This window comes from Hemicordylus capensis, chromosome 2 (assembly GCF_027244095.1).
Source record: "Hemicordylus capensis ecotype Gifberg chromosome 2, rHemCap1.1.pri, whole genome shotgun sequence".
In the NCBI taxonomy this organism is placed as follows: Eukaryota; Metazoa; Chordata; class Lepidosauria; order Squamata; family Cordylidae; genus Hemicordylus; species Hemicordylus capensis.
In genome coordinates this window covers 350,226,368-350,278,363 of record NC_069658.1, presented here as the reverse complement: position 1 = coordinate 350,278,363, position 51,996 = coordinate 350,226,368, and the positions used below count along the sequence as shown (strand labels likewise).

The window sequence follows — 51,996 nt, the reverse complement described above, 5'->3', positions numbered from 1 at the left end:
TGTTTCAGTGCACCTGCTTGGATATTCCTTTCTCAAAGAGGGCTCTGTCAAGGTGCAACTCATCATTCCTAGCCAAAATGGGTCTTTGGTTCCCTTAAGATCCATTGAGAGTGTGGCTGCTTTCTCCCATCTCATCTTGTTCACAGTGATGCTGATGTCAGTCCCTCACCTCCTGTCTTGCCCATTTGTGGTGGCACTTTGCCAGTTCTCTTGCAAAGCAAGCAAAGGAGGAAGGAAGTGGTGGTGTACTTTGAGAACTCTTGAATCAGAGAAACATACGGTACTTTTTTTTTACTCCTTGACAACGTTTATTTTTGTTTAAGTCCCAGTTTCTCTCAGTTGTTCTTTCATCTTTAAAATATGGCTCAAACTTAATTTCTCCCTTCAGTCAATACCACTATTCATGGTCTTTTTGACACAAAATATTAATTTGCTTATTTTTATATTTATAATTTCTATCCTGCCTCAAAGCAACTAGCAAAAACCTTTATAAAATCATAATTAAGCATTCAAAAACATTACATACATATTAAAAACCAGGAAAATACAAGACCAAGTATAGAGTGATTGATTGATTCATTCATTCATTCTCAACATCATGAGGGTAATAAACTAGTGGTTCTTATGTCTTTAATAGCAACCTGACACACAGAAACAAAGGAGATGGATTTTTTCCTGGCTCAGAGATGGGAAAATACCTTTACAATCTCTGTGTTGGGCTATTAAAAGCACAGGAGCAGGAGCAGTTAAAAAAAAAGATGCCAGCCATAATAGTAGGTGCCTTCACAAAGGTCTATAGAAAAGACATCAGATCTTCAGTTTTCCAGTCATTTTTTAAAAATGATCTTTGGTTTTTCCTTTCTGCATTGTACAACTTGACTCCTTTACTTCAGTCCTTAGGCACTGTGAGCTATGCAGGCAGTATGGTGTGGTGCACCAGTTACAGTAACTCGCTCACTCTGTAGGTTAACCTGTGGAGTTCTGATGTATAAAGGACTCTGCATTAGGGGTGGGAAAGAGATGTTTTTTTAAACGAACTTGAGGAAGTTTGGTTGGACTTGATCACCACACAGAATTAGGCATGCTTAAACCAACTGTTTTGACTGTACTTAGGTAAAGGTAAAGTGTGCCGTTGAGTTGGTGTCGACTCCTGGCGACCACAGGGCCCTGTGGTTGTCTTTCATAGAATACAGGAGGGGGTTACCATTGCCTCCTCCTGCGCAGTATGAGATGATGCTTTCCCGCATTTTCCTATATCACTGCTGCCCGATATAGGGGTTTCCCATAGTCTGGGGAACATACCAGTGGGCATTCGAACTGGCAACCTCTGGCTTGGTAGTCAAGCCATTTCCCCACTGCGCCATTAGGTGGCTCTGACTGTTCTAATTCTTTGTGGCCATCAGCTTTGTGGCATCTTTCAGTTCTGAGAGTTCTAAGGTCTTAATGAGTCCCCTCTGGTCCTTGATTTTGCTTTCTCTTGGCCATGCTGTGACGTGCTAGCCCTGTATGGCTGTCTGTCTCCGTGGCAAACTTTAATTAATACACAGTCACTCTTTTTGGAATGGTAGCAAACAGAGCAAAGAGTCATGTGGCACCTTGAACGCTAACATATTCTGTGGCATATGCTTTTTGTGTGGGGCTAGAGCCCACTTTATAAGTTGCCTGCTTGTGTTTGTGGGCTTCTACTATCTTTCCACTGACTGCATTGACTTCATCATCTGTTTCTTCTGCTGACTATGCAGAGAAGAAAGGTAAAAGAGGTGGTGGGGCACAAGAGTGGGGGATGACTGTGTTGAGTCACCCTCCTGTTCCTTTGCTCCATGTCCTGTCAGCTGCTACAGCTGCTATTAACCCAGGGACTTTGAGTTCAGCCTAGCAAGGCACAGGGATCTGCCCTTTCTTGCTGGCAGTATTTCACAGCCTGCTGACAGACTGCAGCATGCAAGTTGCGTACTAAGATGCCATCTTCTGGAAGCTGACAGTTGCTAGTGAATTAATAGTGACAGGAGAGGAAAGACTGCAGACTTGGCTAGGCATAAGTAAGACATAACGAATTGTCCCCAGGAGCTGTTGGTGCTCTTTTCCGTTTGTAGCAAAGCTTTGTTTTAGGTTGCTTTAGTTTGCTGCTGCTGCTGCTGATGATGATGATGATGAATCAGCAGGAATATTAAGGGTACATGCCTGTACCAATAATGGCTTGCTGTAATTCAGCTTCTCCCCACATTTTATATAATCTATCTATCATATTTATATACCACCCAAAAATTATGTCTCTGGGCAGTTTACACTAAAAACAATACCAATTAAAACAAAATTAAATCAAAACATGAACAATATTCAATTAATCATCTTTATTACAGTCAAAGACCAGCACATGATAAAGTACAGATACAATATAATAAAACTCATGCTAAATAAAATACCACTCTAGAAGCTAAATATGATTAAAATAGTAAAATATAACTCTAAAAACTGTAAGGTAATTAGTAAAATAAAATACTACTGGCTAAGCCTAAAATTTGTGGGAAGATTAATAGAATAAATGTGCAGAATAAATGTACAACTATCCTTAAAAATAGGGCAACTAAAAATATAAAATGGATAAAATAACATTTACAAGCTACATAAAAGCAATATAAAAGCTATGAAGTAAAAATTATAAAATCAAGCAGGAAAATGCTCAATAGTCATACACCTGTTGCCAGTAGTATTAACCGGTGATCAAGACCCTGCAGATCTTGCACGTTTCCCCACGGAATCTGGCAGCATTGTCCATGAAGGACCGATTGTCATCGGAGAGCAACATCTTGGCGTAGACTTTACCAGAGCAACCAGGGTATTTAAGAAGCAGGGGAGAGCTGAGCCTGTCCCGACTGTCTTTATAGAAGGGACACAGAAGGAGCACATGGTCTATGGTTCCCACCTCCCCAAAGTCACAAGGACATAACACAATCAAAATTTAACACAAAGTTAACACTGTTTAAAACTGTAGACAGGGACGTAACAAGGCTGGAGTGGGCCCAGAGACAAAATTTTAAAATGGGCCCCTTGCTGATACACACACACACACACACTTCACAATATATAGTCATGTGACTTGCCTCGGGGGGGGCCTCGAGGCATGGGGACCCCAGGCAGCCGCCTCCCCTTGCCTAATAGCAGTTACGCCCCTGACTGTAGATCTAATTAAAAGCCAGGGTGAACAAATGTGTCTTGACTGCCTTTTAAAAAGTTGTCAGAGATGAGGAGGCTCTTATGTCAGCATGGAGCGTGTTCCAGAGTCTCAGGGCAGTGACAGAGAAGGCCCGTCCCTGTGTAGCCACCCGATGAGCCAGTGACAACTGCAGACGAACCTCTCCGGATGATCTCAATGGGTGGTGGGGCTCATCGCTAAGAAGATGTTCTCTTAAATAAGCTGTTTATGGCTTTATAGGTTATAACCAGCACAGGGGCATAGCCATCGTTGGGCGACTGGGTACAAAGAACCCGGACCACCGCCCCTCAGGGGCCGTGCCTTGCGGCCCCGACACACATACCCTGCATCTGACGTCAGACACAGGGGGGCTGGTTTAGCTCCCAAACGGGGCTATGTGGCCCCGTTCAGGAGTCAAATGGCCAGACCACACACCCTGTGTCTGATGTCAGAGGCAGGAGGTGGAGTGAGCAGGGCCACCACGGCAGCCGGATATGGGCCACCGCTGGCCTGGCTCCACTACCAAACCAGCACCTTGTATTTTGCTCAGAAACCTACCGGCAGCCAGTGTAGCTCTTTCAACACAGGAGTAATATATATTTATATTGTTAAATTTATATACCGCCTTTCATTAAAACAATCCAAAAGCGGTTTACAGCAAAATTTAAAAACAAGATTTTAAAAATGACACAGTTAAAATATTAAGCTAAAAATATAAGACAAATCTGATTTAAAAAATTTAAAACACAAGTATAAAAACAATACAAAATACAAAGTCCAACGAGCAGCAACGGAGACGATCATATAAAAGCCTGGGTAAAAAGCCAAGATTTAACATGCTTTCTAAAAGCTGTGATGGAGACCAAGGAGCGAAAAACCACCAGGAGAGCATTCCAGAATCTGGGGGCAGCAACAGAGAAGGCCCTGTCCTGCATGCACGACAACCGAGCTTCCTTCATTGTCGGCACCCAGAACAGAGCCCCCTCAGATGACCTTGTCAAGCAGGCAGCAACCCTTGGGAGCAGGTGGTCCCTCAGATATCCAGTGCCCAAACTGTTAAGGGCTTTAAAGGTCAAAACCAGCACTTTGAATTGGACCCAGAAACAAACAGGTAGCTAGTGCAGCTCTTTCAAAATGGGTGTGATGTGCTCCCACCAGGGAGCTCCAGATAAAACCCTAGCAGCTGCATTTTGCACTAGCTGCAGTTTCCGGATTTTCTTCAAGGGCAGGCCCACGTAAAGCGTGTTACAGTAATCCAGCTGTGACATGACTAAGGCATGGGTAACTGTGGCCAGATCTGCCTTCTCAAGAAAGGGACACAGCTGGCGCACTAGCTGAAGCCGTGCAAAGGCACCCCTGGCCACCGCCTCCACCTGAGCTTCCAAAAGCAGAGCCGGGTCTAATAATACCCCCAAGCTGCGTATTCGCTCCTCTCCGAGAGGATCCAGAGACCAACCTGGCTGCCACATTCTGTACCACCTGCAGTTTCTGGACTACATACAAAGGCAGGCTCACATAGAGACCATTGCAGTAGTCAAGTCTGGAGGTTACCAGCATATGTACCACTATTCTGAGCAACAGATGCTGCTGATGTATCAGCCAAAGCTGATAAAAAGCACATCTGGCCACTGCCTCAACCTGGTACACCAGGGAGAGATTTGGATCCAGAAGCACTCCCAGACTGCATAGCTGTTCCTTCTGGGGAAGTGTGGCCCCATCCAGAACCAGCAGATCAAGATCATTTCCCGAGTTCTGACCCCCCACACAATAAGTACCTCCGTATGGATTCAGTCTCAGCTTGTTATCCCTCATCCAGCCCATCACTGTCTCCAGTCAGGCATTTAGGCATTTGCAACCTATTGGACAAACATACTGGCCAACAAATGGAATGCTGATTTCTTGGCCTGTCTTGCTCCCCACCATGCTTCAGACAGTGTTTCCACTTCTTAAAATACTGAAAGTGCACTGTGTACATGATGTATTCAGTTACATGTGCATTTATCCTACTCTCCCCCCCACACACACACTTTAAAGTAGAATCAGTTTTTAAACGGCTTTGGGGAGGAAGGGTGAAGTGAGTGAGTGACTTCACTAGTTCCCAGTAAGTCAGCACTGGGGACAGCCAGCATTTGCAGTGAACAGGAAGAACAACCTTCCCCTGTACTCCTTCTGGGGGGAAAGATTGTACTTCTGTCCAAATGGTGAGGGGCTTCCATACTGGCCTCACTTCTGTAATGATCTGTGTCTGGGCATACCCAAAGAAACAAGTGATAGCAAAACACATATTTAATTCTCAGAAGGAGACATGCTTCACTCGCTTTGGGGGGAAAATGTTCTCATCACTGGTTCTGCTCCTGAACACAGAACCAACAGCAATAAAGCTTGGCCTAATACAATAAGCAAAATACTTAAAACAATAACAATAGGTAATAGATCAGGACTACACAACTTCAGCCTTCCAGGTATTGTTGGACTATAACACCCATCATCCCAAGCCACAATGGCCAGTATTCTGTGATGATGGGAACTGTAGTCCAACAACAGCTAGAGGGTCAAGGTTGCGCAGCCCTGTAATAGATGAAGAATCCAAGTAAAAAAAGTTGTGCCTTCGAGTTGGTGTCGACTCCTGGCAACCACAGAGCCCTGTGGTTGTCTTTGGTAGAACACAGGAGGGGTTTACCATTGCCTCCTCCTGCACAGTGTGAGATGATGCCTTTCAGCATCTTCCTGTATTGCTGCTGCCCGATATAGGTGTTTCCCATAGTCTGGTAAACATACCAGTGGAGATTGGAAACAGCAACCTCTTGCTCCCTAGGCAAGTTACTTCCCCACTGCGCCATTAGGTGGCTGAACAATTCAAGTACTAATCTGAAAATATTATAAAGCAATAACATAGAATATTTCCAAACTTACAAAAAAGCTTGCTTAAAACATATAATGCCCTCTATCCAATATGCAATGTAATCTTGAGATCTGAAGATTATCAAGAAACATAAAGAATACTAAATTCCAGTTGAAATCACACAAGTCCATGTGTGACTTTGATTGGAATCTATTACTCTTCATATTTATTGTCAATCTTCAGGTTTCCTGGGTCCTTTTCCCATGTGAAGGAAAGTGGCCACTCTCTTGTTTTGAGATAGCTGATTGAAATAAAAAGACACCTCCACCTCCACCTGGAGATCTTCTTGAAAGGAAATGCCCCAACCTGCATATTCATGGCTGGGCCTTCACTCTGCACAGCTAGAAAGCTGGCAACCTGGAAGGCTAAATTCAGCTGGAGCAGGAAAAGTTTCTCTTGACTGAGGAGTATTCATGGGTCTAGCTAATAAGAACCTAAGAACAGCCCTGCTAATTAGGCCCAAGACCCATCTAGTCCAGCATCCTGTTTCACACAGTGGCCGCTGAAAGCCTCCAGACAGTTGAGGGCATGCCCTCTCTTCTGCTGTTACTCCTCGGGAACTGGTACTCGGAGGCAACCTGTCTTTGGGGCTGGATGCCTCTGCATCCAGATTTTAATTGCATTCCTCCCCTCCCACATAAGCCCCTGAGAGGGAACTGGGATTTCCTTCTAGGGCATCCTCCTAATAACCTAGCCTTTGACTAGCTCTTTAAGCAGCTCTCCAAAACATCCAGGAAAGTTTGATTAAAATAAGTATAACCTGAGTGGCAGGTCAACATAATTAACTTCCAAAGCAAAACAGACAGAACAGGTTTTGCCCAAGCAACTGCCCACAACTCATTCAAGCCAAAACCAGTTCCCCTATTGTACTATAGAGGATGTCCTAAAGTGGGTGAGCTAAAGCTACTCTGTTCACAGTTAGGAAGCACTTTTGTTTTGGACCATCAAAACTAATCTTGAAGATGTCTATGAATAATCACTTATTCTGGTAGCCCCTTTCAGCCCTTTGTAATTCAGCTGGGTATCAAAGGCTGACTTAGGTATAACTAGAGGACCTCTGGGCAGAGCAGGAAGAGAAGAATTGGGAGGCCCAGTGTTCCACAAGTCACACTGCCTTCTGAGCCAGCAGTCAGCAGACCAAGCAGAGATAACATTTCCCCTTGCCAGCACTCCATCTCTCTCCCTTTCCTTCTTTCCCCTGGTACTATGCCTTTGGCTACACATGCAGCAGCAGCAGCACCACCTCAGTGTGCGTGGTAGTGCTATAATAAGGTTTATTGTTAGTTTATCAGTGTTGGTGGGCTCTGCAGAACCCCTTTTCTCCAGCTGACTCAGTCTGTTTCATGTGATGGAGTAACATTTCACCAGGCATAAGAACATAGGAACAGCCCTGCTGGATCAGGCCCAAGGCCCATCCAGTCCAGCATCCTGTTTCACACAGTGGCCCACCAGATGCCACTGGAAGCCTACAGGCATAAGCTGAGGGCAGGAGCTGAGTCCAAAGAAAGTGACAAATTGATGAATTCATTTCCCTGGATCATGATCAAAAATTAACACTTAGGCCATCAAACAAGAGGAATATTTTGCCTTCCTCTTCCCCAGAGTGCCTTAGCAAAGGCTGCTGATGCAAACTACTTTGAGCGACTCTGCTTTAGTGTGTGTGTGTTGTGATGTGTGTGTGTGTGTGTGGGTCAACTCTGTTTGTGATTTCTTCATGATGTGGACAGCCAGGTAGAGCACTAAAAGGCAAAGTGTGCAGAGACATTTCAACACTACCCACCCTGACTCAGGTCAGATTTTTTATTATTATTATTGTTTACACAGTCAGACAGGTGTTATTGACTGGTTTGTTTTATCCAGACATCGAGTCCTTCCCAAGGACCTGGGATGGGTGAATTTTATTGTCAGTATTGTTGCTGTTATTATTATAGATATCGCCGCAGAATATAGGCTGTTCCCAGTAAAGTTGCTTTCTGTAATTGGCTGATGGTGATTTCTGTGGCCCCTATGGTGTTGAGGTGCTCTTCAAGGTCTTTTGGAATTGTACCTAGGGCGCCAATTACCACTGGGATTATTTTGGTCTTCTTCTGTTCTGCCACAGCCTTTCAATTTCAATTTGTAGATCTTTGTATTTTGTTATTTTTTGTGTGTTTCTTTTTCTTCTATTCTGCTATCACCTGGTATTGTTATGTCGATTATTTTCACTTGTTTTTCTTTCTTCTCGACTACAGTTATATCTGGTGTATTGTGTGGCAGATGTTTGTCTGTTTGTAGTTGGAAGTCCCATAATATTTTTGCATCTTCATTTTCTACAACTTTTTCAATTTTATGGTCCCACCAATTTTTGACTACAGGTAGCTTGTATTTTTTGCAGATATTTCAGTGTATCATTACACTGCAATCCAGTGTACTATTAATTATTATTATTATTATTATTATTATTATTATTATTATTATTTCTTCAATAAAAAGAATGCAACATAAAATGATAATATAATCAAGGATAAAAAGAGGGAGAAAAGAACAAAATGGAAGAAAGAAAAATGCTTGCTTACTAACATAATATACCACGCCGCACAACCCCCAGATTATTTGCCTTACTCCACTGTTAGGTCTTAAGCTGTCTATCAAAACCACTTGTTTCCACTAGATGCTGATGTGATAATCTTGTTCCTGATCCCCCTCACTCTCCCCTTCTTCTCCAAGAACTCTCAGCTACTATGAATACAAATATGATGCAATACACTACATTTGGATGCTACCTAATGGTGCTAGGGATGTGCATGAACCTGTTCAGAGGCCCTTTTACGGGCTTCTGAACAGGGTCGAACACTGGAGGGTTTGAAGTTTGAAGGCAAGGGGGGTTGTCTCACTTTAAGGGTGGGGGAGGGTGCACTTACCCCTCCCTCCACTTTCCCCCTATCGGTGCTTGATATTTTTAATGTCCTACGGGGCAGCAGAGTACTCCCCTGCCACCTCATTTGCTCCTTGACTGGAAGTGGCCAGAAGTAGCTGGCACACGTGTGCCTGCTGGGCGCTCGCACACATCGGGATATAGGAAGATTCTGAAAGGCATCATCTCATACTGCGAGGGAGATGGCAATGGTAAACCCCTCCTGTATTCTACCAAGAAAACCAGATGGCTCTGTGGTCGCCAGGAGTTGACACTGACTCGACAGCACAGCACCACATTTGGAGTACTGCATGCAATTCTGGTCACCATATCTTAAGAAGGACATTGCAGAACAGGAAAAAGGCAGAAGAGGGCAACCAAGATGATCAGGAGCCTAGAGAACCTTCCTTATGAGGCTAGGCTACACCTGGGGCTTTTTAGTTTAGAAAAAAGATGAGTGAGGGAGGAATGATAGAGGTCTATAAAATCATGTATGGTGTGGAGAAAGTTGATAGAGAGAAATTTTTCTCCCTCTCACATAATACTAGAACCAGGGGTCATCCCATGAAACTGAGTGCAAAGAAATGTAGGACTGACAAAAGGAAGTGCTTTTTCACACAACATATTATCAACCTTTGGAATTTGCTGCCACAATATGCAGTGACAGCCAATAGCCTAGATGACTTTAACAGAGGCTTATATAACTTCATGGAGATCAGGTCTATCAATGGCTACGGGTCTGAGGGCTATAGGCCATCTCTAGCCTCAGAGGCAAGATGCCTCTAAATACCAGAATACCAGACAACTGTTTATCAACAGTTCCCAGAGCTGTCTTTATATAAGGGGTGAAGGCTTCACAAACTTTGCCCACCCCCAAGACGATCATGCTGTGCTTGGTGGGATAGTGGAGCGCGCTGTTGATGATACTGCTCTTGGAGTATTGGCAAACTTCCCGTGACTGACTTTTGGGCTTGTGGGGAGAATCGGCAACTCTAGAGTGAGCAGTTCATTACATAATAAATTTGTGCAAAGCTTTGGTCTTGGAAATAACTGACAGAGAGTTGAAGTCAAATGCAATCGGGTTTATTTAGGTTTTTAGGGGTACAGAAAGGAAATCTTGATTAGCAAGCAACATAGTATTAACTAGCAAAACTAACCAGGCTAATAATATCAATAGTACTCAGTTGAAACTCATGAAGAAGCTTTTTGCTTGAGATCTGAATTAAATCCACTCAAGGCTGTCCAGAGAAACAGTCTTAGAGAACAGCTTCAGACTTTAAAGAGAGTAGGAAGAGAGGGGAGCAAGCGATTTCAGAGCAGAAATTAGTATACCTAATTTTGGTGGTATGTTCGAACACTTGTTGCTCGGTCAATACCAAGGGACCTCTCTCTCCGGGAACAAGCAGGGAAGCGGGATGCAGGAGCAGGACCCATGTGCCACTCATGGATCAGAAGCAAGTAGAAGTCCAAGGGAGGTCCAATCTCAGGGGACCAGTTTCTTGATGCAGCCAAGCATGCTGCACAGAGTGGGCCTGGAAGCAGGGCCGGTCTGGAGGCAAAGAAAAGGATGGGCACAAGAGCCAAGGCACAGCAGGATAGTATAGCTGGTGCCCAGATGCGCGCACACACACACACACACACACACACACAGTGGGCAAATCCAGAGAAGAGACACACTGCTTGGTGTTCTTGGGGACAGAAATAGGCAGCATCTTGTCTGGAGGCTGAATGTTGACCACACCTTTCTGCTGAAAAGGGTGACATCTGTGATAGACTAAAGAATACATTTTGTTCTGTTCAAATTTTGGTGGGTGTGCTCTAACTGCACAATGAAGTGAATAGGTTTGAGAAACCTGTGCAGAATGAATGGGCCCCTTAGTGCTTCTCTCTAGTGCTTATCTTATGGCCAGGAAGGACTTTGATGGGTGCTTGGACTGTGTTAACAAGTGCACTTCCCAAGCAGAGGTGCACTAAACCCCAGACCTTGGGGACCCGGTCCAGTCCTCCAAGGTCTGAGGGGGTGGGGCTCCAAATGGCCACGGGCCTTAGGCAGCCATTCCACAGTTGCGATCATTGCAAGCCTGTGACATCACAGGCTTGCAACAATCTCTGAACTGCACAGGCACGCCTTGCAGTTGTTTAAAGATGCGGCCTGAACGGATGGGCCAGTGTCGCTTCTGGTCCCACTCCCTACTGCCACCAGGGGAGGGGGGAGAGAAGGACTCTTCTGCTCCTCCCTCCAACGGCCACCCCTCAGCCATGGTAAAAAAAATTTTTAAAGCAGAGCTTGGGCGGGGCGGGGCGGGCCCCCCAAAGGAGGCTTTGGAAACTCCTACATCCTGATCCAACAAATAAGATCTATATGACTAATTTTTATTTATTTATTTATTCAGTTTTTATACTGCCTTTCACAAGGCATCCCAAGGTGGTTTACAAAACTTAAAATACAATAAAACTCCTTAAAAATCACATTTAAAACCTTAAAATCAGTTAAACAGCAAAAACCATAAGACACACACACCACACAAAAAAGACAAATGGAAGCAGGAGAGCTGAGAGACCTGGCAGCCCCTATGGGGTAAAAGCCTGAAAAATTGAGAAAGTTTAGTTGTTTTTTAAAAGCAGCCACAGATGTCAAAGAGCAGACAGTCACTGGGAGAGCATTCCAGAGCCTGGGGGCAACAACAGAGAAGGCCCCAGTGCAGCTCTTTCAAAATAGCAGTTGATAGCAAAATAGCAATAGAGAGAACTCTGGCAGCTGCATTCTGCACCAACTGAAGTTTCTAAATATTCTTCAAGGGCAGCCCCACGTAACATGCATTGCAGTAATCCAGCCGTGACATGACTAAGGCATGAGTAACCAGATGTGGCCAGATCTGCCACAGGTTTCATATATGCACAGCTGACATGGATGCTCATTCTGTCCTCTTTGTACTAGCTTGGAGCATCTTTCAATGCAAATAGGGTCATAATAGAAATTATCGGAATACTGTGTGTCTGTCTGTCAAAGCTAATAGAAGGCTTTTTGCAGTTCCCAAAGGGATGAAACAGCATCATCCATATACCCTTGCCCACTATTCCTAATGCCATCTTATTCCATGAAGGCTGGCCCTGAATTAACGTAACTTGCAAAGCACTCCTCTCTCTCTGAGATACAGAAAGAGATTATGTATCTGGCTATGCTGATTAGTAGAATCAGCCAAGCAGTTCAAAACTGTGTTGACAAGGGCCTAGAAAACAGACAGGTCTGTTGACAGTCAATGAAACTGAAAAGCCAATGTGCTTTCAAAGTTCCTGTGGCAGGCAGAGGAGGGCAGTAGAAAATGCATACGGATAAGCAGATGAGTCATATATATGTGAATATATTACTTATATATGTGAATACATTACTGAGCCATTAATGAGGAATGTACTGTGAAATGTAATGACCGGGGCTAGTGGATATTGGTATGGCCAATTACAGAGGCACCTGACCCAGGAGGTCGCTTAGTTCACTTAAATGAGAGAGAGGAAGGGAAAGAGACACTTTGAATGTCAGCACCTGTCACTAGGCACAGGTTTCTCATTGCTGTGGTTTGGGTGATGCTGCAGCTCTGAAATGTTTATGAGTTTCAACAGGTTCTGCAAAATTTTCATACTATTATTAGGCAATAGGTAGCAAAAAAGTAGAGTTTTTGCCAAGGACCAGAAGAGAGCTCTCTCCATGGTGCACATCAGCAGCCTCAGGGTGTGTGTTACAAGTCTCCTCCCCCCGCCAGGTTGTTCCCCTCCTGCCACCACTCAGTGCTCCCTCCATACCAGGTTTTAATTTTCAGTTTTTACCACTGCATCGTTTTATTCCCTCAATGCCGATATCTAGTTTCCACCTCTAAACTGCACAGCCTGTCAAATGTCTAACACTGTGCTTAATAAACAAGTTAATTTAATTTATTTAATGTGCATGAAGTGGTGCATTTATCAATCCAAGTATCCTGGGAGTATAGCGTGGAATAGTCGATGAGCAGGGCTTCCTCATTGCTTTCAGAACTCATTGCTTTGCAATGACTATGCCATTCCATCTTTTCTCCACTATGCTTTTCATGGTGTGCTTCTTTCCTTGCGATTTCTTATCCTGAATGATTAACTTCTCAGTAGTTAACTGGACTAGAGAGAGGGTTTACATGAGCCTGGAGTTTGTCTAGATGGCCTGAGGGCATATGATACAGTAACAGCCACCTTGCTGAAGCCAAGCAGGTCTACATCATAAGAACAGCCCTGCTAGATCAGGCCCACGGCTTCTATAGTCCAGCATCCTATTTCCCAGAGTGGCCCACCGCATGCCTCTGTGAAGTCCACAAACAGGGGATGAGGAGTGCTGTCTAGGTTTGATCAGTGCCTGAACGGGTGACTACTTTGGGTGATGCACCCATATCCTCTCGCACAGAGAATACTCCAGGGGTTCAAGGCCTCCTAGTAGTGGCTGATTCGATTGTTAGGGGCATAGAGAGATGGGTTTGTGTCCCACATGTAGACTGCACAGTGACTTGCCTGCCTGGTGTGAAGGTTGCAGATGTCACACAACATCTAGATAGGCTGTTGGGGAGTGCTGGGGAGGAGTCACCTGTCATGGTGCACATCAGCACCAACGATGTTGGGATATGCAGTTGGGAGGTCCTGGAAACCAAATATAGGTTGCTAGGTAGCATAGTGGAGGACTCCCAGGGTAGTGTTCTCTGAAGTGCTACCTGATCCATGCACAGGGTCAGCGAGACAGGCAGAGCCGAGGTGTCTCAATGCGTGGAACTAATCTGCCTGATTTCATTTCACTATCCCTACAGCTATCCCTACAACTGAACTAAATATGGTTCAAATTGAAAATAGTCCACCATTTTGGATCAGGATGGAAGACATGATCACAAACTATGCTATTAAGGTATCCCTGTGTGTCACTCACTACACTGTACCTAATTTGGTTCAAATCAGTTAGGCGGTTCACAGGTTGAGGCCTACTTCCGCCTCAAATGTGGGTGGTATCTGGTTCAGCATGCACAATCTCCTAAAGTGCAAGAGTGCAAACATTTTGGATAAAGTAGAAGGGGACAGAGTGGAATCAGGAGCAGACCAGGAGAGCTGGTCAAAAAGGTCAAATAACAGTAAGGGAGATAGCAGACACCACTGCCAGATAAGAGACTTGGTGTATAGGTGTTTATATATTGATGATGATGATGATTTTAATTAATTAATTAATTAATTGCATTTATAAACCACCCCATCCAACGGCTCTGGGTGTACAACAAAATTTTTAAAAAACATAAAAACACACACCATTTACAACACAGTGCTAAAAACAGTATAAAAACAATTCAAACAATTAAAAACCATTTAAAACTAATCAAAATACTTAAAAAAAAACAATTTACAAACCTTGGAAGGCCAGGCCAAACAAATAAGTTTTTAGGGCTCTATTAAAGGCCGACAGCGAGCCTAAACTGCGGATATCTGCCAGGAGTGCCATTCCATAGGCCAGGAGCAGCTACAGGTTCTGAGTTGCCACCAGACATACCGGTGATAACTGGAGACGGACCTCTCCAGATGACCTCAACGAGCGATGGGGATCATACCAAAGAAGGTGCTCTCTAAGGTAACCCAGAGCCAAGCCATTCAGAGCTTTATATGCATGCCAGAAGACTTCGAGCCAAAATGGGTGAGCTGGAGTAATTGGTTGCTAATTAAAACATAGCTATAGTGGGCAGAATGTAAACCTGTTGGAATGACAAGAACCTGTGAGATACTTTTATTCCTAGATACAAACTCTACAGAAAGGACAGGGAGGGGTGGATTGGGGGTGGAACTGGCCCATAGGGACGCCGGTGGCAGCACATGTTTGCCTGCTGCCGCGGGGCCCCTGCCCCATGTCTGACATCAGATGCAGGGGGTAGGGCAGGGGTGCAAGGCGTAGCCCCTCAAAGGGCATGGCCCAGGTTCTTTGAACCCGTTCGCACAATGGTGGCTGTGGCCCTGGGGTGGGGTAGCACTGTATGTTAAAGAAAGTATAGAATCCAACAAGCTAGAAAACCTAGGAGAACCAGAGTCCTCCACAGAGTCATTATGGACGACAATAAGAGGACTGAAAGGAAATGTTTTACTAGGGACGTGTATCACCCTCCGCTGAGAATGACCTGGAATTGTAAAAGCAAATCAGAGATACAGAGCCAGAATAATGGGCAACTTCAATTATCCTCACATAGATAGGGCAAATTTATGTGTGGGCATTGACAGAGGGGTCAGATTTCTAGAGTGTGCCATTAGAACCATTGGTCTCAGAAGCAACAAGAGAGAAGGTGACCTTGAACTCACTCCCTGTGGTGACCCCCCCCAGCTGCAAGTTTCCCCATTCCACCGCGAGGCCAAACTATTTTTTCCAATAGTTTTAGCCGCCAGGGGTGCGGGTAAGCCAAGCAGGCCTCCCCAGCCTCCCCCCATGATGGTGGTATCAGGTGGAGCAGGAGCAGCTGCTGAGTCTGACCATCCATTGTGACACACTATTATAACTGTGCAGGCACACCTCACAGTTCTCAGGGGCCGCTGGGCCAGACCGTCAGGTCCAGTGGCGGCTCCTCTCTGCCCACTACTACTGCTTCTGCTGCCGCCATCACCACAGCGGGAGGCCGGGGAGGCCTGCTCTGCTCACCCCCCATCCCCTGGCAGCTAGAATTATTGGCACTTCAGCCTCATGGCGGGGCTATGGCAGCAGGTGCAGGGTGGCAGCAGGAGCCCCCTCTGTGGGTAAGAGCACCTCTGTGCCCAGGACTTGGTGCGAGATGTCAGAGTTGTAGAAACATTGGGGAACAGTGACCATAGCGTGATCCAATTCAGCTTATGTGAATGGAGCATTGCCAAGGAAGTCCAACACAAATGTGTTGGACTTCAGAAGAGGCAACGTCTAAAAAAATGAGGGCACTGGTAAAAAGGCAACTGAAAGGGAAAGTCAGGAGAGTGAACTCATTCCAGAAAAGATGGAAATTATTCAAAACCACAGTAATAGAGGTTCAGTTGGAATGTACCACTAGGTTCAGGGAGGATGCCAGCATGGCTAACAAGAACAGTCAGAGAATCTATATAAGGAAATAAGAATTTCTTCAGATGACCCTGAAGTATTTAGGGTAGTGAAATCCAAAACATATTGTGAGGAGCTCCAAAAGGATCTCTCCAAACTTGGGCTGGATCCAGCAGGGCTGTTCTTACGGAAGGGGAGAAATGGAGGCTCTACAAGTCTGATGTGGTTCAGTGTGAGGAGCAGGGCCAGGGCCAGGTTGCTCCTTTGGTGCAAGTAGGTTATCCTAGTACTAACAACAACCTTCATACTATATCTCAGGGAAGTAAGGCAAGATTATGGCACAGAAGACTATGGTTTCTGTTGCCTGGGAGACCTGGGCTAATCGGCTAAACATTCAGAAAACACCACATTGGTAAATGTAATATTTGCTGTTTTGTTTTAAGTTCTCATGGCTGAACGGAAATGCAGCCTTACTCATACCTACTTTTACCCCAGCTATGAATTTGACCACATCTGATACATGTATTCTATAAAGTTATTTGCTGTCTGGTTTTATTTCTCTTTCAAGAATATAAAGTTACAGACCCCATTAACTCACTCTTTCTATCTAGCAGGCAGCCTGTAAAAATATCCTTTCTTCACTTCTTACCATGCATTACACATACTGCATGTTATTGCTGTAAAAATTCACTTATCAATAAAGTGGCCATAGGCCCAAAAGTAAATTCCTACGCACCAAGACTTGCAATATAAATTCCTAAGATGGTTTTTTAAAAACAGAAATCCTAGACTTTCCCCTTCCAACTGTACTAAAGCTAGCAATGATCCAGCAATAAACTGTATATAAGAAAGTGCTCTAACAATGGAGAGTACAAGTACAAAACCTGAGAAGAAAATATAGGGAGTTGATGTAGGATAAAGAAATAGCCTTTTTAGTTTCTGAATTTTATTTTATTTTATTTATTCATTCATTCAATTTCTATACCGCCGTTCCAAAAATGGCTCAGGGTGGTTTACATGGAGAAATAAATAAATAAGATGGATTCCTGTTCCCAAAGGGCTCACAATCTAAAAAGAACATAAGACAGACACCAGCAACAGTCACTGGAGGTACTGTGCTCGGGGGTCGATAGGGCCAGTTACTCTCCCCCTGCTAAATAAAAAGAATGACCACGTTACAAAGGTGCCTCTTTGCCAAGTTAGCAGGGGTTGCTGACTTTAAGACAATTTCAAGACAATATGAGCATCCTACCACTTTAATTATACAACAGAGAATGCAACCTTCAAAAGAGGGAATTTTTTTTGGTGAAATGTTTTGTAAGATAATAGCAGAGATAGAGATGGGATAATTATGTTACTAGTCATCCATGACACCACATCACTGCACTATTCAATAGTTATCTATTATAGCCTCACAAGTAGCAGTTTCTCAATCTGAGCAGGGCATTAGACTAGGTGGTCTCAAGATCCCTTCCAACACTGCAATTCCATGAAGTACATTCTATATAGCACTTCAAATTACAATAGCCCTATTAGATAGGAAAAGGATTGCATTTTGTTGTAAACCGCACAAAGACATAAGTTTTGGGCGGTATAAAAACGTTTTAATAAATAAATAAATTTTTCTAGCAACAAAATATTACAGTCTAGGTGCTGGAAGTATGCAGTATCTCTTGTTCATTTATTGAGTATAAACTTGACTTTAAATTTTTTTTAATTTTTTTTTTTTTTAAGTATCAAGAATCATCCAACAGAACAGTCCATTAGAACTGTTTACTTGAAACTAGGGGTTCAAGTAAACTGGGAAGGTGACAGCCAGGCCTTAAAGTTTCACGGTCTAATTATTATCAGCACCCCACTATATCTGTAATTTTTTCATGTTGCCATTTTTCATTAACACATCTACAGAACACCCCCAACCTTCTCCAAGAATACTTTTGTAAGCCAATTTACTATTATTTTCAGATGTTTAATTTTTGGCTAAAGGCTCACTGAAAATTAATTAGAAAAGAGCTACAGGGTTTAAGAACTGCTGCCACCTAAAGATGAAAAGCAATAAGAACACTCTGAAAAAGCTTTCTAAATATTTGCATTATATCAGATCCTCAGTAGCAAGTTGGAGGAATGGAAGGAAGTTTATAAATTGCACTGTTCCTTCCTACGTACTGTTCCCCACAAAGCTAGAGCCAGTACAAGTGGGCACACAGCACGGGTTATCCAAGTAGCTGGGAAGCAGAAGCCAGGAAGGGCGAGATAAACCTCATCTGAGGTTATGGGAATTTTTAGGGACATTGCCAAACAGTGGGGGGAATAGGGCAGTGGGAGGGCAATTTATCTGGAAATATGAGTTAAATTATAAATTAGATATAATTACATAAATATGTAATAATTAGGTGTTTGCATACATTTGTATCAAAATAGTTTGCAATTGTTCATATTGACTAGTGTTTTTAAGTCTGCTGCCATCAAACAGAAGTTTGGAGCAAGAGGAGGTAGCCATTGTCCTCAAGCAACTGCAGTTATGTTTTGGACTATATCATCATGTTTTGAAATTCCTCATGATGCCTTTACTCACAACTTTCTATATTTTCTCTAGATGCTTTGAAGAGTTCCAGTATTATCTTTGTGACCTCATACCATCCAGTATTAGGGATGTGTGAACTGACTAAGATACAAAATGATTTGTACCCAAATCAAGCTGATTTGGGCAATTAGTAGACACAAATTGCCCAGATTCAGGTACAAAACAAATCACCCAGATTTGGACCCAAAACAATTCAGGGATTTAGACCTCTATTTTGTGGCCACGGTGGGTTGGATGGTAGTACCCAATGGGTGGAAGCTACCAACCAAATTTCAAAGTAATTGGGCAAAGGGGTGATGTTTAACTTTTTTTTTTTTTTTAAGTTCACAAATCTTTAGGCTTTCCCCCCATAGGGGATAATGGGAATTTCAGCAGGCTTATAACTACACTTGGGGAACACCAGGGTGGCCCAGAGCGGGTTGTAGTAGTGCACATAGGGTGCCAACCACCCCACAAACCACAAACCCATGGGGTACTGGGTTTTTTTGTTTTCAGTGTTTGAGGTGTTCTGAGAACAGTTTCTTTGGTGGGGAATCAGAGTGGATTCTAAGCTTATTCATCATTTTGCACCAAAGATTATGAATGAACAAAGATGTTGATTATTCATCATCTTTGCTGCAAAATGATGAATGAACATGGAATCCACTGTCACTGCTCATCCTTGTTCATTCATTATTCCCCATGGGAAAAAGCTTAAAGATGTGTGAACTTGAATTTTTTAAAAATCACTCCCTTTGCCCAATTTCTTTGAAATTTGGGTGGTAGCTTCCACCCATTGGGCACTTTCACCCACCCACTCTTTTGCCCCCAGGATCAGTTCCCTCCCCCCAATTGATTCAGATTCAGAAAACTCAGGTACAAATCAAATCTGGGGTGATGGGGAGATTTGGACCCAAAACAAGTCAGGGGATGATCCAGTTCAGGTACAAAACTGATTCGTGCACACCCCTAGTCCAGTATCTTTGACTGGACTAGTATCTTTGAGGGGCATGCCCTCAACTCCTGCCTGTAGGCTTCCAGCAGCATCTGGTGGGCCACTGTGTGAAACAGGATGCTGGACTAGATGGGCCTTGGGCCTGATCCAGTACAGCTGTTCTTATGACTGTACATTGCAGTGCTGTTGATACTATAAACCAGGGCTGCACAATTTAAATGCCCTGGAGGGCCAGAACCACCCACAACTTGGTATACAGGGGCCAAAGTCAATGATTAGCACATTATTACATTAAAATTAAAAATATTATTAGTTACTTGTGGATCTATTCTCCCTGTCAATGGACCCATAGTTTCAACCAAGGATAGTGGCCAGAGAAAAGGTCTTGTCCCTGCTCAATCAGTGGGGCTGCTGGAGTGCATGCCAGCCCCAAACAAATGCCCTCTCCTTTCCCTAAACTCTTGTTGCTAGTTTCAGGCTGCAATCCTAGGCATGCTTACATGGGAGTAAGCCTCACTGGGCACACCATGGAGCATATTTCTGAGAAAGCATGCACAGGATGGGGTATAAGGCAGTTTCCAGCTCCTGTGTTGCTGCAGGATACCTGGGGGCCAGTAAAATAGTCCCTGCGGGCCAAATCTGGCCCTCGGACCTTATGTTGTGCAGGCCTGCTATAAACCATTACGACTGCAGAGTTTCAAATAAGAGTTTCCTTTCTATTTTGGATGAGTACACTAACAGAAAGTTGCATAACTGTGGTTCACACATGTGCAGCTATGTTCTTGGGCTAACAAATGAAAGTTACAAGTGTGAACAACAGATCACGGGCTAGACAAAGGCAAAACAATGTTAATGTATCCTAGAGGAGTAAGAGACTCAGAGGGAAGGTTTTGAAAACAAGAGATAAACTTTATTTAAAAAATGCAAAGGCACAATGTAAAATATGATAGCAACCTTGGTACAATCACACTTGTGCAGGAAGTAAAGGCAGCTCCCAAGGGGGAGAGAGCCAACGTGTGAAGGCTTTAAAAACTTGGAGGATGGTCGGTGTTGAAATGTGAGCAGAAGTAGAAAGATAATCAAGAACAGCTTTTATACCAGTCTTCAATCTGTTGTTTCACGCATGACTTCCACCAACAACTATTTAGGGTGTCCCAGCCACAAAGCTTTTGCCAAAGCAAAAAGAAAAGGCTGGGTGCCAGCCTGGCATCAGATTCTAAGGTCTGTGATGTTCCACATGCCCACAGTTAGCAAATGGGAGCACAACTTTTATTTCACTCCAGGTCCACCCCCCGGCACTTTGCTGGAGCCATAGAATGCTGTTATATTTTAAACCGACCACCGAGACAAGAATGGCCTTGGTGTTATGTATTCTAATCTTCCTTGGCTTGCAAACAACTTATTATGGGGTTACAAAGAGAGATTGCTCATTTTTACTTGAGAAACTGACAAAATTGTGTTTCTCCATTAATTGCTATTCCCGTGCATGGGCCAATTTAATACCAAACAGGAAGGTGCAGAGTGAAAAGAAGTGGACTTTGGAAAAACTGGCCAATCTGCAGTCATGTTCTCGAAATTGCACAATCAACTTTGTGTCTAAGTGTCCATGCAACACCCAGGCTCTTCAATTTAAAATAATCTTACAGTAAATTACTGCAATATAAAGCCGGCATCCTTTGCAAACCTACAGCATCCCTGTGAATTCAGCCCTGTCCCTCTTTTAGTTGACGGAGGTCAGGTTAGGATTCCAGTAAGTCTCCATGGGCCATTTCATATTCACAGTCACATAAATAGATCTGATGCAGCTATCACATGAAGAAAGATCAGTTTCATGTTCTTGGAACGAAGAACAGCAGGCAAACCCCACTTGGTGCAAACCCCATCGCTTCAGTATTTAATCAACACTTACAAACTAAGTTCCAAAATAAGCAGCATGAGTCACATAGCAGCGATGAAGCTTCGCTTCTATCCTGCATTGATTCGGGAGCTTTTCTCACAATCACGTAGAGCTCCTTTGAGGTCTGCGGGGAGAACATATTTAACTCAGCCTCCCCGCAGATTATCACTTACCCTTCGGTGGGTGGGCAGATCGCCTGCCCAGACGTGCAGCAGCTCTCTTGCGGCTCACCCAGCCACTCCAGGGAAGTGCTGCCGCACAGCACCCTGCCCCTGGGAGCCCAAATAATGCACCACACGGGTACACAGTGAGTTACTGGGATCCCCCGCAGAATGCGTCCGCCGTGGCTGCAAGCAGCCGCAACTGACATACAGTCTATTGAATGAGGTTAAGGGAGTGCTCGCTCCTTCATTTAACAAGGAGGCTACTTAGGCAGGTTTATCACCATGTAGCCACCAGGATTGGGCATGATCCCAGTGGTTCACATGTGTGCGCAAAACCAGGCTGGGCTCCCTTAGCCCAGTTTTGCTCGCTCGTGTGAATAGCCTAATTCAGATGATACATATACCTGGAAATGGTCTCCCATCTACTGTACCTCAGAGTAAACTGCCATTATTGGACTCATTCAGCAGTTAGAATGTCTCAATATGGGCAGACACGTATCACCAAACTCCTGAAAAGTGACTTGAGCATCAAATGTTAAGGACATTTAAAATGGTATTAAAAGGGGCCCATAACAAGGTTAGAGAAGGATACCTAAATTGATGAGGTGATGTCTCTTACAAACCAACTAAAAGTCAGAGTCACATCCAATTCAGCAGAATCCTAGCTTTGATGTCCAGCACAGATGCCTATGGTTGCCTTACTTTCAGGGGAACAACACTACCACAGTTCCAGACACCAGCTTAAACAAGATTACACCTCAAGTTTAGATTTCTCTGCTAGTCACAAAGGCAGCAGATGCCTTGGATGTTTAAAATAGCACACACAAACCATCAACATGGCCTTGTGTGTTCAGCATTAAGACATCTGAAGAAAGTGTTCATAGAAACAACTTAAAGGGAACACTATTCCACAAAAGGTTAGGTGTGATCTGAGGGACAGTTTTTCCTCCTTTTTCTGCTAGTTTTCTGCAGAAATCCAACATGTGCTGTTTTCTCTGTTGATATACCTGCATGTTAAGGAAAGTTGCTACTGTGGACTCATGCCTGTCATTGCAGTTTGGACACCTAGGGATGGCTCAGAACCTGAAAAGTGGACAAGCTGAATTTCCACTGATGGAAAGCAGACAAGCCGATTCATTTCTACTGATGAAATCTTAATGTACTGCACATCTCTCAGCTATAGCTATGACAAACATGTACTTAGATTCCAAGCTCCAGTGTGGTGCCTTGTAACAAGCAGACCTAAGTCTTGAAAGACAGGCATCTAACCACCACCCACCTATTTTTCTGCTTAGTGTTTATTGACCCAAGGCTGATATTAGGTTAGGAAAGACTAATATGCCAGCACTGTCTGCTCAGATTTAAAAACAGAGTTTAATTACTGGTGTGTATGTACACTGTTGTCTCAGTAACAGTTCCTGGTATGCATGGGAAACATGACATTGTTGTATCACAAAACAAGCTGAAAACTTCATATGAACATTTTATTAGTGAATTCCAATTTTTTCAGCACACAGTCTTAAGGTAATGTCTTTTTAAATGAATAGCAAGCCATCCCTCAGAGGAAACAAAATGTGAAATACTGCCACACACATACACACCCCACACAATTCAATGACTGAACAACTTCAGGAGCCGACTTCCTGAAACAAAATACTAAACGTGTCAACTGAATTATCCCATGCTGAAGGGAGCAAACTAGGGCAACTGGAGGGGGAGGTTAATATAAGACATTCCTACTAAAACCATATAAGCCAATTTTGTTCATAACAAGAAAAAGTAGCTAATTTTCCTGTCTATAATAACTGATAAGGAATCCTGATGGAGAAAACTGTAAATATTTTACCAACTGCAAATTGTAAAGAGTGCTAAATGTATTGTCCTTCCCCAAGGCTTAGGGCTGTAACAAATTTCCCATACAGAAGTCACTTCTTTGTAGGAAATGGTATGAATTCTGATAAAGCTTGCCACATTTGTGTCCCATATACAAGACAAAGCAGCTGGCAGCAAAGCAGATGTCTGAGAGTTCTCCACATGTAGACCTGATATAGGTCCCTACATAGAAGAGACTTCTGCATAGGAAAGTCTATCTTGTATGAAGCAGTTCAATAGGTGCTTACTTTCAAAATACTAAAAAAGCTTCTTAAAGCATTAGCATTTCAATTAGAATTCTTAGTGCATACCACATTTTCTCCCTTGCAACTAATACCGAGTCGGGTACGGCCATTAGCAACAGCAGGACAGAGTATCTGATGAGGGCAATTTCTTTCATCAATACAGTTGTGACCCAACTAATCTAACCTGGCTAAATCTCTCATTACTATACAGCTATTTTTAAATCCTAGCTAAACCTTTGGGTCAGTCTTAAGAGGTTGCTTAAGCATTGAGAGGTACTTCTAATACCATGTGGCAATCACCTACTCAAGTTTAAAGACCTAACCAACATTACCAACTAACAGGACTGTACATGTACTCTATAACTGAAGGTAAAAAGCAGATATTCACAACTCCCATCTTCATATCCAAAAGGATAGAGGAGGATTTCCAGAATATCTGGTCCAGCTGGATTAAGTAAAATGTGTACACTACCAATTGATTTACTAATGCAAGGACAACCACTGGAAGTATGAGGAAAATATAACTTAACTGTGATGGATAGCAGATTGGAAGTTGAGCAGCTTTGCTAGATTCATTGTGACCTAAACAGCATTCAAGGACGGGTGATAAATGATCCTTTGTATCCAAATATGGCACCTTCAGGATTAAATAGTTATCCAGGGGACTGTTAGTTTTTGGTGTGGAAATGGCACAGAAATGAAGGGTTGAACATCCCCTACTTTCACAGTGCAGTCCTGATCTGGACTGGAGCTCCGCACAGCAACTACTTTAGAACTTTAAAAAGCACACACGCAACTAGACAAAAATGCATTCAAACATCTTGTCTAGTTTGTCCTTCAGAGCGACTTTATGTCTACACACTGGTTTGAGCTAGAACAGGACTTCCTGTGAGGGCAAGACACTCAGAAAAAGTAATATAATCTGTAAACATGCATTTCAAAGCCCTAAATTAGCCTTATTAGTAGGATACTGGAATTCTGTGATGCTTATTCCAAGAGAGGGGAGAATTACTCTGCCCCTCTTCTACAAACCTGGAAGTATTATACCTAATCACATAAGGGTGAAAAAGATGTTACATACTGGTAAACAAAAATGAAACACTTCCAGTTCTTTAGTAATAAATGTTCAGACTTCCGCCAGTTTTCCTCCTAAAATACGACCTCAGTTTTCACTCATTAGCGACAGTCAATAAGTTTCCCAGGTTCTGAAAGCATCTGAATGAACGATAACTCTTCACTGCATATAAACAACATGGGGAAGCTTGCTTGGGTCAAGGCTGCAAACCAAGAGATTTGCAGTATGCAAAACAGAGTATGGGTGGTATAACTGAACAAAACAACTGGTTTAAGAGTCATGGCTTCCTCTCACTAACTACCAAGTGGTTGGCCAAGTGGTACAGTGGCCAGCATATGAAAATCACAGTGTACTACAGCATAATACTGCTGAATGAAAACATTTGGATGTGGTAATAAGCAGCTCCCATTCTGCATACTGCTATCACTGCATTAAACACAGAAGCAGTTAATAAAACGTAACTTGGATACTAGCAACAATCATACTATAGCCAAAAAAAGGCAATTAGGAAACACGTTTTTCTAGTACCTTTTGGGGGTAGTGATTGACAGTTACCATGCACTGTTCTGTTACCTTTTTCTAAACAGAATGCATGAACAACTACTTAGAACAACAGGTGTGGTAGCTGGCCACACCCTGAGGTAACAACCAAATAAATACAATCAACATGAAGAATTAGGTTTCCACCTGTGGATCTGGAGTACAGAGTACATAAAGTATTAAGCACAACAGGCTAACCTTCCACATCCAGCATTATGGCAACTGTATATGCTGCCCCATAGGATCCCCACATGGCAGCTTTTTCTGTAAAGCTGCTGAACCAGGTGCAGTTTACCTCTGCTTGCAGCAGAATCCACAAACCCTTTTGCACAACCTGTAGTTATTTAGATTACTGTGTGAGTGCTCAGGTATTCACCAGTACTATGGAGTATAGTACATACCTAGACCATGGTACCTTTTGATGTACAACTTGAACAACTGAGTGGATGTCAGTATTCAGAAAATATGGTTAACATTAATTTGATTCATTCCCAGCATAAAGGTAATCAGATAAATTAAAAAGTCTACAGTACACTGAAGTTATACTGCATTTCAGAAAACTACCCCACATATTCACATCTTGAGACATCCTTACTAGGTTAAGACACATTAAAATGAAACATTTCCCATTAAAGATGCCAAGAAATGGGGATTTCGTTTTATTGCATGACGTTGCATAAGAAAGTATATTATTGAAAACTGTAAGGCATCATGCAATTATCTGTAAGCTGATTCATTACTATTCGAGAGGCAGTTACACTCTACATTTATAAAACCAGTTTTGAAAAAGTACATAAAAATTTAACATGATGAGCATTAAATATGACCAACAAGTCTGTAGGGTTGAGCTGTTAAAAAGTGCATTCAAAAACATACTGTGCTGGAAAGTCACGGTCGGGGGCGGGCGGTGGGGGGGAACTGCAGACAACAGACAAGCTGTAAATCCCAAAAAAGAGTGGTTTATACTACTAGAGACTAATATGTTACAGGGTTCAAGCTGACAAATTTGCTTAAAATCCATTTTAAGTCCTTACACTTAAAATTTAACACAATTGATACAATAATAAAAAAAAATATGCTTTTGTAACCAAAGTCTATTGAGTTCAAGTTATGTACACTGAGTGATCAAATAATGAACAGGTTTGGGATATTATGTACTAATGTGATTTTGGCATTAATCAATGTATTGTGCCATCCAACGAAATCCTTCACCATAACCTTGTCTCTTTAGCACACTGCACATGAAGACTTCTAAGGGTCGAGTATTCAATTCCTTCAATGAGACATTTCCCTGAAAATGAGATAAGAATAATGCAGGTTATAATGCTGTTTTAAAAAGAGAGGGCAGATGCTTTCCAACAAAACACTCAATTTCAATTCATCGACAAGTTGTAAACTATTTCAGAGACTGAAGACTGCAAAAGTACTGAGAAAGGTTAACTTCGGCAAGCATTGTTTGATGGTCTGTACACAGTTGACCGATTACTGTTTATGAAGCTGTCAGTAATATTTGCTCAGATAAATGCCCAGACATGCTGCCTGCAAGACATGAGGTTGCAAAGGAGCTCCAAGTTTTAAAGAGGCATCCGCTGTATGTGCTGGGATTTGGTTACGTCCCAGCACCAATTCAAGCAGAGCAGCTGGGCTAGTGCCAGGAGCTGATCCCAATGAGAGGCTGTGTGCACAGTGGTTTATAGGGTTGGCCTGTTGGAGTGTATTTATTTCATTCCTTTTGAACTTCACTTTTTCCTGGCAAGCAGACATACTTTTCTTAAAGGACAAGCATGATCTCAGGCTGACATACTTGGAGGGGGATATAGGGTGGGAGAAAAAAAATCACTTTAAAATATAATATTTCTCTTTTCATGTTAATTCCCGAGGACTATTGTACATCATGGCAAACCTGGGTTTGCTATGAATTATATGCTCAGCCCTCAGGGGAGGCTTTTGGAGGAAACAGGGAACTGCAGCAAAATCTAGCTTCTCAACAAACATACCTGTACAACACCCACAATTGCAAACCTGTATGTCACATTCATGCTTTATATTAGATTTATGCCCAGAATGTTTTATGTGAAACCTAGAAAATCATGTGTGTTAAGTAGCCTTCAGTAAACTAAGCTATTACTCAATTTAAAGATTAGTAAAGGCCAAGATTTCACAGGTGATCATTTAGCAAGGCAATGTTCCTTGATCATTTCTAAAATGATTGTTTCTAAAAAAAAAACTTTTCTTCTCTTTTCAGACAACATGCTGCCTATAGGTATGCTTTCACATTCAGAGGCGATGAGCAGCAATGTCTGCATTTACATAAATAAATTATGGAATTGTGCATTTTTGCTGGCTGCCAAAAATTGATAGATAATGGTAATAGAAGTAACTGCTGCTCATTTGAAACTCCTGTTAGCTGAGATAATGCATATTAAAAACACTATATGACCAATTAAGAGGTTATGGTGCAATCTTTTCATCACATAAGCTACAGTAACAGCAGTAGACTCCTCTTATAAGGGTGAAGAACTTAAGGAAATTTAACAGCTAATCATAATTACTTAAAAGTCAAATTGTTAGACACAGAGTAGCGCAACAACAACAAAAAACCCTCTCAAGGGTCAGGGAATCCTATGCAATAGGGATGTGCATAAAACAGATTTTGTGTTTTGTTTCAAGCTGGGGAGGAGGGGACAGATGACCAAAATAATCAGTTGGAACTGTGGTTGAACCGGTTGTTTCGATGAAACAAAATTCGAAATGTTTTGAGTGTGCTGGCTATAGAGAACAATGGGGAAACTCGAGACACCCCATTGTTTCACATAGGTAGCTCCTAGAGACACCACAGTAGGTTGGGTGGTAGGGAATGATGGGTGCTACAGACCACCCAACCCACAAAATAAATGGGCAAACGGATGATTTTTAACCTTTCTCCAAAACCGCACAGGATCCTGACTGAGTACACCTTGCAATGCAGATTGAAGACCAGAGCAGTGTAGTGAGTGAAACATAAGTTAGTCTCAAAGCCAGACACGGAGCTCATCACAGCAATCACCAAGAAACATTAAAGAGAGAGAGAGCACAAGAGCGCTGCCAGTTTCCATTTCGCACCACAACACTGTCTCAAACAAAACAAACCACAGCTGAAGGCAGGCAGCTAGGCACCCAAGTTCTACCTTTGTCAACCTGAGATCCAGCAAAACCAGAGAGTTATAGCAGCAACAGCACAGCATATTATACTCAGTGCTGAGAAAACCACAAGATCAAACCTTCCTTCCTTGCATCCTGAGGTATCCTCTTCAAGAGACACACTATAAGGGCTCTCTCTGCCTCGCAGTAGCTATACATTTTGAAACTTGCATTCCCTCACCCTCCTCCTTCCCCACCAGTCAATGAGGGCACAGCTGCCCATGGCAACACTTGTTTTTTATAACAAGCCAACCAAGAAGCAGGGAGACTGCAAGTCAATCAGAAGCCAGTGCCAGAAAACCAATCAGCAAAGCTAAAACAGGCCTCCAAAACAGCACTTGAAAAATCAAAATGGGGTTGTTTTGTTCTGAGCTTGAAACAGGCCCTTTATTTAAAGAGCATTTTGTTTCGAGCTCAAAACAGCCCATTTTGAGTCAAAATGTTTCAACGTTGAAATGTTTTGCATATCCATACTATGGAGGCAGGTAGCATTGGGTGGAGCAGGCGCCAAGGGGATAGAAATGTTGAAAGGTGAATGGAAGCACCATTCATACAAAAAGGTATCTCCTCCCAATATTTGGTAATTCCCCATCCCATGGTCTACAATAAAAAGTGTGCATTTTAAAAAGATAAAATCAAACAGGAAAACAACAGCTAAACACATAGCTAACACACACAGAGGAAACAATTTAGAGAGAATGCTCTGCAAAATAACGTTTTAAAGTTTTTTTTAATAAGTGATGTGGCCATTCAGATTGTCCCTTAGCTATGGGGTCACTACTGAGGCCCTGTTCCTGATACCTGCCAAACAGTAGCTGCTGTACTTCCACAAAAGTATGCCTAGGACTGCAGCCTAAGTGGCAGCAGTCTAGTTTTAAGTGACTTGTTCATAGCAGTTTGTTGCAAGATTGTTCATAGCAGTAGAAAGCAGAATTAGAGATACATTTCAGTATCGCCATATTTTATAATCTTGATAGAGAGTGTATGATGCACCCTCTCCCACACAGTAAGCTTTGCCTGGTGTTCAGTTATATGTGGGTTCAGTGTGTGTAATTTCTATTTACTCCCATTGTTGAACATGTGGCACAGTGCATGATCAAGAACATTTTGTAGTTACAGCTGCAGCCTTCTACAATCACTTTCCCATATGTTCCATAGTGGCCACAGGAAGCCAAGTAGTATGTGCAAAGGCACTTCTTTCCTATCCACCACATGACTTTTTCAGGGTGTGTGTGTGTGTAGAAAAACTACAAAAGATGGCATTAGTTTCATGAGACATTTGGAAATTCTGTTTCACAGAGCAGACTGGAGAAATATGCTTTAATATTCCAACACAGTCAGCCCATGATAGAATGTACAAGTGAATCCAAATAAACACTTGAATCTTTGAGTTTACTGCTATTGGCGTTAATGGGAACATTTTTCAAAGGCTAAACATTCCTATTTCTAGAGTGGTCTGATGGCCTATTTAGAATCTGATAAAATGACAGCCAATTTAAAAATAATTAAGAGCAGACTTCCGCAGCAGAACCAGGCCAGCTATGCTGACCTCAGTCTCTAAAGGCTTACTTATTTTTGAATTACTTAAAAAATTAATCTCTATATCACAGTAAAGAGCTCTCTTAAAATACAAGAAACTTTAATGGTGTAATGGCAAGCACCACAGAAATAATATGGAACTATTACAAAACTCTATGCAACCGAGAAACAAAACAGACTCCAAACACATCAGAGAGGGAGAAAAACATTGGACTTGTGTAGTTTGAAGATATGAGATCAAGAACATGAATACCTTTCCTGTTGTCTGGCCATACAAACCAAACATCTCTCGTAACCGTTCTTCACTGATGGCTTCTGGTCTGTCTATCTTGTTTCCAAGAATTAGGATAGGCACGTTAGCAATAGTTTCATCTGTCATTAGTGCCTATGAAAAGAAGGATGATTTTCATGTGCTGCGTTGTTATGTATCTGATTACAAGCATTGTCAACCCATTAAGTATACTTTACAGATGTATATGATGACTTAATGCAGGGGTAGGCAACTTTGGCTTTCCAACTGTGGCTGAACAACTCGCATCATCCCCAGCCACAATTTATTCTGGCAAGCCAAGGTTGCCCTAAAGGAATTACAATTTTATTGGAATTAAAATGTACTCCTGCCTTAAAGGAATTACAATTTCTCTGTTTTTGGTGGTAGTGGTTGTAATACTCAGCACTGTAAACTTAATTGGAAAGAAAAGATATTGAACCTTGTTGGTATCTACATATTATGGAACACACTATCCCAAAGCTTAAAAGATTAAAATACATGCATCCTCAAGTACAATACTATCTCTCTGATTCACAGAATTCCAACGACACTTTTATTACCTCTACCAATATAGTACTGTCAACATTTGTTTTTCAGTGGCCTTGTTTTATTTCAGTATTCCACAAGGAGGTGCCACTTTTCTGAAGTGATCTTGTGCATTCCTTCCTCTCTTATAAATGTTTAAAACTAGTATGCCTGATCATCATTAATACTTGCCAGGCTCTCCTCCTCCAATCCACTATTGCAGCAGCTTTGTCATAACTCCAGTTTTTGGCCAGTATTAATTTTGCTTTAATTCACACATTGTCCATAAGGTCTACATGTTCTTCTTTTATAACATACCCCCAACAAAATCTTTGTGGATTTACTAGAATTTCATAGCCAATTATTTCACAATATTTTGCCATTATTGGTTTTTAATTCATGACTTATTACTGCTGTATACACAAAATAGAAAAAGAAACAAGTGGCTATATGTAGGGGGGAAACTAGCAGAGAACTGTTAGGAAGGGGTCACTCTGAACTTTCAGTACACTCTTCCAATAAGTGGAAGACACAGAGCATGCACCATCTCTCTCACTTTACCCAACAGGAAGCTGCTTCTATCTTGTCATCACTGCCCCTGAATATGCCTGTCTAATGTATGGGGTAATTGTACCCAAAACTTTAAATGATTAAGGACAAAGAAAGAGGACTGGTTTGCAATCACAGTGAAACTGGTAACTGCAGTGAGCTGCCTCTAATCCTACTTTTCAGACTAGAGAAACTGGCTCTTGAATAAAGGTTAAAAAAAATCCAAACCAAAAAAAAATCACCACTAAACAATGGATCTCCTATTATACATCAAGCCCTGAAGTGGTAGTATGGAATAAAAAGCAGCAGAGCCAACATCACCTTGTCAGACACACGGCAGGACTTCACCTACAGCCCAAAGACTCAACATCCCTGTACAAGCTTTGTACATAAAGCAAATATATTCATTTCTACGATGAGAAGTGCTGTATTGAAGACATAACTGCAGAGCCCCCTGGCCCTTGGTACTGGTGATCCAGCTTCCAATGATCAGGACCCCATGTGGGAGGGGAAACAGTGCTTTATACACAGAGATGCATTTCCTCTATCCTCCATGGGTCTCTACAAAAGGTCCTCTTTTCTCCTCACTCATCAAAATTACAGGTGGCCCTCGTTACCCACGGTCACGGCACCTGCGGTTTTATGTATCCATGGATGAGACCCAGTTTCTTTATCCAAAAATATGCTAACATTCACCTATTTGTGGTTGCTGAATGGCTAGAAATGACTCTGAAATGTCTTCCGGTGTCACTTCTGGCCATCACTGTACAACATGGAGCCATTTTGAGCCATTTTTCTGGTGAATATTTGTCAAAAATTCAGCCAATTTGGGGGGGGGGGCATGTCTGGAGCCCTGGAGAGCAAGGGACTGTCCACTTCTACTCTTATTTCTCCACTTCCCACCTTTTTGGGCTTTTAAAAAAAAAGGAACTTAACCCCCAGATTTCCATAGGGGTAAGGTCCCTATATTTGCAGCTCCATACAACTATAAGCAAGAAAGGAAACCTGTGAATAATGAGGGCCACCTGTACATGCATTCTGCAAATGTTTTATAAAAGCCAGATACATTATGAACTCACATCAAGTTCTTGTTTAGATTCAGCCAGTCTTTCCTGATCCGCACAATCCACCAGAAAGACAATGCCGTTGATGGCAGGCAGATAGTTTTTCCAAACTCTGCGAGCTAACAAAGAGGATTATAAATGAGATGCAAGTGGAAATTATCTGTTACTCTCATGACTCTATTCATAGTACCTAATAGCATCTCATCAAGCAGCAGGAACTTTAAGAGGGGTATTTGGAGCTATATTTAAAAAGCTTTTTATAAGCCCACTTTCTTTTGTTATGCAATTTTAAGTACTGGGTCTAAAATTGAAAGCCATACTAGTCTTACCGTGAAGGGCAGGTGGGGGGGAGCCATAAATCCATTTCTCAACGTGCTACAGCACAATTTATCAACAAGCAAATTGCCTGCAGTTTAAGTCTTCTTAGAGGTACAACTTTAAAAACCATATTCAATCACAAAAAGGAATATATACCTTCTAAAAAGGTTAAAACCACTTCCAAGACAATATCAGGTTGTGCTATTGCATGTAATATACGAGTACAAAGGTTTTTAACCTTTTAAGAACCAAGTCTACCCCTTCAATTTCAAAGCTTCAGCTCAGGTACCCCATATAGGTCAGTCAAGAATTGTGACTTCCAGAACTAAATTCTGTCAAAGCTGGCGGGAAATAAAATTCAAGCTAAATGATTCTGCCCCAGAATCAAACAAAAAACAGGAACAAAAAACCTCAATGTTGTGGCTTCCTTCCTCCTTCTGGCCTCTGGAGTCTCATAGGCAAAGCTTCACAGCATACCCCTGACCTGACCTCACCGTCTCCTCCTATCCAAGTGGCTGGCTGGCCCACCCACTGGTCTCACCCCTCCCTCAGCCTGGCTGACAGCCTCAGCAAAAAGAGTAATGCTGATGCTGAGCACCAACCCAACTGCCCTTGTTGCTGAGTTTGTCAGTTAGGCTATGAGAGGAAGGGGCTGAGTCTGAGCATGTAGGAAACCAGTCACATGGATGGGAGGAGGGATGCTGCCTGACACTCCTCCCCCTCCCCTCCTGGAGAGAACCAACAGTGTAGCATGCAAGTGAATCAGAGAGGCAGGAGGCTTCTGTGCACTCCATGTGCTCCCTACAACACTACAAAGTACTCCCAGGGGTTCAAGTACCTTTGGCTGAAAACCCCTGTACGAGCAGATGCCATCTTTGACCCCAGCATTTAAACTGAAGAATATATACAAGGCTAGTAATACTGGAAGATCTGCTCACTCTTGTACTGGATGATACTGGAGCCAAGTCAATATGCAAGTACTACACATATGATCAAGTTACTCCCTTTATCTAAATGAACCTTGTTTAAGGTTAAACTGCAATAAGAAACAGAGATGCTGAATAAATGTTGAGCTCTCTAACTAACCAGAGACCAGATGTAAGATTTGTGTTCCCCCACCACTACACACAGTGACTGACATCCTAACTAAAGAAGCACACAGACATTGAGACTGTGGGGATGTGCCAGGAGCTCTCACACAGCTCTTCTAGTCCCCCTGCATGCATGCTATTGCACAATAGCCCTTCAGGTTTGGTGCACAGCTTGTTCTGCAAACTCAAAGGGCTCTTGCACAATAGGAGCAAAGGCTCCTGAAGCACCCCCACAGTCGCTTGAAGCACATGCATTTCATTAGTTAAGATGCCAGCCACTGAAAGGTCACTAGGAAAACTGCTGCATCTGGATGACAGGATATAATCTGGAGTTAAATCCAAAGGTATTTCTGTTGGAAATATTAACACAGATTCCAATGGAAGATAGAAACCTTATTTCTAAGATATTAACTGCTGGAAAGATCTTAATAGTTCAAAACTGGAAGAGTAATAGACAAATTCTTCTCTGTGGCTGCTCCTGGGCTGTGGAATGCACTCCTGGCAGAAACCCGTAGCTTGGGTTCATTGCTGGCCTATAAGAGAGCCCTTAAAACTTGTTTGGTCTGGCTTTCCAAGTTTTTTTTTAATTGCTCTTAAACATTTTTAACTGTTTTTAAATGGTTTTAAATTTTTATATTGTCTTAAGCCGATGTTTTAAATGATTGTTTCTTCATTTTTTGTTGCTGTGTGCTAGGGACGTGCATGAACCTGATCGGAGGCCCTTTTACAGTGTTTGAACCTGCAAACAGGTTCAAACACTGGCTGGTTTGAAGGTGTGTGGGTGGGTGTCTGCCTTTAAGGGCGGGGGAGGATGCACTTACCCCTCCCCCCGCTTCCCCACCGCCAGCATTCTGTTTCCTCAAAGTCCATCGGGGTGGCAGCACACCTCCCTGACGCCTCGTTGCCCCGGAAGTACTCAACATGTTGATGCACCTCAGGCAGGTCGAGTACTTCTGGTTACATCCAATAAAGGGGGCAATGGTGCAGCAAAGAGGTACACTGCCACCCTGATGGACTTTGAGGAAACCGAGCGCCGGTAGTGGGGAAGCGGAGGGAGAGGTAAGTGCAGTCTCCCCCGCCCTTAAAGGCAGACACACCCTGCCTTCGAACGGTGCCTGCCCGGTTCTGTGCACATCCCTATTGTATGCCACCCAGAACCTTTGGATAGGGTGGTATAAAAATGTAATAAATAAACAAACTAACAAACAATTGCCTGTTAGGAATGGTTCAGTAATGTAGGGCAAACTGCTTAAGTATACAAGACCTGATTGTTCTCGTCATTGGCTGAAATAAAGACTTATTTATTCATTCATACAAGTTGACAGAAGTGGTTAAAATAAAAGCAACAATAAAATATGTTTATTACTGTGTGGAAGCCCTTTGTACAATATTGGAAAAGTAAATATTGAAGTAAACATGCTTCTCAATTATATTTTATTTTCTGCTCCTTTCCCTGGTCTCAACATGTATTATGTCAAAGTTCTCCCGCTCCACTTTTTTATTTATTATGGCAATAATAGCCAAAACATACATAACATTGATATTTGTGGATATTTTAAAATTGATAATGTAGACCTATATAAAAATGTTTGTTTCCTAATAAAGAATTGCTGCATTTAAACTGGAGCTGTTAAATCATTTAAGACAATAGTCATCTCAATGTGCAAATACTGGCTTAAGCATTCTGTAAGCCACACTTAAGACACTGTGTTCAACCATAAAATGTGCATGCTCACATTCTCTCTCTCTCTCTCTCTCTCTCTCTCTCTCTCTCTCACACACACACACACACACACACACAGTTATAAAAAACTGGAAATGTTTTCAAAAGGGTGGAGGGAAATCCCAAACTAGCACTTTCAGTGTAACCACTTCTGGTGCAGAGCACAGAATGCTTAAAATATTAATTTACTCACATCTTATATGCAAAATAAACTCTCTTAATGTTGACATCACTTACCTTGGGCATGTCCGCCTAGATCAAAAGTAGTGAAAGTCATCCCAGCAATTGTCAGCTCTTCTGAAGCTGTAGACACACAAAATTAGATTTTTATTTATTTAAGATCAAAGTTGATGCCAAATTTGTATACAAACATTTATACTTCTTACGTCCTCAAAAATTTCCTCAAATAAATTCAATTTATGTCCCTGGGACATATGTCCATGTAGATCTGCACAGGATGGCAGAATGAAGTGATTGATTGACTGACAGATAAAGTGCCGTCAAGTCAGTGTCGACTCTTAGCGACCACAAAGATAGATTCTCTCCAGGATGATCTGTCTTCAGCTTGGCCTTTAAGGTCTCTCAGTGGTGCATTCATTGCTGTCATAATTGAGTCCATCCAACTTGCTGCTGATCATCCTCTTTTCTTTCCTTCAACTTTCTTCAGAATTATAGCCTTCTCAGGGGAGCTGGGTCTTTGCATAATGTGCCTGAAGTAAGACAGTCTGAGCCTGGTCATTTGTGCCTCTTGTGAAAATTCTGGATTGATTTGTTCTAGGATCCATTTGTTTGTTTTCCTGGCTGTCCATGGTATCCTCAAAAGTCTTCTCCAACACCAAAGTTCAGAAGCATTAATGCTTCTTCTATCTTGCTTCTTCAAAGTCCAGCTTTCACATCCATAGAGTGTTGTGGGGAAAACCATTGTCTGAACGATTCTAATCTTTGTAGGTACAGACATGTCACGGCATCTAAATATCCCTTCCAAGGCCTTCATTACAACCCTACCAAGTGCTAGTTTGCGGCGTATTTCTTGATTGCTGGATCCTTTACTGTTGATGGTCGATCCTAAAAGGCAGAAGCTTTCCACCACTTGAATGTCTTCATTGTCAATTCTGAGGCTGGTTGCTGTACCCATTGTCATTAGTTTAGTCTTCTTTACATTTAATTGTAGTCCCATTTTTACACTGTGCTCCTTGACTTTCATTACTAGAGCTTGCAGATCATCTGCATTCTCAGCTATCAGAGTGGTGTCATCAGCATAGCGCAGGTTACTGATGTTTCTTCCTCCAACTTTGAAATAAACATTTTAAATTTTAAATTCTTGTGGCACCTTGAAGACTGACAATTGTATTGTAGCGTATGGTTTCATGGACTAGAAATCATTTCAGACACAAGAAATATGATATAGATAGATAGATACATAGAGAGAGAGAGAGAGAGAGTCATGTCAGCCATCATGGTTTTAACTAACTTCAGGTGGGATCCAAAGAGCTGCAGATCTAATGTTTGGGGGCATGGATTTCAGGTTTTCAAACAGAAGGCTCCCATGCCCTATTACAAACTATGCTGAAACCCCACTGAATTTCAAAAGCAGTTTGCTGTGCAGCATTGAAGGTGGGTGGAAAATGTAGGTGTTTAAGAACCAAGCCCAAACCTCCTTCAGGCACACAGAACTAGCTACACCGATCTTTGACTCGATACACAACTTCATTCTACTGGGACACACCCAGGAGTTTCTGTTCAAAGACTGAAGGGCATTACTTTGGACTCAGGAGTCTTTCCACACCTGCTGTTGAGTCAAGAGCAGGACCTTCCTTGTTATGCAGACTTGCAATCCCTACTAGTTCATTCATGTCACCCTTGTACTTCAGTGTCTCAAGCTTTGACCACACCTCCTGAATGTAAGCTTACTTTCTGCCCCGTTGTCTCTGCCACAGGTGAACGTTCAAAGATCTTTGCTCAAGAAAAATACTGAGGAACTGGAAAAGATGCAGGATGACAATCAAGATGGTCAGGGGCCTCGAGAACCTTTTTTTATATGAGGCAAGCACACAGGGAAACATGAGAGGTGTGTATTAAATTATGCATGGAGTAGAGAGTGGACAGATAGAAATTCTTCTCCCTCTCTCAGAACACTAGAACCAGGGGTCATTCCATGAACTGAAGGCTGGGAAATTTAGGACCAACTAGAAGAAGTACTTTTTCACACAGCACGTAATTAATCATTGGAATTCTTTGCTACAGGATGTGGTGAAAGCCAGTGTTCCCTGTAAGAGGGAATCCCAGATGTTGTTGACTATAGCTCCCAGAATCCCTAGCTGCAGTGGGCTTTGGCTGAGGATGCTGGGAGCTGTATTTTATTTATTTAGTTGATTTATATACCATCCTTCCTGGATTTTCTGTTAGAGGGAACACTGGTGACAGCCAAGAGCCTGGATGGTTTTAAGAGGAGCTTAGATAAATCAATGGCTACTATCTGATGTCTATAGGCCACCTCCAGCCTCAGGAAGAAAGATGCCACTAAATACAAAATGCAGCAGTAGGAGAGGGGGCATGTCCTCACCCCTTGCCTGTGGGTTTCTCGGAGGCATCTGGTGAGCCACTGTGTGAAACAGGATGCTGGACTAAATAGGCCTTGGGCCTGATCCAGAAGGGCTGTTCTTATGCAGTTCTGTACATACATACTAGTGCTGAAAACAACAACTTGTAGATTTAGATAGTAATCCCACACTGATTCTTTCCAGATCTCATCGGGATAACAGGGTGGAAAAGGATGCAGTCACCTGAACACATCCAATGATGATCAGTGGCAGTCCACTGCCTGGTTGTCTTCAGGCTACTAAAGCTTCAGTTAGTGGGAGAGGAAGGCACCCATCTGCCTCAGAACCTTACCGTGGTGATTCTCTTTATTTAGCAGGGGGAGAGTAACTGGCCCTATCCACGCCCAGCACAGTACTTCCAGTGACTGTTGCTGGTGTCTTATCTTATGTTTATTTTTAGAATGTGAGCCCTTTGGGGACAGGGATCCATCTTATTTGTTTATTATTTCTCTGTGTAAACTGCCCTGAGGCATTTTGGAAGGGCGGTATAGAAATTGAATTATGATTAATAATAATAATAATAATCCCTCCCAGAAATTCTGTATGACCCCTTCAGGTTGCCCACCCCTCCAGGAAGTCCCGCCTTCCCACAACTTGAGAAGCACTGCTGAACTTCCTACTCACATCCTTCTCCACAAACTATTTTGTGGCATTTAATCAAACACATTAGAGACCTGACGCAGCACAGTGTGCATAACAAGGCAGAAAAAATGACTTACTCGGATGTAGTGTGGGGACATGCTGTCCCAGTCTGTCATCTTTAAGCATATGCAGGAGGGTAGTTTTTCCAGCATTATCCAAGCCAAGAAATACTAGTTTACCAGTTTTCTTGTACAGTCCTGAAAAAGAATAAAGCTGTTTGGGGACTCATTACTGATTTTCACAAGTAAAACATCCTAGTATTATGGATGCTAAAATTTGCTACACCATGCAGACGTTTAGGATCTGGACTTCTTTAGAATCCTAAACCTTCACATGACTGTTTTGCTTGCCTAAAAATAAGCTGAAATGAGGTGACCTATAGCAATAACCACCACCAAATATTTATTTTGCCGCTTTTCAATAAGTTTCCAAAGCAGTTTACACAGAGAAATAAATAAATAAGATGGATCCCTGTCCCCAAAGGGCTCACAATCTAAAAAGAAACATAAGATAGACACCAGCAACAGTCACTGGAGGTACTGTGCTGGGTGGGGGTGGATAGGGCCAGTTACTCTACCCTTGCTAAATAAAGAGAATCACCACATTAAAAAGGTGCCTCTTTGCCAAGCTAACAGGGGAGTTAGCAATTGATATACTTCATCCTACATGACTGCCAGTGTAGCAAATATTAACATCCTGGAATAGCACTATTTAAAAGATTGAGAAAGATGCTAAAGCATTCAAGACAGGCATCAACCATATCAATTTTAATTCAAGATGATCTCTTGAGAAAAGTATGCAATACCATAAAAGCAAGGAGCTCACTTTGAGATTAACTGAATGTTTATCTGACAGAGATCCTCCTAGCCACATCTCTAATGAACTGGATGAATTGTCCCGTTTACTAAGCAGAGTCTGCCCTAATTTGCATTTGAATGGGAGAATACATGTGTGAGCACTATAAAATATTAGCTTAGCAGGTGGGACCAGCATGCAGAAGGTTCCAGCTTCCCTGCCTGGCATCTCCAAGATAGGGCTGAGAGAGACTCCTGTCTGCAACCTTGGAGAAGCCACTGCCAGCCTGTGAAGGCAATACTGAGCTAGATGGACCAATGGTCTGACTCGGTATAAGGCAGCTTCCCATGTTCCTATGACTGTTTACACAATCACTTTGGAGGCTGTGTTTTCCAATTCAGACATAAGTCTGGATGTTTTCAGTCTAGGCATACAAGTCTTCCCAAAATGAAAACCAGTTCCATGACATATCCATATAATTTGTCCCTCAGATGTTTTCTGTTCACAGGAAAAAGCTTTAATGTCATTATATAAAACCAGACATTATATAAAATACAGACCTATATGGATAATGGCAGCTAGAGTACAAAATGGTCAATAGACACCTTTTAGTGAGCCACTTGTACTGACAGTGTAAAAAAGCAGCAAGCTTCTGATTTGCACAGAATTTCTTTAATTAAAAACATTTTTAAAATTCTAGAACTCAATGGAAATTATTCCTTCAGTTATACCACTTCTTTAATATGTTATCAGACAATTACTCCTTGATGAAGGAACTTTAAATGCTTGCTTCTTTTACAGAAAACATTTGAGTTGTCAAACACATATTGTAACTAAGACCTGTTGAACAGAGTCAGTCTCAAGCGTGCTTTTTCCTCCACTACAGCAAATGTGGGCTCAAAGACTTTTAACTTTCCGTTAGCATATGATAGCAGAAAAGTGGTGGAAATTTCAAGTATGTAGTTTAGAGTTAGAAAGAATTCTACATTTTAATATATCCTTAATTAAAGGACAGCTGTAACAGGTTTCCCAATAACAGTGAGTTCTGGCACTGGACAGCAGTTGAACTAGTTCAAGGTCCACAGACTGTGCTAGGCAGGTCCACTGATAATATCCGTGTGAGCCTTTGAGGCTATAGTCCTTCGCATATTTAATGGCAGTATGCAACATTGAACTCAAAGGAACTTACTTGCAAACAAACATGCACAGGCTTGCATCACAAGTATCACTTCACACAGGGCCAGCTCAGGGTCTTTGAATACCCTCAAGTGCAGGTCTCCCCCATTTCTCAGTAGGTACTGCCAACTCTATCCCTCCCATCTGCTGAATACATGGCAGACAGCGGTGGCGGCTGCTGCATGCCACTGTATCACTGATAGCTCGTCCACCTGGTGAGCGATAATGGCAGCTAGGAATGGCCATGACCACCAACACAAGACACAGAGGTAGGCGGCAAACTCCTGATCACCATCACTGCTTGTCCACTTGAGTGAGCAATGAATGGTGATGGCAAAGAGGAGCCACCACCTGCCCCTCTGCCTGTGGGGCAAACAGGGAAAAGGAGGAGCCATATTTGTGGGCAGTGATACAACACCACAGAAGGAAGAGCCATGGGGAGATGAGGGGGACAGAGGAGAAGAAAAATCCTTACTGCCATGCAGGAGGTGGTGGCAGCAGTGGGCACTCCTGGGGTACTGAGGCCTCAGAAAACAGACCCCTGATGGTGGGCCCTACTTCACATGCAATGCTTTTCATAGAAAGACAATTTCTGCTTAAGGAAAAATCAATAGTGCGTAATCAGGATGTGTTGAAAAACACCAGCAGACTTTTAGATGAGGGCGTATCAAACCTGCTGTGCTAAATTTCCTTCAAAATTGCAACAGAGCTATTCACAGTGCCAGTTTATATATTGATTTAATTATCTTTATTCACGGGATGTTTTTTTTAATCAGGGTAGTATTAAAGTGAATGACTCTTCTAAAAAGACCACAGCTTATACACCTTATTTATATTTAGTATACAAATGCAGTACAGGGCAACCTCATTACCTGTGGATGCACCATCCCCGGTTTCATGTATCTGCAGTCAGGTAACTGACACCTGACCTTGGCATATGTGGGGGGAAAATGAGACGAGGGGTTAATTCCACATATCCATGGGTAGGGGTGGCTGGAAATGACCTCAGGGGTTACTTCCAGCTGCCATTTTAAGAAAAGGAGCCATTTCGTGGCTCGTTTATGTTTTTAAAAGAAAACCGCAATTTTTCATGGAAAAAACCATGATTTTTTTTACTTGGGTGGGGGCACTACTGGAGGCTTGTGGAGCATGGCAGGGCACATTACTTTGTGATCTCCCCCCATCCCCCATTTTTGCCTGTTTTCTCTGTGATTTTCTGGCCTAACCCCTGCGACACCATTGCTCTAATGCCTCGGTATTCGCCGTTTCCTTATCCGCAGTAATTGCAGAGAACAGAACCCCCGCGAATACCGAGGAACTCCTGTATGTATCTACTTAATTATGACAAACCAATCCTATGTATACTTACATGGCAATAAGTCCCATTGTGTTCAATAGGGCTTATGTTCAGTGTAAGTGTGCATAATCCTATTTATGCACTCAGAGGGACTTACTCCAATGTAAATATGCATCAGATGGGGCTGTTAACCCAGATTCTCTCTCAGATGAAGTGGCAGTATCTTACCTCTAGTTCAGCTGATGATTTCTACAACTTATTCTGGTTGTTATGCTCTTGAGCAGAACAGAAGATATCACTTTTAACACTTTAGAAGGTAGTCTAACGAGTTCCTCTATTGCACAAGACATGCCCCAAGCAAACCTGCAGCTCACAGCTATCTGAAGGACAAAGTTCGTTATTGCTAAGTATGGTAGGATACAAAGGTGCCTTTCCTGCTCCAAATGGGACAACACAGGCAGACCTATCTGAGTTTTTTTTGCAGGCAGTTTAGCAAAGAAAAGTATTTTACAAGAGCTAGCAACCATTTCAATAAATCAGAAAAAATGTGCTCTCCCTTCAGAGAGCATGAAAACAAGTACATTGACAAAGCCTGAAACATCCAATTGCCATATGGATTGCTCAATACTGTTCCAACATTTGATAAAACTGGAACGAACACTAGGGATGTGCACGGAACCATGGAGGCGTGGTCCAGCACCGGCAGGGGTCTCTCCTTAAGGTCAGGGGGGTTTGCACTTATCCCTCCCGCTGCTTTTCTCCCGCCACCACTCCGTTTTTCCAAAAAATTATGGGGCAGCAGCGTTCCTCCCTGCTGTTGTCCAGAAAGACCGGAAGTACCAATCGCGCGTGTGCCCGCCGCAACCACGCCCCACGCATGGTGACGACGGCACGTGCGCGATCGGTACTTCCGGTCTTTCCGGCCAACAACGGGGGCAGGGACATTTCGGAAAAACAGAACACCGGCAGGGGGAAAGCAGCAGGAGGGATAAGTGCAACCCCCCCCTTAAAGAACTACCCCCCACCCCGGCACCAGACCGCCGGACTGGGCCACGTTTGAACTGGTTTGGAGGCCTCTATAATGGCCTCTGGACCAGTTTGTGCACATCCCTAACGAACACTAAATGCACTGCATCAGCTTTCAAACAAGGCTTGATTATTATGATAAAAGATATAGAGAATCTTTTTTGACTACAGAAGCTAGTTGAAGTTTGTAAATTGATTTAATTAAATATTAGCTAGTGGCAAGGATTGGTGCCATTTCTTTTCCTCGTGTGTGAAATATTATGGTGTAAAATGCAGGACTTTTTGGTTAAAAGACAAACCCTCTGAAGAGTTGTGCCGGATTTGGCAGTTGCCAAGCAACCTCCTTTCTCACACTGCCCTCTGGTTGGGGCAACGAAAATGCCAAAAAAAGTCCAACAGTTTAGCAAGGGGCGGGGATCATATAACAAGGTGTCAGAATGTGTATCTGGAGATTACCCACTGTTGCAACTGTCAGGAATAGGCCTATGTATTTACTAACTAACATAACAGGTAGGAGTGGGGTGGGATTAGACAAGATGATTTTCATGCAAACGGCAATAAAAAATTAAGCTAGCAATGGAGAGCTAGTTAGGAGGGTTCACCAGCACAGTGACCCATCAAGGCTATGTGGTGGCAACTACTAAAAACATTCCAATTTTAAGGGAGGGGCCACAGCTTAGTGGCATACCACATGCTTTAGATGTAGAAAGCTCCAGATTCAATCCTAGCATCTCCAGTTAAAGGATCAGGTGCAAATGATCGGAAAGACCTCTACCAGAGACCTTGGAGAGGTGCTGCCAGTTAGAGTAAGCAAGCCTGGGCTAGAATGACCAGTGGTCTAGCTAAGGCAGCTTCATGCAGTCAACTTCCATTGCCCACCAGACTGTCCAAAGGTCTAGTTGCTGATCATAGGATTGTTTTGGGATGTGAGAGGAAGGAGAGATGTTTACTCACTGATACAGAATGAGTAGTAAGTGACTTATTAGCTAAATACAGCAAAATTATAATCAAGTGAAAACCCCTTTTTCCGTGGTCATAAATGTCTGTCAGTGTATCTGACAGTTTAATGTTACTGCAATGCCAATATAATGCCATAGTTTGTGAACATGAACTGAAATTGCTATTTATGTAACTAATTTCAAACACTTCAATATTAACAATATCTTCCCAAAGTTACTAAAGTCCAGCATAATGATGCCTCTGTTATTTATAAAACTGGACATTAACATACACAAATAATGACAGTACAAATTGAATTCACATCTCTGTGGCAAATGGTATAAGTTATGAGTAGCATAATATTTTTGCAGTACTGAAGGTGAATCCTTTAACAATATTGAAGGAGGAAGGGAGGATTCTGAAGATATCTGGTCAGAATAGTTGTTCGTATCTAAAGACATGAAACTTCAGCAGTGAACTTGGAGTAGTTAAACTGGACCTATGTGAAGAACATCCACGGGATAACACAAATGACAGTACAGTGTGGACTTCAACTTACCTAAAAACTGCAGTACACTACTGAAACCGCTGTAAATCCAATCAAATATAAAGGACATATCCAAATCTTACAGGTTCTGAAAGAAACGAAAAAGAAAAAATGCATCAAATGGCATTTAAATTCCACTGGAATAGCATACATAGTTGAAAAGAAATAAATGAAAGCACTGGAAAGAATTCATACATAAACCACTTTAGCTATTCTATTGTAAAACCACCAATTACTCCAATCCTAATCACATAACCCCTGCTAACTTGGCAAAGAGGCACCTTTTGACATGGTGATTCTCTTGATTGAGAGTAAGGGGCCCTATCCATCCCCAACATAGTACCTCCCTCCAGTGACTGAAACCCTTTGGGGACAGGGATCTATCTTATTTATTTGTTAGTTCTCTGTGTAAACCAGCCTGAGCTGGTTGGTTTGGAAGGGTGGTATAGAAATCAAACGAATCAAATGAATAACACTGCAATTGATCAGAATCTTAAAAACTATCCTGGAGAGGCAAAGATTTTGGGTTTTATATATTTTTTAAATCAGAGCCACATTCCAAAGAACCATACTGCAAGCTCTGCATGCCCTACAAGGACTGAAGGGTTTCTGTATTTACCTGACTCCAAGATTATGTTTTCTCCAAGTTTTATGTGTGTGTGTGCATGTGTGTTTTTGAGTTTTTGATTAGAAATCAGGAAGTCATCTAAAATTCAGAGTGATGTTCCTTTCTAGCAAATGCAGGTATATTTAACCTTTACTTTTTAAAGGGGATTGTCTTAAATTCAGAGTTGTCTTCCATCTGGGTAAATTACAGTATTTCTCAAATGGCAGTTCTAGTTGCACCAAATGCTAGCTACGTTCAAAACTCCCTGGACTAGTTCAGACATCACACAGAACCATGGTCTGATTCAATGCAGCACTCTGCCACTTTGTACACAAGAGGAAGAAGCTTTCTACTCCCTGGTTTCTTTAAAACCAGGACTGGAAACAGAAGCCTTTCTCCCCTTGTGGAGGGAAACACAAACCCAAGGACAGGACACAGAATGAGAGTTAACACATTCCATGTGATATCAGAGCGTGGCCTCTCCATTGCAATGACACAGCTGCTGACTGATTTAAGGGGGGAAAGCTCACTCACACAAGCAAGTCTTTTCAGGAGCATTGTAAACTCTCACAAGATTGTAGCTCACCATCCATGGAAAGAACACCTTTTCCCCCATGGATGGGGGAGCTACAATCTTATGAGTTTGTGACTCTCACGTTACACTGTTCCCACAGGTTGTTTGCTCATGTGACCCAGTTTTTAAGGACAACTTTGCCTGATAAGCCTTCTCAGAGATGACTTTTCAAGATGTTTCAAAATCAGTTTGCAACACAGCATGCAGGTATTCAAAATACAAGAGATCAAGGGATACGTGGAAGCCTCACCTAGACTAGTTCTTTCTACAGCAGAAATTGCAACAATATGGAATATCAACCGAAAGAGAGGTAGCTTTAAGTGGCAATGCTATGGATGGCTGCTGGCAAAGATTTCACAGACAACGCTCCAGGAATTGATAAAGTACTTTCCCCTGGTTGCTAATAGCAGATATTTTTTATTTACATTTTATTTAGGAGAGGAGAGCTGGTCTTGTGGTATCAGGCATGACTTGTCCCCATAGCTAAGCAGGGTCTGCCCTGGTTGCATATGAATGAGAGACTTGATGTGTGAGCACTGCAAGATCTTCCCCTCAGGGGATGAAGCCGCTCTGGGAAGAGCAGAAGGTTTCAAGTTCCCTCCCTGGCTTCTCCAAGATAGGGCTGAGAGAGATTCCTGCCTGCAACCTTGGAGAAGCCGCTGCCAGTCTGTGAAGACAATACTGAGCTAGATAGACCAATGGTCTGACTCAGTATATGGCAGTTTCCTATGTTCCTATGTAAGGTTTCAATGAGATTACATGATCAAAAATAAAACCTCATGTATCTACTCCAGATGGCAGAAAGGAAAAGGAAAACAAGAACCACACACAAAGAAACCACCACCAAAGCATGGACCAAACCTATGTCTCAGGTAGCACAGTTCATGTTGTTAAGTTTGCTTAGTTTGTCCATTTCCCTAAACATGTTATTTGTTCACATAGGGCGTGCATTCCTGAATCAAAGTCAGAATTTAGAAAACAATCGACGGAACCGTCCCAAAAGAACTCAAGCAAAAGAGAAAAGCTCAGAATACAGAAGTATCTATTTTAGCTTATTCTAAACAAAATGTTTATCTTACATAATTTGTAACATTGGATCTTTAAGTACTGCTATTGTGCATAATCAACAATACCGTTTAACCTCCTGATTGGTCTCAGTTCTATCCCCCTGCTAATTGAGGGATCTTTTATAGTGGTGATTCTCTTTACTGAGCAGGGGGAGAGCAACTGGCTCTATCCATCCCCAGCACAGCATCCCTCCAGTGGCTGTTACTGGTGTCTATCTTAGGTTCCTTTTTTAAGATTGTGAGCCCTTTGGGGACAGGGAGCCATTTTATTTATTCATATCTATGTGAACAGCTTTGGGAGCTTTGTTGAAAAGCGGGTATATAAATATTTGTCATATTTGTATGTTCTAAAGATTTATACTGCCACAATATAAAACTACTTTGATTGTGAACTACAGTGACAGGCAAGAGACTGCTTCCAGAAGACTGATTAACACATCTTTTCCATGGACAAGTTCCCCCGATTTCTCTCCACCGCTAAAGTTACTCTTTTTTTGTTTTACAAAACACATAGCTTTATCCAAAACCTTAGGCAGTAGTACTCTGAACATCAACACTTGCAACTTCTGAGTTGACGATTTCAAACTGACAAAGGCAGCAGGTCTGCACTATCACTTTCTTAAAAAGCAGTTAGTTAGGGTCCCAACTAACCTAACTAGTGAATAAGATCTGCAGTTCAGGTTTCTTAGACACAACATTGATTCCATCACTAACTCACTGAATCAACTTCCCTACCTACACAAACACCCTCCACACTACGATTTCCATCTTGCAATGTTTCAGGCCAACTGAAATTCACAGTACTCTGGCAAGTAACCAGACATCATTAAGTGAACTTGTCCCAGCAGGAGATGAACAAAAATGATGAAAGGACCAATCTCCTCTTGGATACTATGGCTGGGCAATGATACACCTGATAAAAATGGCACTGAACACATGCAAGAATCCTAACTCGAACTCAACACAGCATTTCACTCTTCCACCCCTTAGCACTTGCCACACTTGTGCTATCCTTATATGGAGCAACTATTCCCATTCAGATTTGTTAAGAAGCTCTGGAATTATCAAGAAGGGTTGCGTAGAATGCACAGATGACATAGAACACACAAGACATGGGAATAGGCAGATGAGATGTCAGTGAAGAAAAACAGATTCAGGGTAGTGTGAACCATGTACCAGAAGCCATCAAAATGTATAAGAGCAGTCAGAACAAGAGCTCAGTAAGATTCATATGACAATAATGAGAGATAAAAGGGAAGGTTATGAAGGGTGGAAAAGAAATTATTATTATTATTATTTTATTTATTTGATTTCTATACCACCCTTCCAAAAATGGCTCAGGGCGGTTTAGACAGAGAAATAATAAATAAATAAGATGGATCCCTGTCCCCAAAGGACTCACAATCTAAAAAGAAACATAAGATAGACACCAGCAACAGTCACTGGAGGTACTGTGCTGGGGGTGGATAGGGCCAGTTACTCTCCCTCTGCTCAATAAAGATAATTACCACATTAAAAGGTGCCTCTTTGCCAAGTATGGGGTGGGAGTGAGCCCTGGAAAGCCATGCAAAAGATATATTGATGGGAGTTTCAACTTAAAGATGAGTCAAGTCAAGACTGCTGCTACTCCATCATACTATTCAGGGCCAGGCCAAAACAAAGGAACACAGTACCCAATCCAATACTCCTTGATACTATATTTAGCATTTTGGGTATAGCAAACATAGTATTGGATGACAAAATGTGCTTCTTGATATTATGTAACCGTTTTAGATTGCCTCACTTGAGTCAACAGAATATACTTGTGCACTCCTCATTCTGTGCAGCAGTGCCCCAAAGACCAAAGCCAGAGGCTCTACACACTTATCAAAATTTGGAAGCCTACCTTCTTGAAGATTTTAATATACTGGTTTTGGGTGTTTTTTTTAAGAATAAAGAAAAAGCTTTGTACTAAAGCTCTTGTCACAAGGCTCATTACCCAGCAGGCATGGCAAATAGCAGATTACTAGGGCAGTAGAGGGCAAGATGGTGATGGCAGCAAGCTACACCTTGCTGCCCTCCTTTGCAGAAGCAGCACCCACCACCTGACTTGGCAAGCACCCATCTCCAGGTACTTTCTCCGCGCGCCGCTAGGCTAGATCGGAAAAAGGAGACAGAGCAGTAGGGGGAAATGTCCGAAGGGAAATAGAATGCTTGCCTATATGGCGGCACAGGGGAAGATGGGCACGCCGGTCAACTGGTAAAAAGCAGTCTCTAAATATTTATAGCAGTCACGACAGCAGGTGCATTTACCACAAAGACAGACAAGGCGCTAGAGACGTGCGTGTACACATTCCCCCACCCCCCACCCCTGCCTGCGCTTGAGCGAGGAAGCGGGTGCCCGAGCGTGGTGACCGGGGGCTGCCGGCCCTTGGCAGCCTGCCCCGGGCGCACACCGAGGTCTCGGGTCTCCACTGCCTCTCCGCCGCCCTGTCCTCCGCCACTCACCTGCCTGTCACCAGGGCCCGGCTACAATAAACAGCTCTCGCGGGCGAGTGGCCCCGCGTTACAGCCCGCCCCGTCCAGTCTTCCGGGCCGCCAGTCTCCTCCCACCCAGAGGCAGCGCGTTTTCCGTGCCTCCAGCCAGCGCTACCGTGAAATGACGGCGGGGAGAGAGGGGGAAGGAGAGGGGACTCACCGGGACGCTCCGCCCTACTTCCCAGCCACCGGCCGCGCCGTTCCCCTCTGCCTTGCCTGCGCTGTCGTGATGACGTGCAAAGGGGGGAGCGCAGAGGAGGAGGAAAAATGTCGCCGCCGAGCCCGGATGTCTCGCGAGAACGAGACTCAACCAGCCACGTAGATGTCAATCAGAGGCGGGGGGGAGGGCAAGAAAGAGCAGAGGCATTTCCAAATAGATTGGGAGTGGATTTTATGGTGGTTGGGTTATAAGCAACAGTTCGGGAGGATGAAGTGGGAGGGCTGCGGATCTAGGACTTATTTATTTTTGTGGGACACGACACACATGCAGTTCATCCGAACGAGTAAACGGGTTTGTTGGGGTATGTGGATTTGTCAGCTCTCTTTACAGTTGTTTAGCTGGAAAAAGCAGTTTATCCTAGAGAAGAAACTGGGGGTGCTGCGGGTCTGTGACCTTGGAGTCTCTTTGCTTTGGGGGGAGCTACAAAGCAGCTGGGAGTAAAGGAATAAACTGGGAATGAGGGTCTGTGAATCTGGGACCTCTGTTTTTGTAGTGGGGCTACAAAAACATTTCTGATACGGTTTTGTATGTCTGTTTTGATATTGTTCATTAAGGAGAGCAGGCTGGAGTCTGTGACTGGGACTTCTTTGCACTTCCTTTGGGCTTGAAAGAGCAGTTCATCCAAGGGGGAAAACTGGGATGCTGGGGTCTATGAATCGTGGAGATATTTTCATCCCCCGCCCCCGCCCTTACAAAAAGTTGCCAAACTAGGTGTTTGTGACACTGAGACCTCTTTGATTCTTGGTGGGATGGAGGCGGCTAGAAAGGCAGTTCATCAAAAAGGGAATGTGTGGGGTCTGTACATTTTGGTTACAAAAGACAGTCCATCACAGATGATGAACAGTTCATAACACATATCTTTTTCAGAGATAGAATCTTATTTTTTTGTTCACAGAAAAAGTCAATCAAGCCTCCTTATCTGTAAAAAAAAACACCAACTAGGCATAAAAGCCTTTGTATCATCCAACTTCTTTTAAAATAAGAGATGTTCAGAGTAGGCATTCCAATGTTAAATGTGTAGGATTCAGGGAGGACTGGTCAAAGTTAATGTACTTTTAAAGGAATTTCTTAAAGGATGTTCATTCCTTTAAGGAATGTACATTCAATATCATGAGATACTTATTTAAACATGTGATGTTACTAGTCTCATGCATCTGTCTCCCTCCCCTGTCCCATACAGACACCATTTCAAATAAATCAACAATTTCCAAGCAATCCTTACTATTCTATCCTCCTCAGTCCCCAGCTCAACTAACTCACCCAGTTTTTGTCTAATCATTTTTACCATCATCCAGTCCTCCAAGCATTGTTCCCCTCCCTCTCACCTCAACACTCTATGCCATGATGCAAAATTTAGATGTAACAGAAAACTGGAGGTCCGTCCCATCACCTCCAATGTCCTAACCAGCACGGTGAAATTCAGGGAAATTGAGTTTGCGGGGGGAAGCAACCTGCCTTTTCCCTCCCTGAACTCCAGTCTGAACCTTTGGTTCAGACTGGAGTTTCAGCGCCACAAACTCAATTTCTGTGGTGCCAGTGTGACATCTGAACGTTGGCACCACAGTTTTCGCCCCATGGAGCCAGAGTTGAGGAAGGAAGTCCAACTCCGGCCCAATTGTTTTTCTGTTAAGAAGAAAGCCTGCACAGCCATCTCCCCTGTCTCTCTGCAATCTCCCTGACTGCAGAGAGGCAACTATCTCCAACATCCACACATGGATGGGAAAGCAGGGGGAAGAGGCATGGACTCGTGGGTCCGTTTTACATCTGAATGGGGCCTGAGTATTTCCCCTTCTCACCCAGATACACCCCAGATCATAGTTCACTGCACAACTTCCAAAGAGACCCCAAATCCACCACTGTTATCTTAAAGTGTGCTGTCGAGTTGGTGTCAACTCCTGGTGACCACAGAGCCCTTTGGTTGTCTTTGGTAGAATACAGAAGGGGTTTACCATTGCCATTTCCCATGCAGTATGAGATGATGCCTTTCAGCAACTTCCTATATCACTGCTGCCGGATATAGGAGTTTCCCATAGTAGGTTTGTCCAAAGGGCCTGTGAGACTAGGAATTCTTTGGAATGCCAATCATCGAACTTGACCAGGATATCATGTAAGCTTCTATTCCCTCAGTTGTTCACTTGTATTCATTCAGAAAATATGTTGTAGTCTTATTTTCATTCCAACCACCTTCCCTAATATTTTATTAAATAAATTTTTAAAATCTTGTAATCTTGTCACTTTCTAGTCTTTTTTTCACACCTTTCTTTCTTGTATTGTTTTTTATGCTGATTATTTTTTCCTTCTGTACTGAGTGATATATTTTCCCAGTATTTCCTCTGTTAACTAAGCAAAGGGCACCCTGTCCATCCCCAGCATAGCATCCCTTCAGTGGCTGTT

General features: G+C 42.7%; 1 protein-coding gene across 2 annotated transcripts; it reads right to left on the bottom strand.

The window, feature by feature from the left end:
• Positions 1-23,073: 23,073 nt before the first annotated feature.
• On the bottom strand, positions 23,074-49,688 carry SAR1B (secretion associated Ras related GTPase 1B). Of its 2 annotated transcripts, none has more exons than XM_053293192.1 (7): positions 49,543-49,688; positions 44,630-44,705; positions 38,915-39,034; positions 35,833-35,898; positions 32,479-32,582; positions 30,308-30,439; positions 23,074-26,626 (listed from the first exon to the last, which is right to left on the bottom strand). In XM_053293192.1, the coding sequence occupies exons 2-7, from the start codon at positions 44,685-44,687 to the stop codon at positions 26,510-26,512; spliced, it is 597 nt and encodes a 198-aa protein (XP_053149167.1). In that variant the 5' UTR covers positions 44,688-44,705; positions 49,543-49,688; the 3' UTR covers positions 23,074-26,509. The 2 variants fall into 2 exon arrangements, with proteins under 2 accessions (XP_053149167.1, XP_053149168.1); XM_053293193.1 differs by lacking the exon at positions 49,543-49,688 and adding an exon at positions 49,353-49,520.
• Between the last annotated feature and the right edge of the window lie 2,308 nt (positions 49,689-51,996).

Coding starts and splice junctions, on each gene's coding strand:
- SAR1B (XM_053293192.1), bottom strand. CDS start 44,687: ATGTCCTTTATATTTGATTGGATTTACAGCGGTTTCAGTAGTGTACTG. Junction 35,899..38,914: donor TGTCCCCACACTACATCCGA/GTAAGTCATTTT, acceptor GTGTGTCTACAG/CTTCAGAAGAGCTGACAATT. Junction 32,583..35,832: donor TCTAGGCGGACATGCCCAAG/GTAAGTGATGTC, acceptor CCTCTTTGTTAG/CTCGCAGAGTTTGGAAAAAC.